Source organism: Protopterus annectens, chromosome 8.part0 (genome assembly GCF_019279795.1).
Source record: "Protopterus annectens isolate FY-2018-M chromosome 8.part0, PAN1.0, whole genome shotgun sequence".
NCBI classification, from domain to species: domain Eukaryota; kingdom Metazoa; phylum Chordata; order Ceratodontiformes; family Protopteridae; genus Protopterus; species Protopterus annectens.
Genome location: NC_056741.1, coordinates 495262814 through 495334902, shown reverse-complemented (window position 1 = coordinate 495334902; position 72089 = coordinate 495262814). Strand labels below are relative to the sequence as shown.

The window sequence follows — 72089 nt, the reverse complement described above, 5'->3', positions numbered from 1 at the left end:
ATGTTTGGGATATGATTTATTCCTGAATCTAAATTAAAACAGTGTCTTCGCTATGTCTAGTATACCTTATATATCATACATATCTTCTCAGTGGAAAATATATCATTTGATATATTTATATCTGGACTGCATCTGATGCTGTGTAATTGAATGGCATTGGTTATAGCAGACCACAATTATAATTTTCTGCTAACATTTAATTATATTTTTCCATTTGACAGGCAAACCCAATAATAAACATTTCTTTCAGGGGTAACCCAAGAATAACTTGCTTGGAGATACACAGTAAGCAAATGGTGAATGAAGGAATCAAACCAAGGGCTATATGATGAAGTTTATTAACATCACATAGGCTTAATCTCTTGAGTGAAAATGTCAGCCTGGCAGTGCAAGTTTGAACTCTAAACCTTTTTATTAGGACAGGGAATGAACTAAGGCTATTTTTACCTTCAAGATAAACATACTGATTTTCTCAGTACATTCACACATTTTGTTTCAAAACTTCACCTATGTATTTGTGTTGATAGTCTATTATTGTACAAACTACTGAAGTTTTCCTTTCTGATAATGGCTTTAATGCAGCTAACTAAAAAGATTCCTGCAGATCAGAGTGCCAAATAGGCAAGCAAAAGTTGTTAGAGCTTTCTAACATCTTAATTGTTTTAATATATTGCAAGACAATGAACAGAGCCACAGATGAAGACCAGTTCAGAAAACAAAAGTGTAACAAACCAAGAGATGAACTCAAATCAGCTCGAACAGGAGATTCCACAAGTAATTTATTAAAAACAAGGTCAACAAGCTTTTCAGAAATGCTTCCTCAGGTTTAGAAATCATATACATACAAGTCATTTTAAAATCATGAACAAAAAAACATGACTGCAAAGTCAAAATTAATTTGCAAAAAACACTTTCCACAATTAGACCTGACACATATGTAAACACACACACACACACACACACACACACACACACACACACACACACACACACACACACACACACACACACACACATGCACACTTTGTCAAAACACACAAATAAAAATAATAGTAAGACTTACTCTCAAAATGCTATTTGCTTGAATCATGAAACTGATTGAAAAAGGCTTCTCCCCTCCTGCACCACCTTACTAATGTGTGATAAACCTAACACTGTCCCTAACCTCAACCCTACATCTTACCTTATGAAAGACTTTTTCCCTAACACTACCACTAAAGAAGACACCAACAGACACATATACCAGCACACATAGACAACAGTTCTAACCCCTTCACTAGCCCCTACTCTATTCCTAACCTACAAACACACTCACACACGCACTTCCACTCCATCTCATAATGCTGAAACTTTTGTTACATCCGATAATTTTGGCATTAAAACACACTTCCACTTACAGTAACTGCAAGTTTTGATTTTCACCCTTTCGATACCTCCATCAGATGAAAAATAATACTTTCAATAACTTTTCACAGCAATAAACTCTGTCGACAAATTGACTGTTAGGCAGGGTAAACTACACTCATCTTTCTCACTATTTATATAGTTATATACATGCACACATGCACAGACACACACACACACACACACACACACACACACACACACACACACACACACACACACACACACACACACACACATAATCAAGACATACACATACACATACACATAACCCATACAGTGTCAAAGCTGAAACTATTCAAAGCATGCAACAATGAAAATAAAAACCTGTAATGACTTCACTACCATTAGCCACAGCAACCAATTAAAATGTGTAGTTTCAGTTATAGTTTGACACTTCTTCTTCTTCTTTCGGCTTTTCCCAATGAGGGGTCACCACAGCGGATCACTTGTCCATTCATTTGACACTATCTAGGCAAAAAAACCTTGTAAGCCACATATGAGTCAGCTAAGAAAATATAGTCCACATGCTACATCTAAGCATAGCTCTCAACCTCTTATAGCAAGAAATCCGGACAAAGTCATATACAGTGGGGGAAAAAGGCCCCAAATGGGGTCAATTTTTAAATATTGATCTTACAAACTTCGAAAGTTAATAGAATGACAGGTTTTGCATTAGCATGAATTTTCTGAAGGGTATGAAGTCTGAATATCAAATGTCTGTCATTATTTTTTTACTTCAGTCCTCAAAGATTTGGCAATGATTTGCCAGAAAACCACAATTATATGAGTAACATTACAAAAATATGAAGTAAACATCTGGACATTCTGTGAAAATCTATAGAGTTAAGAGGTATCTAAGTAGAGAAAATGGTCAGCTATGCTAAATAATTTAAACACTGTTACCATTTTCTGAGTCCCTTCTGAACTGTTTTGCCTTCTTTTCTAGTTTTCTTGTAAGTAAATAACTTATCTGTGTTTCTTAGCTTTTTGCATCTTAAAAATGACAAAATAACCAAGCTGTTTCCAATGAAGTCTGCTGCGGTGATGAAAACCAATGCAGCAGTCATCCCAAAAGTCTTTGCTGTAGATGAGGAAGAATGACTTACTAGACCACTTTCATTGACAACCGGTACCCCACAGTCACTGCAGTTTAGGATCACCTTTAACAGAAAAGGTTTAATGTGATTAAAGAGGGATGGCAGCAAAGATCTTCAAGCAAGCAGCCTTTGTATTGGCATAGGCATGAAATGTAAATGCAAACAATCTCTTTTTGATATATTTGGCTTGTTGTGGTGTAGGATTCATCTGGAAACACTAAGTAGAAACATTATTATAACTAGCAGGTGCTTCTGATCGTATATTGTTTTCTAAACTTTACTTAAAAGATATTGTAACTTATAATTATACAACATGCTGTGCGATTTGTCTTTAAAACTACAAAACAGAACAAATAGACATGAGATTTTAAGTTCAGATGGAATAAAAAGTAGTATAATACAATTTTGATAATCACTGAGTAATAGTTTAAAGAATCATTCTAGCAACAAATCAGTTTGCAAAATCTAAAGTCTGGGAGATACAGAGATGGCAAAACTGCATGTCTTAAAACAATGAACAAAAACATGTTAAAAGTATCAAACCATTTTCATTTACTGAAGGTAGATGTCAGTGAGTAACAGTTAAAATACCTTTTAAAAGGTAATGGGATTTAGACAATTTAAACATATTATGCAGTATTTGGTGTTATTTCTAGAGTTGGCCAGCATGAACAAGTCATTTAATCTTCATGGCTAACTCTGTAAATGACTTTTGTCTTTAATGGATTAGAAAGACATCTGAAAATGAAATTATTTTGGTTATACCACCATTACTTAATATTCAGTTAGTTCTACACTTCTCATTTACAAGCTTGTTTATAATTAGTAAATCATGTGTAAAACCTCATAAACAAATAAACTATATGGGATAGACCTGTTCCTATATACCTTACTGTTAGCTTCCATGCCTTTCAGAATTTTTACAGAGATACATTGTCAAGATGAATCTTTCATTAACTGGAATACTGCAAAGCCCTATATAAAAACAATTAATGAATTAATTAATATTCAGTTAGTTCTACACTTCTCACTTACAAGCTTGTTTATTCTTTGGAAACATATTTCCTATCTGCTTTTACTGGCTTGTGTGAGTAAGCGCAAAATTATCATTTTGTGAAATCACTCCCATTAAACTATTTCAGTTTTTAGCCATCCTACTATATTCCATAGTACCAGAATAGAAAAGTGACCACCCCCCTTTCAATTTATCTTGCTGTTTTAAAAATAGTGACTCTCCACTAAAACTTAAATTTTAGACAGGTAAAACATAAGTTACCTACTTTCACATCTAACTGCTCTAGTGCACACTGCAGTGTTTAGGATAAAATATTTTTTTTGTCTTACCTTTAAGCATCCCTGTGACTAGCACTTTACTCTAAAACCTGCTGGAAAGCACTAGGAAGTCTTAAACTGATACAAGCACTCAACTCTCCTTGTCAATAAGGAGAAATTAATCGTAGGCACTAAACAGCCTATAATTGCAAAGTACCTTGCAAAGGTAAGGTAAAACAGCTCTTGTACTTTACAAAAAAAAAAGCACCAAACCAGGCATGTCCAAGGGCCAGCTTCCGGTGATTTCTCCTGTCCACCTGGTGAATCTGGCCATACTGGGGCAATGCAGCAATTGCCTCTTGTATACAGACAACCCTCTCCTCCTACCACCCAACACTACAACCTGCGAGAGATGCACTTACATAACCAAACTGGAAGCAAAGCTCTCTCCACCCAAGATTGTGCTAGACAGTCAAGAGGAGAAGGTTAACACTCACACTACATCTCAAGCAACACATAGCCCTTCTAAACCCACACCACCAACACCCTCACATAGCAACACTAAACCCGCATATGTGGAGGCCCTTAACAGTAACCTGCCTAATCAGCAAGAACCTCCGAAGTTGAAATGCAAACGAACACCAATCACAACCAAAGTGTCACATAGCTCACAACACCAGTGTGCCACCCAACAACAGCCCCTAAGGCAAGACAATGTACCCAACACTTTAGTCATAGGTGACTCTATAGTCAGGCACACTGATGTCCCACTCACCAGACTGAACAAGGAGAAAATTACAGTCAGTTGCCTGTCAGGTGCCAGGATACGCCACATAATGCATGCACTCAAGTCACTCCACAGCAAGTACACATATGACTCTGTCATTGTCCATGTTGGAGTGAATGACTTGAGATGTACCTCCCTGGACTACATGACAAGAGACATGGAAGAGCTCTCGGATCATGTGGCCAGCCAGGTATGACCCTAGTCCTGAGTAGAATCCTGCCTTCACCCAGAATGATATTACAGTATAAGGACAAAATGATTGATTTCAACAATTGGCTAAGCTTCTGGTGTCATTCAAAGGGGATCCAGTATCTGTCAACATGATTGACAGACCATGCTGCTTTGCCAGAGATGGTCTGCACCTGTCACCCCTGGGATTCAGGTTACTGGTTAAGGCTCTTGCCACCCCTATAGTGCCTTTTTTAGGCAAAGTTCAAAGTACAAAACCACCACCATAACAGGTACAAGCATGCAAAATCTGAAGGTAATGCTACTCAATGCTAGAAGTCTAAACCTCAAAATGCACTCTCTCGAGGCACTCCTAAAAATGGAGAACATTAATATCTGTGCAGTAACTGAGACCTGGTTCAAGGCTCCAGAGAGCACCCCTGCAATACCAGGCTATGGGTTCAAGGCTCCAGAGAGCACCCCTGCAATACCAGGCTATAACTCTTATCATACTTTTCGGCCACTAAACCAGGACCGAAACACTAAAGGTGGAGGAGTGTCCATATTCACCAGGGATATTCACATCACCAGGCTAGTTGCCCAACACAATGCATCTGAAATTCTCCAGATGCAACTAACACTAGGTAAGACTGAATCCAAATTGTAGCTTGCTACAGATCCCCCACCATGCCCCAGGATTCTCACTATACCTTTCTAAACATACTAGAAAATATTAAGATACAGCCAAATTCCCTAATACTGGATGATTTCAGCTATCCTGCCATTAACTGGGAAAACTACTCATGTACCAACACCTTTGACCAACGGTTCTTGGAATTCATAAATTCTAATGCCCTGGATCAACTAATCCATAGTCCCACCAGGGGCTCCAATATCCTAGACCTGATCATTACCAACATGGGAAATCGATGCTCCACACCTATGGTCATCCCCTGGTTGGTCAGGTCTGACCATAAGCTAATCACCCTTGACATCCACATCCCTCCCCCACCCGTCAGTAAGAAAACCTCCATAAAAAACTTCTCCAAAGCCAACTTCATGCTACTCAAGTCAGAAGTGACAAACTTCATGATACCCATGCAGACGGGAACTGAAAGTTTGACTGCTGAATCCTACACTAAGGCACTGTATGAGCACATCTACTCATTCATGAATTATGCCATCCCAAATAGAACCAAGATGCTCTCCTCCAAAGAAGGAAGTCAATCTGGTAGTCCCCTGCCATAAACAAACTTTACAACAAAAGGAAGAAACTGTTGCAGAAAAGAGGAAAATACCAGGATGCAAAAAACTCCCTTACCAGCCTCAGTAAAAGATGAGATCCCTCATAAAATCCTCTAAAGCTAGTTATGAAAATAAAATTGCCAAAGATTCCAAAGACAACCTCAAGGCATTCTATAGCTATATCAAGAATCTAAATGGCAATGCTCAGATCTGCTCTGAGCTACAACAGAATGGCATTAAATATACTGATCCCAAGGATATTGCCAATATCCTGGCAGATCGATTCAGCACCATATTCACCCCCTTCTCACTCCCTAAAAGGCCCATCTCAATACCGAAAGATTGACAACTTCCCGTAATAATGGCCACACAGGTAAAAACTGCACTCTCCAAAGCAAAGAACACAGCATCCATGGGACCAGACAACATCTCTGGCTGTGTACTACATGAACTACAGAATGAAATGGCACCTCACCTAAGTGTCATGTTTAATTATAGCCTTACCTCAAACTTCATGCCCACTGAGTGGCTTACAGCTACAGTTATCCCACTCCACAAGGGGGGGATCCACCTTGGATCCTGGGAACTACTGCCCTATCAGTTTGACGGGCCTGATCTGCAAGGCCATGGAATATATTATCATGGAACTTATATACAAAGACATTGGCAACCTTCAAACACTGGACCCCACCCAGTTTGGGTTTGTGAAGGGCTGATCTTGTCTCCTGAACCTTATTGGCTTCTTTGAATCAGTCTCCAGAGATGTGTAGGAGGGTAAGGCGGTCCACACAGCCTATCTGGACCTTGCCAAGGCCTTCGACACCAACCCCCACTATTGAATTATAGATAAACTTACTAAGCTGGGCATTAATCCCTACGTCACTTGATGGGTTGCCAACTGGCTTACTGACAGAACCCACACTGTAAAAGTAGCTGACTCCAAATCCAGCTCCAGACAATTGACAAGTGGAGTACCTCAGGGTTCAGTCCTGGGACCGCTCTTGTTTGGCATCTACTTCTCTGAAGTACAGGCCAACACTAAGGGACTCTGGCTAACAAAGTTTGCAGTTGACTGCAAACTGTGAGCCATTATTGAATCCTCAAATTATGTGGATATTCTACAAAAGGGCCTTACAGAAACAGATGCTTGATGCCAGAACCATAGGCTCAAACTCAATGCCAGGAAATGTATAGTTATCCCCTTTGGGAAAAAACATGTACCTGTGAATTACCACATAGGTGGCAGTACACTAAACACCAAAAGTGTGATAAGAGACCTAGGGACACAGGTGAACAGTGGTCTCACCTTCGATAACCACATTGCCACAACAGTCAGGAAATCCTTCTATGTGGCACACCTCATCACTAAGGGCTTTTCATCCAGAAAAAAGGAGGTCATTGTCCCACTGTACTCATCCCTCATTAGACCCATTATAGAATACAGCACCCTATTTGGTATGTACCTCTCAAGACATCTGCAACAACTGGAAAGGCCGCAGAAATGCCACACTAAAAGAATCACAGGCCTAAAGCAGATGCCCTATGCTGACCATCTAAAAGAACTCCAGCTATACTCTGTTGCATATCGTCTATTCAGAGGTGATCTCTGCTTAACATACAATGCCATGTCAAACTCAGAGCTGTTGGACATGCTACACTTAAAGAAATCCCAATCCCTCAGAGCCACATGCTCCAGGGATCTAAACCTTGTCATCACAATGAGCAAAACATGTTGGAAGGATAGGTCACTGACTCAGAGAATCCCCACTCTGGAATAGACTGCCCATACATGTCAAACAGAGCGCCTCTTTGACCCTCTTCAAAAGAAACCTTGACGATTGGATGGGAGATAGGAAAGTCACCCCGGAGATCACGTCAGTCACCCTGCTGGACAGCGGTCCAGAGAAGTAAATATTGTGGGAAGAAATAGCCAGGGGATTGTTATGGCTAGACTTGTATAGATCCTAGGGCCACTAGCCTAATACCAACCTATGAAACTATGAACCTATGAACAAAATAAACTAGTCATATAAGTGAAAACAAGTGTGAATGAAGTTTACAAATATAATTTTAAAATGTAGTTGCATATCTTATGTTTCTTGAATGTGTCTTTCCATCATTTTAGAAAAGCTACAGTCAAATTTCAGCTACAGAAAGAACAGATGCAAGTCATATTCATAGTACAGTAGTTGTAAAAAAGATCATATTTCCCACTGGTTATTAAGACTCTGATTATGAAGCAATGACATAAGAGATTTAATTGAATGTCAGATTGCATTTGTACTTTGCGAAAAAGAAGCTAGACTACATTTACTTTATACAAAACAAACAATTAGGTGAAAAATAAAGATGTTTACGTAAGATATATTTCACCTGAGGGAACGTCTTCAGTTATATTACAGAATAAACATCAAGAAAGTGATAAATTCAGATGTTTAATTAAGATATAAGGTAATATTCATAGTTTTTTCACTTAAACATAGTGGGAATTTGCACCTGCTATGTCTAAGTGTGGTTAAGGCACAAATGATTGGGACAGCAGTTGTAATGTGGTTTTGAAGAACTTAAGCAAATGAGGTACTAAAGACATGCAGATAAGGATGCAGCTTTTCCATCTATGTACAATTCATAGTCACTATAGGTGCCATGTGCAGAAGACTTATAAAAGGCGGTCAGGTCTTTTTTATGATTCTATCTACTTTGCAGTTTGAGAAGATGCTTGCTGTAGCTGCTAGCCTGGCTGTCTCTCATTGTGAGCTGCTATTCCTAGCTGCTCTAAGATCACTAGTGTGCAGTGGCACCTACCAGCCAGGAACTAGAAGCTATAGACAAAGATTGACTCATTTTTAATTTGTTGACTAATAAATATTTGACAGATTTAAAGTAGACAGGACCATAATACGGGATTTAGTGAGTTTGTATGACCCACTTACAAGGACTGGGGGTTTGCATGGTCTTCCCATACTAGTGAACACAAGAGTATGTATAGCCTTCACTATACTTGCCATGAGTACCTTCTGGAGACAAATTTGGGGCAAATTTGATATTTCACATGCCTCTGCTTCAAGGATTCTTCAGCAGTTCCTCAACATACTCTTGACACAGTGGATCAGTACATCTATTTCCCAGTTTTACCTCAGGTCTGAGCAAGTACCATATAAGCATTGTATAAGATGGCACACTTCCCTGAGCAATAGTTTGCAGTCATGTTGCCACTAGGACTCCATCTGGACCATGGAGGGAGTACTATCTTAATAAGAAGGTCTAGCATTCTGTCACCTACCAGGTAGTGTATTATGCATGGGTGCATCACTAACATGTCATCCAGGCATCGTGCCAGCATCCATGATTCTCATATGTGGCACACAGGCTCACTGTACCACATCTTCCTGCATGGAAGGATGCCACATGGTTACCTTGTTGATAAGTACAGACTTTTTGTAATCACACAATAATTTCTGTAGGTAAAGATTACTGAGCAAAATTTCTCTTTTTTATTGTGCTTTCCCTCCCTTTTTTCTTTTCAAGTATTGCAAGTTAGTCATAGGGACCTTGGCTAATGACACCAGTAATCCCAAGGAAGCTGCTGAGGTGGCCCCAAATGCTGATTGTCATTGGGTAAGTGTTCTGGCATGTTGAAAGCCCATTTCCATTGCTTGGATGAGTTTGCGGTGCCCTTTAGTATAACCTTGCTACTGCATGTAGGATGTTTGCCATATGTTATATTCTGCACAAGTTGATCCTGCATCAGTCTGGTGTACAAATGCCCCATGATGTCAGGGCATCTCCCTCTACTGTTCCTTCTAGTAGTCACAACAGTGATGATGGCTAGCAAATGACAATAGTACAGGAACCCCTGTGGCAGGCTTGTGCATGGTGCATTGCAGTGCAGGCATATAGACAGCATTTAGTCCCTGACTATGGTCTATAACATTCACCTAGTGAAAGTGAAAAAAAACAAAAATCATATAGACAATACTTACTGCATGCTGTGTTAAATGTGTGCTATGCTGTGTGGTGCATGGTCAGCTGACACTGTACATCAGTCATTTCTTTTTCTTTTCAGTCATTTTTTTCAAAGACATAGCCGAATGTTTCATTATCCATTATATTGGATTGGACTGCAGCAGTGACACATCTGTTTCAAGCATAGGTTTATAGGTACTTACTATTACATTGATTTATGAGGATGTTTAGAATCATAGCCATACATTCCCATGAAGTTTTTAGCCCTTATATTTGAAGTATGAATAACCCATACTGTTGTCCCTGTACATGTGGGATAAGGGGTGCTAAGTCAGGGCTGAATTTGCAGTTACCCTTTCATTCATCCAGGTTATGTTTAAGTAGTGCATGAGAAGTGCTTCACTTTACGTGGACAGGAAAGTGATTCCAAAGAAGTGGTATTCTTTGTGATATATATCTGTCCTTCCAACATGTTCATTTATGTTGCAAAAGAGATAGAGATATCTTGAGCAGATGATTATGTCCGAGGTGGATTTGAGAATGTGCAGTAAGTTTGATAGGATAGTCTCTGTTGAGGCTCTGTATGTGACACATAGATCAGCTTTCAGTAGCCTGTATGACACTGAGAAGAGGGACAAGGCTTTGAGATGATCCACTAGTTTTTATAATTTAGGCCCTTGATTTTCTTGGTAAGAATGCACTGTGGATATTCAGGTTGTGTCACATGTTTGGACATGTACATACCGAAGGAGACATTATACTCAATGATTGGCATGATGGCTGCAGAATACAGTGGAATGATCACACTTGAAGAAGTGGACTTCATACCCTTAGTAATAAGTTGTGGAATACAAAGGACTTTCTTTCAATTGTGGATAAGAGGTGAAAAAAGGGCAGTTCATTGTCTAAACAGGTTCCAAGGTCCCTTACTACTGGATCAATTTTTAGGGATGTTTTGTCAATGTGATAGCTACAAGGGACGTCTTGCTTGTGGAAGGCTACTAGTATACATTTTTCAGCATTTAGTTTTAGTTCACGGTTTTGGCACCAGCTGCTTCTTTGGGAAAGCCACTCTTGGAAGATCTTGGTGTCCTTTGGAGAGTTTATGATGACACCATGTTTGCAGTCATCTGAACAATTTTGTCAGCCATAAACATTTAACAGTGTCTTTGATCACTGAGAAATAAATGCCAAAAAAGACTGGCATAAAGACTGAACCTTGGGGCAGACCATTAGTAATGGGTATTTTGGAGGAGGTAGAGCCACTCACCATAATTTTCTCAGTTCTATTTGTGAGCCATTTTAGTATCCAATGAATAATACAGGGGTTAACATTTAGATGGGATCATTTATCTATGATACCCGAGTGTGGGATGGTATTGAATGCATTTGTGAGGTCTAGATATGTGGTGTGAACTGATCTGCCCTCATAGGTTCATATGTTCATGGGTAGGTACTAGGCTATTGGCCCTAGGGCCTATACAATCCTAGCCAAAAAGGTACCCTGGATTTCGCCACCCAAGAAAATTATTTTCCTGTGCCTCTATCAAGCAGAACCACATCTATTGCTTTAGTAACCTTCTCAAAGAAGTCAACCAGTTAAAAAGGCAGGATGTGCACTTGACAAATCCAGACTGGCTTGGGTTGAGAATTTCTAGTTTACCTATTTCCTTTTTTTATTAAATCTGTAATAATCCTTTCTATAGCTTTACAGAATAGGCTGTTCAGACTTACGGGTATATAATTTTTCACTGACGCCCACCTTTGTGCAAGAGGATGACAGTTGCTGTCCTCCATTCTTCCAGCATATAAGGATTTTATAGACTTAATACATGAGGACTGAGTTTACCTCTGTCCCTGCCTATTAATTTAATAATGATCCTTTCCTTAGCTTTGCAGATGAGGCTTGCCAGACTTATCGGTTTATAATACCACAGAACTGCCACCTGCAGAGTCAGTGGTAAATACAGAAAGATAAGTAGCGAAGTTTTGAAATTGGGGATAGAATTTCTGTATGATTGTCCTACTGATTATTTCCGGAGTAACATGTTTTGATGGGAGGAGCAGGACTGGTATACATTTGAAGGTATTCTAGAAGGATGTCAAGCAATGTAAGAAAATAATATGAATTGTAGCATATATAGGTATTGTATTACCACCCCTTAGTGCAGATGGTACAAAAAAGTATTATTGGTACAGTACTGGCAAAGTTATGACACATTATAGGCACTTTTTATAGATATAATAATGAAGACAGATATTGGTCTACACAGTGACTACCTGGTGAGTACTGAGGGTTTTCTACTCAACTGTGTTTTGTAAATTATTTGAAAAATGTCCACTGATGACCATGCTGTGTGATGCATGGTCAATTGCCATGGCAAAACAGATATTTTAGGTTCCATAAAACAAACTTGTTGCTTCAGATACCAAATTTGCTCATCATTTGTATATTGTTGTGGATTAATTGACAATTGTTCTAGTGAACACAGGCGCTTGCAAACTGTTATTTTTTTCCTATTGTCGCATAAATGTTTCTCAGATGTAATGAAGAATTAAGTATAGATGCCCATGTCTGAATAGTAACAGGTGAGTGACTGCGGATGTTTACCTACTGAAGTGTGATAGGTAACTTATTTATCAAAGGTGTCATACATGGTGTACCCTAAAGACTGTGTGGGTGATGGTCCAAAAGATCTTGAACAAGTACTAGCACGTGAGATTGATGCTAGGTTGCTGTGGTGTGGGGATCTACTGGATGTAGGAACACTTCCAGGCATTGATTGAACAGTGTTACAGGACCAAAATTGTGACTTAGAATTTCTATCACATACTGTTAAAGTCTGATGAGTCCTTGCTCACTTATTTTAGGTTGCATCTCCATGAATCCCTGAAGCACTTTCTTTAGATTCACACGGTGTCCATACTATTCATCCTCCATGCATGTGGATAGTACTCCATCCCCTTCCATCAGAACTTCCAGTGTGTGTTTTATTAGTGTTCATAGGGAGATGGAAATGGATGCTTTGTGTGCAGCCAGACCCACATAAGGATCATCATGGTATTGCCTCTAGTCTCCACCATTCTCATGTACACGTGCAATTCCTCATGTATTTCCTGCAAATACTCTGATCATCTCTACCTAACTCTCAATTGCAATAGCCTGTGCTTAGACTATATCGCAGCACATCTGGTGCTGTGCAGTTAAGGCCTTGTTTGTGTTAGCAGCTAACTGTGGAATTTGTCTTCACCTGGTACCTCTTTGTAGAAGTGTTACAGTGGGTAGTATTGCCTCTGAAATGGCAATCTCTTCTTCAAGGTGTTCTTGCTGTATAAAAGAAGTAGGTGTTGATCTACATGGTGCACCCCCTTCCCCATGCTGAAATGTCATGTCTTGAGTGTGTGACTCTGTGTAACTGCCTATGACGTTATCCACCTGCTGCCTAGTAGGAGGTCATGCCAGTACACTTTGCAACTGTGTGCCATTGTTGTTAGGTTGTGTCATGAATATGAGTGTTATAGCATCAATCCTAACGGCCATTCTGCTGTCCATTTCTGTCTCCTGTACTGAAGTACAGGAAGTGGTTGTTTCTTATCTGACCCTCTGAAGAAATATGTGAATATATGGTTTCACTCCTCTTTACTTTCTCCAAGTCTTTTGGGTTTCTAATACCATGAGGGCAATGGACCCCATTCCTAAGTCAAAGTATGACTAAAGTTCATGAAATTAGTATTGTTTCAGTCTTTGATGTTAGCCAGAAGTGCTCTTTACAGCATCCACAATCTGCCCAGAATTAACTCCTTCTGCAATTCATATGGAGTTATATGTATTGGTAACATATCTAAGTACAATTGTCAATTCTTTTTTAAAAGACCCATTGCTCCTACTACTATTGGAACTGTCTGTGTATCCTTCTTGCACACTGCCCTTATTTCTGCCTGCAAATCCTGGTATTTTATAACTTTGTGTCTCTCTCTGTATGTAAGTCACTGTAGTCACTGGGTATAGCAGTTTCAATGATCAATGTTACTCTTGTCTTCTTTTCATGGACAATGATATCTAGTTTTCTCTCATCTATTTTTTGAACTGTTGCTAATGGGTGATCCCATGTGATATAAACTTCATCATTTTCTGTAATGTTTTGTGGCTCATATTTCCAGTGTTTTTCAGTTACTTCAGTATTATAATGTTTGCAAAATCCCCATTGCAACAGTCTTGCCACATTATTACGCCTTTCAGTATACAATCCTTCTGACATTAGTATATCACAAACAAAAACAAAATGTGCGACTGTTTCCAATTCTGTTTTACAAAACCTGCATTTGTTTGTTTCTCCCACACGCTCAATGGACTTTGTAAACCAATGTGTATGTAGTCCACTATTCTGTGTCACAAATATCAACCTTTTGTCTTTTGGTTTAAACTCACCTCACCTTAACCATTCCTGCATTCGATCCAGATCGACATGAGGTTGCTCCAAGAGTTTTCTGTACTCGCAACTATATTTATGCATTTTTTACATTTCTTGCCATCTCATATGATCCTTCAGCTTATATTCTTTCTTTTGTTTTTTGGTACATTCAGTTACTGTCTGATTTTTATCTTCTTCTGGTTTGATTTCTATTCCTGCTTGACACCGATATACTTCTGCTAAACTAAGCAGGGAAGTCATTTTAGACTTACTCTCCTCATGTTTTAAAACTTTCACTATGTTTGGGTCTAGTGAGGTATGTCAGCACATTGTGTGGCATCGGCCTCTCTGGCTCACATTCCACATTCTGTTTGCACAGTAATTTCTTGGCTGATGTCCATTTTTAGAGTCCGCTTGGAGTTTGGAGTGGTTGTATGTGTGATTGGATGGAGTCCGCTTGGATTTTGGAGTGTTCGGATGTGTGATTGGCTGCAGCCATGATGTCCTCCTTCAATCACTGATATTGTTGGCTTTTTGGAGTGGTCAGACTGATCATGGACGTTCAGGCCTATGATGAGAGTTATGCTGGAGGAGGATGGATGGGGATTTGGTTGTCTGCTGGATCCAGATTCCATTTTTGCTGGTTAGAGGAAACTGGACTGAATGGAGATTTGGAGTGTTGCTAGTGTAGAGATGGACAAGATTGTGGTGGTTGAGGATCGGGAAGACTGCTCATAGGTGGTTATGTCAGTTTGGGCCTTCATGTGGTGGGAGCATGGATCTTGTATATAGGTTTTTTGAATTGAATCTGGATCTGAAATCTAAGTTAGATCTGAGTTTTTGAATTTTGTTGGTTGGAAGGGGATCTGACTGAGACCTGGGAAGAGGTAGTGGAGTTGGTGAGATTGATTGTGGTTACTGTTGGGTACCACAGCAAATGAGTTGAGCATGGCTGGTGAAGCCTACTGTGCTTGGGACTCTATGCTGTTGCTGTGTATGCGTTTATTATTTCCATGTTTCTGTGTTTTTGTTTATTATACATGATTCATTTTTCTGTGTGTTTTTTTACATGATTTGGGTTTTTGTTTTTTTAATACATGATTCAGGAGCTTGGAGAAACGTAATTTCATTCAGCTGTCCACTTATGCAGAGTGGTATGAATAACAATAAAGTTTTACTTTACTTTACTCTACATGAAATCAATTTTGAGGAGGCCTTTAACTCCTTCAGAATGGGGAATATATAGTCTTGATATGCACACTGATTTTTATTAATCATAAGCATGAAGGATTTTTCTTGTTTTCCTGTCCAACTAATCCAATACTTTTGGAGCCAGTCAATCACTCCAAAACTGTAAGTTAGGACAGAAGTACAAACTAGTTTATCGCTTGGACTTTGTTCCTACATGTCAGAGCTGTTTTCAGTATTAGTTTTAGTCTTCTAAATATTCCTTACTAAGTTTTATGCACATTTGTTCATGTTTTATTATTGGTCTTTCATCAGTTTGTATACATTCCCACTTGCTCAAGTTCTTTTATATCATATTCCTGTCCCAGGGTGATATTTTCTTGGTTTTTCAGCTTTCCCATTTTAAAGGTTGCTTTTGCACATTTATCAAGACCAAATGACATTCTTTATCATCTGAAAAGGTCTTGACCACTTGCAGTTGTGCTTTCAGTTCCTTATCTGATGAACTATACAGTTTTAAATCATCCACAAAAAGAAGGTGAGAAGTCTTAACACATCTTGTTTTCTGAGAACCAAATTATAACCATGACCTAATCTGTCAAGAAGACAGCTTGCACAGTGGTGACAAAGAGTCACCCTGGAATACCCCCCCTGATTTTTTATCCCTGGAATAATAATTTGTTTTTTTCATAGAATCATATGAGGTTACTAGGCTATCAACCCAGAGGTCATTTCAAGCCTAGCTGTTTCATCCCAATGTAATACCATAGATACTTTAGTCAATACCCAAGACTGTATTTATTAATGACTGCCCATGTCCAAGAGGGTTGTGGACACTATCCCTGGTAAGAATTTACAGTGCCCCATCTAATCATCCAGGTTCCTTTTGAACAGTGTCATAGAGGTGCTCTGCTTCACATGAATTGGCAGCCTATTCCAAAGATGGAGCAGTTACTGGGAGACACAATATGTCCCTCCACAGCATGTTATATTTAAGTTACAGGCCATATTTAAGGCCCTGGAATGGGTAGCTCTAGTCCCATTTGATTTACAGATGTGCAGCAAATTCATTAGGTTTGGATCAGAGATTGCTCTGTAAGCCAGGCATAAATCTCCCCTAAGGAGTCTATATGATACTGACTATAGTGAGAGGGACTTTAGTTGGTCTGTGTAAGACACATGCTGGAGTCCCTTGATCTTCTTAGTTAGAAACCTCAGAGGTGTCTCCAATTGCTGCTGGTACTTTGTATGGTATATGCCAAAAGGGTCATTATACTCAATTATGGGCCTGATTAGTGATGAGTATAGAGGGGTTATAACCTCCTTTGCTCTATTGGTGATGCCTTTGCTAATCAAGTGTGCTACGTAGAAAGTCTTCCCTACTACAGTAAACACATGGTTACACAAGTTAAGGTCGCAGTCTACTTGTGATCCCAGATCTCTTACCACTTTGTAGGTACATAAGGTATTGCTGTTAATTTGATAGTATGACGGGACATTGTTTTTACTGAAGGGAATGATGATGATGCATTTCTTTGCATTCAATTTGAGACTGTGACTAAGACACCAGTCACTGACCTGCATAAGACCCTCCTGAAGTATACTTGACATCATTTGAGGATTCGATAATTGCACCCAGTTTGCAGTTGTCCACAGACTTGGTCAGCCACAGCCCGTTAGTTTTGGCTCAAACTTGTAAGAACAATATACCCAACAGTAGAGGGCCCACCACTGACCGTTGTGACAACCTGCTGATGACAGGTATGCTGATTGATGTGGAGTCACCCACTTTGATAGTGTGTGACCAGTTTGTGAGACAGTTGGCAACCCATCTTACAACAAAGGGGTTTACATTCAGTTTTATAAGTTTATCAGTAATGTCTGAGTGTGGGATTGTGTTAAAGGCCTTTGCCAAGTTGAGGTATGCTGTGTGTACAGATTTGTCCTCATCAATTTAACAGGCAAGATCTTCACTTGACAAAGCCCACTTGGGTTGGATCCAGAGTTTGGAGGTCACCGATGTCTTTATTTATGAGGTCCATGATTAAAGATGAGGCTGGTTAGGCTTATGGGTGTATAATTCCCTGGGTCTGTTGCTAAACCACCTTTGTGGAGGGGAATAACTGTTGCTGTTCTCCATTCCACAGGAACAAAACCAATGGTTAGGCTGTGATTGAATAGGGTACTTAATGGTGATGCTAATTCATGCTTTAGTTTGTTTAGAAGACAGCCTGGGATGCTGTCTGGTCCCATAGAGACTGTGTTTTTTGCCTTAGACAAGGCTTTAATGACTTGCTCTTCAGATATGTGGGATGGGGGTGGGGGGTTGGGAGCAAGGTTTGTGATACGCTTGGAGGGGATAAGGGAGTGATATTTTCACCAAATCTGTCCACTAGCAGCTTTGCTATCTGAGGGATCAGTGTGTGTGTGATACTGTTAGTCACTAGTTTCGTACATGCTTGGGTCCTACCTTTTAAGCTACATACATAGCTGTAAAAGGTCTTATGATTATCCTTGGCTGTGATTGCTAAGTTTTTCTCAAAGTTACCCTTAGAGGATTTGACATGTCTTATTTGCCGGTTGAAACTGAGGAGAATGCTTTTCCAGTGTTAGGGTCTCGCCTTAGTTTTTTTAGACAGTAACATTTTGTGTTTGTTGTAACGTTTGTTGATGCTAGATGTCCACCAGGGTGGCTTTTTTTACTTGGGGCTCTAGCTTTGAGTCTGTCTCTGGAACAGCTTAGAGTATACACTTATACAAGTGATTGTACAGGACTTTAGTGTAAACTTTGGTGTAATTACCACTTCCAGTTGGTGGTGGGGCTTGGAATGCATTTATACCTTCCCCTAAGAGGGTATAGTTTGCTTAGGTGAAGTTTTTTAGTCTAACTTCACACTTTGTGAGTTCTGGTGTTAGTGCCAGTTTGAAAGTGACCAATTTGTGGTCAGATTTTAACTAATGAGGATCTGACAGATGAGGTGGTGTATCTATTTCTCATGTCAGTAAGGATCAGATATAGTATACTTGTTCCTCTTGTTGGGATTTGAACAACTTGTTCTAGGGCATTTGAGTTAACAAGGCCAAGGAACTTTTGCTCTAATGAGTTAGGGCTAGAGTAGGCTTCCGAGTTGATGGTGGGATAATTGAAATCCCCCATGACCAGAATGTTTGGCAATATTTGGCTCGACTGCAGTTTGGTCAAGTAGGACTCGTGCACACTATGATCCATGAAGGGAAATCTATAACTAGCCATGACTTGTATGGGGTCTTACCCACAGTAATGTGAATATCGAGTAACTCTATGGAGTTGTCCTTTCTAACTAGTCAGGAGGTGAATAATATCGATAGAAACACCATCTCCTTTGGTTCTTACATGTTTGTTTTGCAGTCTGAAGGTGTGGAAGTTATTGTAACCTTGCAAGGCCGAGGTACTTTCTGAGACCTTGAACCAGGTTTCTGCGACTACACAGACATCTACATCCTACAGTGACAGAACTGTTTCCAGGGGGTGCAGTTTTTGGTTTAAGTTCCTACCATTTAGCAGCATAACACTTATTATGTTATGGTTGGCAATTTTCATGTCAGTAATTTTGTTTTTGAGACCCTTGCCTAAAAATGTCACTATGGGGGAGGCAAGAGTCTTTGCCAGCAGACAAAAGCCTAATGGTGCCAGGTGCAAACCATCTCTGGCAAAGCAGCAGGGCTTGTCAACCATGTCATCCCAGGCTGACAGAAACTGGATCCCCTTTGAATGAATATCATGGCTTAATTAAAGTGGTTTGCCACTGTAATCCAATCGATCAGTGTAGGGTGTATTTTATACTTTTTTTTCAGCGCTCTTTTATCCATGAATGTGGGATATTGTCAAAATGCTTTTTTGCAGTCTAGCAATGCCATACTTAGATTCTTCCCCTTTTTACAGTTTCATTATGACTTTCCTTAACAAAAATGATCTTTTGTTCTATATGACTTTCTTTCGCTACGCTTTTGTTCTATTGCTGTGATTGAGTTTTCTTCTAAATGACTATAAACCCTGTCGGCATCAATTTCAGTGTATAGTTTACAGAAGTTATTCATCCATTGTTTTTAGGGTAGCTTGCATGTTTGCTCTTAAGGAGGGGTATTGTTTTTTCTGTTGTTAAACAGGTTGGTGTCTGTCCAGGATGCACATTGAAATAGTTCTTATTCGTGGCTAAATCTTCATGTAAAGATGCTAATACTTTTAGCCAGAAGTTAGGTACTGCATCTGGGCCTGGGGGTTTCCAATTAGAAGTTTTTCTTAATTTTGTTTCAATTTCTCTGGCTGTTACTTCATCCTATTTCATATCCTGTACATTTGAACTTCGTATTCCTTCTTTTACTTCTTCTATCCATTCAGCATCTTTGTTATGTTCCACAGGATCAACACAGATATTTTTCCAAAATGTATCTTTTTCTTCTTTTTTGGTGGTGTTTCAATTCCTATTGCCTTGTTTCCCAATTCTCTATAAAACATTTTTGGGTCATCAATAAATTGTTTATTTTTTGCTTTTCCTTTTTATTTATCTGCATATCTTCTACGTTTTTCTGTCTGTAGTGACATTTTTCGTTTATTATTTGTGATAGTGCACAATAAATCCTGATCTGTTTTGATACTGCACATTGCTTTTATAATGTGTATCTTTCTGAGTATTTTTGTTGATCTGTTCCCTGTTCTGTACTCTTCTAACAGTGACACTTCTTGTTTTAATTCCATTATAGTTTTCTCCTTTTGATACTTCCATGATGGCATTTAATTTCTCCCCTTCCTTTTACTTACTGCCATGTGTTTTTGTGGTAAAACTTTATCTATTATTAATTTAGCCGCACAGTAAAATATCCTATTTACTTCTGTTATATTGCAAGAATTTCTATGAACAGTCCTAATTACTATGTTCATTTGTTTTATCAGACTTCTAACTTTTTGGGTTTATTGACTTTCTGTAGTCTGTTTCTTTCATTGATCTTAATATGACTGTCCATCTCTATTAAAATGAAGCAACTCCTCTCTTGGATCATGTTCTTCTAAACTGAGAGCACGCTCTTTGTTCTCCATTTCCTGCAGGCATTCGACAGCAAGTTCCAGAGAATCTTCCTGAGCCACATTCTCTTCAGTTTCAGCTTGTGTAATCCATTGCTGTTCATATGGGAATTCACTGGTCTATCACTTCACAACATTGACTGAGTCAGAGTTGCCACAGTTGCTTTTTCCTTCCCTTACTATGCAACTCCAACAGAACTTTTGTACTGGTTTCCTACTGAAGGCTTCAAGGTATCTTCATATTGCAAGTGATCAGATGTTTCCCACTCAACTGGTGTCTCTTTAATTGGGGGACCCATTGCTCTATCCTGCTGTGGTGTTGTCAGAGTTAGATTTTCTTCACTAAAATCTTCACTTTGCAGGTAACCTCAGTTTCTATTACTTTAACTTGTCCATTACTAGTACTCTTTTCTGCTTTTCCTCTTTATTTTCTTATTGTTTGTATTGTAAAATTTTCCATATCTGATACCTTTGCCTGTATTTCTCTTCAAATATCTTTGGTGTTGCTCTTTTTGTACTGATTAGTTTTGATTTCTCCTTTGCATAAATATTCTACCATGTTAAGTCTTTTTTCTTTCCTATGTCTTCTTCAGATGTCTCCTGCTCCTCTTGTTGCTACTTACTTGGGGAACTCATTGCTCCATCATGCTATGATATAACCCGTGTTAGACTTTCTACAGTAAATCCTTCACTTTGTAGGTATTCTATACCTTCACCTTCTATTTTCTAACTTCTTCTTGGCAAATCTTCTGTTCTGCGTTCCCTTTTTGTGATCTTATTTTTTGTATTGTGAACTTTTCCATATCTGGATGTCTTTGCCTGTATTTCTCTTCAAATATCTTTGGGGGTGCTTTTTTTGTATTGATTAATCTTTCTCCTTTCATAAATATTGTACCATATCAGATCTCTCTTTCTTTCCCATGTCCACATTTCTTTTTTATAGCTTTCAAAAATCTCTAGATTTTGTTATTTTATAGTTTCTCACTCCCTCAGTCACTTTGTTTTCCAAATGGCCCAAGGTTTCTTGGTCTATGTAATGTTCTTCATAAACCTGTTGTATTAATAAACACACGTTTGCATTTGAAGTTTTTGATGGTTTTTCCTAGTGCAAGTATTTTTTTGCATATCTTCTGTCCAGAAATGTTGGGCTTCTTACATAATAGTAACAATACATAATTTCTTTCTTATCCTCAGTAGTCCACTCTATTGTCTTTATGGCTCTTTTCTGGCCTGTCATTTTTTGTGATTTTTGTGGACTACTGCTTCCTTCTACAACAAGGCCCCCCTCCCACCGAGCCTGGTGTAGACACATTGTAGGAATATTATGGTGTCTTGAGGATTCTACACTGTCATTTTTTCCAGTCCTGGTTCCAGTGCACCTACCAGGATTGGGCACTTTTTATCCTGGGAGATGTGCACTCAGCTATCTTTTTATTTTTTAACCGACTTCTGTCCATGATCTATGCTATATAAAATACAGCATATATCAGTGTCATCTTGGTGAGATTTTGTGAAAAACAGGGTCCACTTCAAGAAGTACTCACCAAGACTTGAGGATGAATTCATTTCTAGCAATACTACTGTCCTTTGCTTTCTGATTTTATCATTTCTCCATTCGGACCCCATAACTCTCATTGGTTAATAAACCATGTAAGATGACATGAGATATGCAGAAATGCATGATATTTATACTTACCCTGCAGAGATAGTTGCCTTTGGGCCAAACCTGATGTGGATGGTCCACCTAATGATTAGAAATGTTAAGGTTTACACATGAGTAAATCTCATGGCCAGTAGATCTCAGCATAACATAGTGAAATCCGGGAAACCACCTACACACTAACTTTCCACAGTGCATGACAGCCGTTGCTGCAATGAAACTGAAAGTACTGGTGTTCACATCACCTTTGATGATTCCAGCTGCATCCTCATCTGCGTCAGATTTCTCACCTCTTAAGAGAGATGATATAATGTTAATGTTTACAATGTGGAAGAGCTACCACCTTTGCTGCTACAGGCAACATCTGTCTGCCTTACCTTTGTCCTTGCTCATCCCACCATATCATTTGTTCTTTTCCTACATTGTGCTAAGGTGCTGTTCCTTCTCCCTACAGCATTAATGTAAACCACTACTTCAGTCTAAGCTTTAGCTCACTCTGTCTGCTTTGGGATCCCTTTTCAAAGAACTCCTTCCCATATGTCCTCAGAGAATCCATAATGATGTGGCTGTCCTCTGGACTAAAGTTGTCTTTTCCTGTAACTTGTTCTTTGCTTCTGCAGCATATTGTAACCTGCAAGCACATACTAGGGCAAAAGTGAAGCCATATCATGCTTATGACTGCTTCCATCATGCATGTTTATAAAAAATATTAGACAACTGCAGTAAGGATAACTTCTGAGTTCTGAGTTTTAATTAGATTTATAGTGCTCTGTGTAATTGTGAAATGTACAGCTGTAACTATTTTCTGTTAAACTCTGGAAATGGCTAGGTTAAAGTATATCATAATTTGCTTCAAATCCATTATCTTTTTGCCTTAACCATTGACAGTTTTTTATTGTCATCGAAAAGTCCCTAAACCATGCATCCAGCAGTGAAAATGATTCCTTACAGATCCCTTACATGTCATAGATAAACTTTAAAAATACCACTCACCTGTCATGACTTACTGGTGAAATAATGCTACTGCTCAACAGATGTCAAAAAATCACACCAAAATAACTTGTTTTTGCATTAATTTCAGCTTAGCATTATTTATAGAAATATGTTTTATTTGTACTTTTTCCAGAGTGTTGGCACTGATTGTGGCATATTGAGGCCAAGTGGCATGATTTAGAAACTTCTGAATTGCACTGTTTCACAGATGTGTGTCTTGTATATATGAAAATGCATTTGGATGGCTGGGCATGAGCTGCAATAACAGGCAATGACCCCATGAACATGCATAAGTTTAAAGCATACCACAATCACACTGCAGTCTGCTATACCATTGGTATAATAATGTGTTTTTTTGCCATTACTAATGAGTACTTAAACTGTACCACAACTTCTTCCTTGAAAGAAATAATAACACTGTGTACAAAATAGTGTCATACCCTACCCAACTTCTAAAAATAAATAAATAAATAAAAGAATAATATTATAAGAGTGGTTATGTAATCTCTTCCTAAATCCAACATGTATTAACTACCTTTACTAAATGATGATAAAAAACTGTAATTCAAAAAAAATATCACATTCAAATATATATACAAATTCAAGCAATGGCACTGGAAAAAAATAATGGAACTACATGTGAGTGCTGCACTCCTTTTATTATACAAAACCTTTACACAGCTATTATGCCCATATGTATTACCCCTATATGGATGGATGGCCTTTGCATACTTATGTCTTACCTCCCAGGCATCAGGCTTACATACTTCACTCTTGCTTAGATACTTCAGTGAATGTCTTCTGTTAAAGCCCATGGTTGATCCCCAAGGTGATGTGACAAGGAAACCAAAATCTTCTTATAGCTGCTGCAGGAATCATACCTGCAGAAAGTGGAGTATACAACTGCCACTTTAAAACAGAAAAAAATGATATCTGACAGGAAATGGGGAATAACCTGTCATTCTGAACAGGGATTTCCCCTATCTGGGCAATAATGCAGCCTCAGGTATCTAACCTTCAGAGGATTAGGAGGGACCATCTGACTGGTTGGGTTTCACCAGTCCAATTCAGAAAGCTAGAGTTTTATAGTGAGTACTTTCCCTTTATTTTTTTACAACAGTTTTATATATGTGTTATGACTTGATGCCTGAATGGGTAGAAAGGATTTACATCAAGGTTATCATGTACAGCCCTGCTTGATTTGGTGATTTGGGAGGTGAGCATGACTATGTGAGTGAAAGGGGTGGCAAAAACTTTAAGTTTGTTTGCTGAAAGATGTATATGGCTAGGCATTTTATGGTTGCTTTGATTGCCTGTATGTTCCTATGTTCCTATATATGTGTGTGTGTGTGTGTGTGTGTGTGTGTGTGTGTGTGTGTGTGTGTGTGTGTGTGTGTGTGTATGTGCATTTGTTTGGTTAATATATATATATATATATATATATATATATATATATATATATATATATACATACATACATACATACATCAATATCTATTTCTCTCTCTCTGTCAATATATATATATATATATATATATATATATATATATATATATATATATATATATATTATAGACTTGCGGTGGTGGTGCTGTGGTAGTGTTGTCTCCTCACAGTAAGACGTTGTCCTGTTCAATTCTCAGCTAGAGTGTCTTCTGTGTGGAGACATACATGAATGGGCATACCTTCGTTGAAGGTTGTGCATCAGGGCTGGCAACTCGGCACGTAAAAATCTACTGCCAATCATTAGCGGATCGGAGGTCCACTGTGGCGACCCCTAACCAGGAAAAGCCAAAAGACACAACAAAAACAACAACATATGGGTGCATGTGTGCATATTTCTGTGTGGAATTTGCATACACATTTTTCAAACTCAGTGAAAATTCATAATTAAAAACAATACAAACTCAATGTTTTCCAGTATTAATGGTATTAAAAGGCATAACTACCAAATTACATAGAATAGCTCTCTACTGCATTTGCCAACCATTACAATTAAGCATGCTTGAATTCCTTACCAAAGTTTACTGCTTAGTCATAGCCAGAATTGAGCTTTTGGGGTAAGTTATTTAGCATTACCTTCTATGCACAATTTAGAACTGCTTTTTGGAGGTTTCTAGAAGTTTCATGTACTTATAAAATGGCTGACAACAGCTAGCTACCACACCCAGGGTAGAGTGGGGGAGGGAAAATGAGCAACAGTATTAGGAACTGCCTACTGTACTGTTGAAATTCCCTCATAGCATATGGAAATGCAGAGTGAATTCATTATTTTTGAATAAATAATATACCATAAAATAATTGTAAATATTCACGTAAACATAGACATGAATATTTCATATTAGACAACACAGCTGATATTATTGTAAAGTAAGCAGCCCTTGCAGGAATGTGCCTTTCCTTTTTGAAACTGACTATTTGCTAATATCAGCAGTAAGATCAATAGATGAATAGGTAATGCACCTCACCTGTCACTATGTCGACACTGAATATATCATCTGGGGAATACTCAGACTAACAATTTATTCAATTAATTTGCTCAGGAAGGAAAATTAGTATTAACAGAGCATGACCACAAATCTCTACTCTGCTACAACTGTTCTGTAGCCCCATAAGCTCAATCCATCTCTTCAAATGCAGTGCACTGCTTCCTTATATTAGGCATGCATGAGTAGCAATCAGTTACAAAATAAGTTAGAAATAAAAATAATCCATTTGTCACTGATGCACATCCATATGACAGGTTTAAACAGCTTGGACATCCTCTTTTATTTATCTCCACAGCTAAGGAGGAGCAAGAGTATAACCAAAGTGAGTCAAAGAAGTGACTGGAGCAATTATTGTAGGGCACCCTCATGAGCATAAAATATATAAGAAATTTTATACAAATATGAATCCATTCCTGTAGTAGCTGTTCTGTAGTGTAAACTGATGGATGACATTTAAAAAAGGAGAAATGACTGATATCATTGTGAAGTAAATTAGTACACTGGATAGGGATTGAATATATATGTATATCAATAAAACATCCATAGGTACTGACATTAGTAATCAATAAAGTAGTACAGGATATCCATGAGTTAAAAATCATTAGTGTCAAGTAACATCAAAACGTTGTCTAAGAATGAAGTCAGTAGTAGCAGGGTAGCTAGAAGCAGTTTTAAAGATTCAATATGTAAATATTTATTCAGTTCATTAAATAAAATGTTATGTTTTTAAAGCTCTTATGCACTTTTGTGTTCTTCTTGTCTCCATCTGTCTTTGTCTCTTCCTCTCTCTAAATCACTGTCTCAGTCTTTTTTTCTCTCTCTTTTATGTTCTTTTTCCACAGGCTTAGAAAACGCATGGACATCTCAGCCACATTCCTCACAGGTGAAGGACCATTCACCACCTCCCCTGCTAGCCTGGGGATATCTTCACAGGGAAGGTGCAGTGGCATTACCCCTGTGTGCCCCCCAGTGGGCCACCAACATTCCAAGCTTTGAGACCTGATAGAGGCAGCAGTTGACTGGGTAGTAGAAAGGTGCCTGCAAATTGCTGAAAGCCTCATCCAGTCGGTGCAATACTTGATGATCCTGTTAGCTTATGCTATCAAGTCACCAGAGACTACCACCACCACCATCAAGGTCCCCCTCTCAAGGTCCATCAGAGGAGGAAATAGTTAAGGTTCTTCAGACTGGGGTGTGACGTGTGCTTCAGACTTCCTCTCACTTCCCAGTTTGTATCTGTTTGCCATGTATATGTCTTGAGAATCCACCAGTAACATTGTTACCATTGTGTCTCTGTCTTTGCTGTCTGTAATTTATATCTGCATGTCCCTTAACTCTTCCCTAAGCCTCTCTCCTACCCTTCCTTACTGACTCCTTCCCAAACTTCCTTCTTACATAAAAATTGGAAAATGAGATTCTATCACCTTACAAAAACATAGTGCTTCCTCCTCTCGCTTCTCCTGCAGCTCAACTCTCTTCATGTCTTCATTCTATATCTTCCATGTCTTCTCTCTCTCTTTCATTTCTAGCCTTCCTATCTTCCCCTTTTCCAACCTTATAAAAGACCAGTCAATTTGTTCAGATAACATCACCCTCATATTTAGTAAATAAAAACTTATAGCTATTTAAATTTAATGCTAAATAGCTGTGGTCACCACAGCTCAGTGGTATTTGTTTACAATATCTCAGAAAGGTGTGAGTTGGCTCATGCACACAGCCACATAAAGGAAGTAGCTGAAATAAATCATGTCTATATCTACATATGACTTCTTCACCTAACAATCTGAATCCATTTTATGCTATGGAAGATAGGCAAATCTCTTTTGGGTGTATCGGTGTAGGACTGAAATTGTCCATAATCAGCACAATTTCTTTGTGCTTTACCACTTTCCATATAGGTGTTGTAGCACTCTTTATCACTTTTACTTGTATTTGTGTGAATTGTAGGACTATGAATACCAGCCATGTTACTGTGCGAAAGCTATCACATTTTGAATTTTTTTCTATATTAAGAGGAGCCTGGATATCTCCAGAAATTTGCATAAGTGGTTGCAGTATTTGACACAAACTGCAAACTTCTGCTTGAATACACTGTTCTAAATATATTTAGCCATTATCTCTGCACTTAGTGCCTTTGTCATACCCATCATCTTGGGCAAACCCAGTGTTATGAGGATAATCTTTCTTAACCTCATGTTTCATGTTGTAAAATTTTATTGTGTGTTATAATCTTTCAGGGTCACTGTAGTTCAACAGCTACGTGTACTACAGCTTTAATTTTTATTTATTGTTGACAGTCTTATGATTAACAAGCAGAGTTAATGTATCTCTGACACACTCATTTTTGACAGAAACACTCTTAATATTGTCCAGACTCATTGATTTTGTTAGCTACATCCATGGTACTGAATCCTGGACCAGTCATTGGACTAAACAAAGACTATAAACACTTAATGATTCTTTCTCTATGAAGCCAGTCATTTAGCAGACTGAGATAAAAACACTTATTTAAAGTCTGCAACAGGTCCTTATCATGATACCTTTGTCCTGTAGCACACTGGTGATGTACAGGTTTATGCGGCCATCATTATAAGTCTGCAGTTTCCCCTCTGTTGACCCTGTTATTGGACATTATTTCTACTCCTTCTGCATTTGTCAGAGTAAGGGAGAATTGGGTCAGTACTTACTTTCCCAGAATCAGACATTAGGTTGTCTTTACTGAGTTACTATTCTGATATTTGTTTATATCTTATTCTATTATTATGATTTAGTTCATGACCAGTTTTTCTTCGGAAAAGGCAGAATTTTGGTTTCTTCAAGGTTAAAAATTAAGTTTTTCTGAAAGCATACATGTTGTTTTTCACATCTAGGAGAGCAGTAAAAATAAAACAAGAACAGACATCTATCAGTGTGAGTAGAAACACAGACAATAATGTGGATAACCTCAATTTCTGCTTAATTAAGACCTCTGTTAGAAGCTGTCTATTCAGCACAAATGTTCCTAATAGGAGGGTTAAAGTTCATTATTTGAAGATACATACTTACATACATACAAATATTTCAAGCATGGGCATTAATGCCCTTCTAGCCTGCCAATATACAAAAACACTTGTTCCTATAATAAGTGCCCGGGCTGTTCTAAAAAATATCTCAACTAGTACTTGTTTAATGTAATTTGTTAGTCTGTTCCATGCATCAGCTTCTCTCTCAGAGAACCAATTAGTACACTTCTCATTCCCATAGATTCTTCTACATACGTTGTCTGATGATTCCCCAGTACTTTTTGATAACCCCAAACATTCCCAGAGATAGTTGTCTGTAAATATCCTAGACACCTGAATAAGATCTCCTCTTAGATATCTGCAAGAGACACTGTACAAGTTCAGGTATTTTAGTCCTTCATAATAACTTAAATGTTCACATCCATGGATGCCCTTGGTATATTTCTGCAGTACTCTTTCCAGTTATTCATGCTTGTTTTCTTATAAGGTTTTCATATTGTTATTCCGTACTCAAGTTTGGGTCTAATGTAATTAACAAGCAATGACTTCATCATTTCTGATTTCCTGGACTTTATAAATCTTTTTATACAACCTATAGTTCTATAACAATCATTAACCAATTGGTTGATATGATTAGAAAAAGCTGGATCTAGGTATATACCCAAGTCCTTAAATGAATCTACAGTTTCAAATCTCATATCCTTAATGTTTGATGTATTTATTAGCATAGTATTCTCCTATCCCCTAATGTTCAATTTAATCAAGTCATTTTGCAGATATGCCTTATCTGTAACACATGTAATGAGTTTATCCAATTTCAGGTCATCTGCATATAGATGAAAATGTTAGGTCTGAAAGATACAATCTAAACAAATAAGGGCCTAGGATAGAGCCCTGTGGGACACCCTGACTGTAACCAAGAATTTCACCTGTCCAATTGCTGTATGATATTTGCCATGTCCTATTTGTAAGCCATGCAGCTATCCATCTTATCAAGAGTCCATCAATACCTAGTTGTTCTAATTTATTGATCAGTGTTTTGTGTATGACCCTGCCAAATGCTAAAGTTAAATCTAAATAAGTGCCATCACAGCACAATTTATCATTCATAGCAGTTATTATATTGTTAAAGAACATCATGTTACAGGTGGTAATGGATCTATTTTCAACATATGGATGCTGATATATGGTTTCAAGTTCTAAACATTCATTTCTGAAAATAACTTATACAATATTACCTTCTCCATTATTTTTCACAACATGAAAGTAGACTTAAGGGTCTATATGACTCCGAGTTTGTCCTATTCCCCTTTCCCTTAAAGACAGGTTTAATAAGTGCATGTCTCCAATCTTGAGGAATCTCCCCATATTTATATGACCTAGTAAATTTTATTTATTCATTTTATTTAACATTTGTTTACTGGGAAAGTCCGACTTGGAACAAAGCTGATTTTTGGCGGAGGCCCGGGGAGAAATGCTCCAGATGCATGTCTTTGTAAATAATAGATATAATAGTACTGTAAGATCTTGCTAGTCTTCTCAGGCCATTATTACTAATTCCTTCTCCTCCCTGTGCTTTATTTGGATCCAGTTTGCACAGTTCTTTTTCAATATAATCTAATTTGATTTTGGTTTCTATGGTTACCTAGATTTCACCAGGACAACTTATCACCCCCTTTGTGGAGCTTGACTGTTTTGTATAAGATTTTGTAAATACATCTAGAATCTGTTGTGTCTGAGAATACATTTTAGACTCTACAGTTTATCAGTTTGTATGTCTTTACTCCTTCCACACATTATGCATCAATAAAAAAGGTTTCTTATTATACTTAATATCTTTATATAAATTTTCTTCAAATTTTACTTGATCATGTCTCACATTATGCTTACTTTGTTTGTCCAGCCTGTTTATTTCAATTTTCAAAGTTGTAGTTCGACATCTCTTCAGTTTCTTATATTTTTTGTCTCTCACCTTGGTCAGGTATCTTGTTCTTATTGAAGTGTATTACCCTGATGTTGTATGCATAGATCTTGATGTTAAACATTTTTTTTTTATTTTTTTCACTCAATTTCTCTTTCAAAACTTTCCAAATTCCATCTGGAGTTTTTCTCTGAATACATCACTCCAGTTAGGAGAACAAGTTTTACTGAAACCAAAAACTTCACTTAAGAAGTAGGATTTAGCACTTTCATTCTTTAAGCAAATAAAAACAGAAATTCATCAGAATCTAACAGTAAAAATAAGCATCAGTTTAAAAGAATAAATAGAGGTCACATGACTGGTATAACCAACCAATAACATGGTCAAAATCAAAAAGTGAACCAACAGGCTCATTCATTTGGAACAAGGGAATCTCTGAAACAAATGTTGTATTAAACAATACAAAACAATCCCAGGCAAACACGTTTTTAAAGCCTTTGTGCTAATAGAAAGTACTTGATGTTAATAGTGTCATTTAAACCTGGGATTTGATCTGCTTTACATCTAATCTGCCATGCAACTCACAGCATCCCAGCTGCACTTTATAGTCCCCCAAAAAATCACAAAAAACTGATAGCATCAATTACAAAAAATATGAATTTCCTAAATGCTGGTCAAATCATGGAATGTTTTGCAAGTGCATTATTAGCATCTTTCTTCTTAATTGCCAATGAATGCCCATAAAGTATTCTCCTTAACGTTGCAATGGTTTTGCCAATGTAAAAACAAGGGCAAGATTCACAGGTGGCAACGTATACCACACCTTGCGACTGGCAATCATACCTACCTTTAACATTGAGAACCATGTTTCGAGTATTTAAATTTCCACTTGCAGAATTGTTTATGAAATGGTACTGCCAGCACCTACCACATTTGAAGTTGCCTAAAGTGCCAGTCCCTGGACTGTATTTCAATGTGCCCTTTTCCAATAAGCTTTGAATGTTTTTGACTCTTTTGTATGTAAATACAGGAAACAGCCCCAAAATGTTTGACAAGTCAACATTCCCAACTATTGCTTTACAGTTCGCGGTCAAAATGTTTTTGATCATTTCCACATCTGTAGTAATTGGAAGGGGAAAGGCTCTTCCAAAGCCAATCATGTTCTGTACAGCTAAAGGTGTGTCTATTGTGGCCAATAAATCCAATGAACCAGATTTTCTCAATATAGGTGTAGCAGTAGTATTCCTGAGCAAAGAAACATATTCTTCTATCTTTGATATCCAATCAGAATCTTAGCTCTTATCCAGGCAGAAACCTCTCAGTATATTGGATTTGGTGTAAAACACACTGCCTTCACCAATCAACTGCTTGGTCGAATAAATTCCCCCTTGATAATACTTGTCTTCATGTGTTGTGAATAAAAACTGTGCTTAAGCAGATACTGGTTGACAAAGGTGCCCTTGCAAAAAATATTACCTTGAATAGACCCAGCCCTGTCCATCAAAGTCAAAGTGACATCCAAATAATTGATGGCTCTGCTAAACCCACATTTGGTGAATTTGAGGAAAGGTGTACTGGTGTTGACAAAAATCTAATAAAAGATTGAACTCTTGTTCCTTTACAAATTCAAGTCATCAATGTACCCGTGATAAAGTACAGCTTTTTGAAACAAAGGATACAGCTGTTTTTACTCCCACAGGGCCATCACTAAGTTCGCAAAAACAGGAGCCACTTTGACTCCCATTGCCACACCAGTTTTCTGCCTGTAATGCTGTTCTGACAAGCAAAGAAAAATAAATCATTCTCCAGTACTAGACTGAGAAGCTTACAAATTGTGTTACTCAAGTTGGTATTCAGTTTAGTGAAACATGCTAGATATTCTCATACAGAATCAATATCATTCTGTTGATCAGTCCAATTATGTATTGAGACGACATCAAGTAAGGGGAAGAAACATCCTGCTGCCACATCCGTATGTCATTTAAAGTAGCTCAAGCAAGTGTCATGAGACTCTTAGATAATATTCAGAAGATTGTGCTATTGGATTAAGTAAATAATCCAAGTAGCTAGATATTGGTTCTATTTTGTCCCAATCTGCAGCTACAACTGGTCTAAAATGTGGTTTAGTGTGATTTTTTGTGCACAGTTTTTTATCTCTTGGAAAGATAGATTGAATTTATTTGGTTTATGACCAATCTTCAATCTAAATTCTGTTTCACATTCTTTCTGAAACACCTGTAAGATGTTGTGTAAAACAGGATTATAAGTGCTTCTCCTATGGAGTTTATTGAAACTCTCTTGGTAATGAGGAATGCCATAAAGGATATAATGAAAGTTTAATTTCCTTACATATAACCTGGAATCTATAATAGTATTAGTCAGGTTTGCTGTGTTGGGATAAATGTGAATCCTTTTTCTAGTATGTTCAAATGGTCAGTATTTAATGTAACATCACTTAAATTTAACACCTTTGTGTTGAAATTCAATTATTTTTCCTGTTCTTCCCTCTGCCTTTGCCCTTGAATTTGACCCCCATGAGCCACTTGGGGGTCCCGATGTTTCCCAAAGTTTATATTAAAGAAGGAGCCAGTAAAAGAACAGAAAGCATATTATTAGATGTACTTAGGGTTTCTTCCATAGCTGGTTCTACATTAGTATTTATTGTGTTTCTGTGATTATTGGATGGTCTAATTCTATCAAGTATAGTCTTTTACTCGATATGTTCTGCCATTATGCTAGGCTGTTAATCCCTCTGCAGTTTGTTTCCTTCTTTTCCTGTTATTAATAGTGGCACAGTGTCACTCAACTTTAACTGCTATACCATTATATAATGTTTGAAAGTGTACAAAGTTACTGGATTGTTTGATATTGTCATCCAGAATGTGAATTTCTTCCTTGAAATTTCCAATTTTATTTTTATAATCACCCCTTAAGAAAGTCATTAACTTGAAGCCAGTGTCATTGATCCCTACAGTTAGTTTATATAGTGACTGTTCTGCTTGCATATAATCTGTAATTAATCTGCTGTGCATTGGTTTAGATTTCAAATTTGGCAGAATTATCTAGCAACAAATTGACCTTTATAACCCCATGATCACTGCACACCAATGGTGGTAAAACTTGACTTGAAGTGACAGTAATCTCTTTAGGAACACAAACAATGTCTAGTATATTCCATTCCCTGGTAGGATTTTCTACAATATGAAGCAGTTGTTGTTCATGAACATATGTTGTGAATAATTTTCTTACTAATGTTGTTGAATCAATACTATTCCAATCTGTTTCTGGTAAATTTAAGTCCCCAGCTAATATTATTCTTCCTTCCTGTGTTTCATGCAAGAAATATATGAATGCCTCTATGTCATCAGCACTTGACTTTGGTGGTCTATAAATGCCAACAATTATTATATGTTCCGGGGTTGCCTTTATTGTCACAGTTACACAGTCTATAGTATTAGTGTTGTCACTGAACAGGTTTAATAACTATCTTTAATCCCTATCATAACACCTCCACCTGAATTTTTGTTAGAATGTCTGTTACAGTAAAACATTTATACCCAGACAGAACTGATTTCCAATAACTGTTCTTTAACCGTGCTTCACAAAAAATAACATCAGCCTTGTGAAAGCTTAGCAAATTTTTCAATAAAAAAACTTTATTATTAATGCTCCTAGCATTAACAACAATCAGAGATGCATCAAATATTGCTATCTGTGAACTGGTAAATTTTTGATCTGGCAAAAATCCTGCCTAGTGTTTGTCAAATACTGGAAAATGTCTGCTGCAAGAATTCTATTCCCTGATCATAACAAATGCACGTCATCCTGTCTGAACACGTGTGCAAACAACTAGACTTGGATGCTCTACACATTTCTATTTTTTAAAATGGGACATTTTTTTCCTATAGGTATTTACCCAAAAAATGTTTTCCTTCACAGTGACCTAAAGATCCTTTCTGTATGTGATTTGTGAAAAATATGTCATAACACCAATATAAGCTATACTATCTAAGAGGGCTGCAAGTTCCCCACTAACAATCCAAGTCCTTGCAGATGTGCACCTTTGTACTGACATGAATGAAAACAGATCCATACTAGCTTACATTAAGACATTCCAAGGCTCGTCTCACATCTTCTATTTTTTGCTCCTGGCAAGCATAACATTATTCAATGTTCAGTATCTTCTTGCAAATGTAAATAGCAGTTCCTCTAATAACAGAATCTCCAATGGCAAGAATATATTTTCTGAACAGATCTGAAGAATCTTCAATGTTTAGTACAGTAATATCTGCTCTATTGACCAGATCTGAAGAATCTTCAGTTTCTAATACAGTAATATATGCTCTATCAATTGTTACAAAGAAATGATCTTCATCACCATTAGTTTTATTAATCCCACTGTTTTCATTGTACATTAAATTTGCAAGCATACAGTTCTCATCCAACTGGCTTTGTACATCCACAGCTTGAGCCATGTAGTCAACATCTGTCTTTCTCTTCTTTTTTCCTAATGTTATTCAATCCTTCCTCATTCAGTTTTGATTTCTTCCTTTTCACCTGCTTTTTGTCTCTTTTTTTCTATCTTATATTCTGGAAAATGATGCCTTTTTCTGTAGACTGAAGGTTTTCTGATAGAAAAATGTTATCATTCTCTGTAATCTTTGTGCTACATAACAAACCAGTGTCCTTTTTACTACGTATTCTCTTTACTTTACAGACATTTTATCAGTTTCTTTTTCTTCCTTGTTATTTGTTGTGAACTTCTTCCTTTCTTTCTTTTTTATTTCCTTCTAAACACTCTGAATCTTCAGATTGCTGAATACTTGCATCCAGAATTCCAAAGTTGTCAGGGGCATCGTCTTGTTTCATAGGGGTTAAATGATCTTTACAGACGATAGGCATCATTTCCTATATGTGTTCCTATATATTTGCTCCTTCCCTAACATTGTTTATCTCACCAGTCCAGTCATTAATGTGTGTAGCAACAGTTCTTAAATCTGTGCCATTTGCACACGTGCAAGCATTGTCAGTAAGTCTAGATCTACCTCTAATAATGGTAAGCAAAACATCCAACATTTGACATGAGGAACACAGATCACCGGTGTTAACAGATGCATAGCATTTATTACACTTACAAAATATTTGTGTTTTAGCAAATCATTAATAGCATACTCATTTAAGGAATCCATATTCAGCTTCAAACAAATAAAAAAATTATAAAAGAAAAGAATAATCAAAAGCAGTAACCAGAGAATTCAAAGAGAACTTAAATCAAATTCTATGAGAAAAATCACACAAGCAAAAAATACAACTAACTACTAAAGTAAGTACAGTAAAGTTGTTGTTCTGACCGCACAAGTTCTGAAAGTATGACAAAAGCTCACTTTCATTCCCAATCTAACTTCTTTTCAACAGTAAAGATCAATAAATTACAAACCAAGAAAGGATTATTTAGATAAGGTCTGGATTGTCCTCTCTGCAGTCTGTGTAAATTTGTGGCTGGCGAGGCACCTTGAGGTGGCTAGAGCTTGCCTGTCTAAAACCTATCCCTTTCTAACAAACAACAGTGAAAAATAAAGGCAAAACAACAAAACACAATATAAACCTTCTTGTCTACAAGTTATACCTGCCTTCCTACAAACAATGAAAAGCAGTGGTAAAAAATAAAATGGAAATTCAAATAAAACTTCTCTTACCAGTTAACTCCACAGTTAATCACAAACCAAGATAGGATTGTTTAGATAAGCTAATTGCACTAGGTCTTGTTTTAGATTGTTTAGTAAGCAACCTGGGATGTTATCTGGTCCCATAGCACTCGTGATTTGGTCTTGGAGAGTGCTTGTATGACCTGTTCCTTGGAGATGCTCAGTAGAGGACTGGTATCAGGAATGTTTTGGGGTATGGCTGGTGGGTACAGGGGGTGAAGTTATTGCTAAATCTGTCAGGTAGCAGGTTGGCAATTTTTTCAGGTTCAGTGTGAGTTGTACGGTCCACTATAAGTGTGACACACAGTTGAGCATTCCCTTTTAGGTTTCGGACACAGCTAAAGATTGCCATATGGTTGTCTTTAGCTAGGGATGCTAATTAAGTCTTGCAATTAGCCTTAGTGGACTTTACAAGATATCTAATTTGCTTGTTCAAGCTGTGGACTGTATTCTTTCTCTGTTGAGTAAGTGTCCTCTTATTCTTTGATATCAGTTTCTTTCTTTTGTTATATAGCTTATTTATACTTACTGCCAGGATGGCTTATTTTTTCAGCATGCCCTGGTTTTAGTCCTATCAGGTACAGCTGAGTCAATACATTTGTTTAAGTGGGTATATAGGGCATTTGTGTACTTTTCTGCATAGGAATCATTGTTGGCTGTGTTAGCAGGGGCTTTCAAACATTTTATACCATTGCTTAGTAGGTTATAGTTTGCTTTGGAGAGATTTTTCATTTTTTTTTGCTCCTGTGGGGGTGTCAGATCTGACCTTTACTTCAAATGAGACTGATTAATGGTCTAACCTTATGAGGAGGACAACAGACAGGGAGTAGTGCAGTGATCCCCACATGTTGGTGAGCACTAGGTCAAGGACATTTGAGCCTCTTGTGGGGGTGCATACCAACTGTTACAAGGCATTTGAATTAATAAAGTCCAGGAACCACAGAGCAGTTGTGTTTGTGCTCATGTAAGCCAACCAATTAATGGAGGGAGAGATGAAATCTCCCATGGCCAAGGTGTTTCACTGCATACTGAGCAACTATAGCAAGTCCAGGTAGGCAATGTGCTTCTCCTGGTTCATGGTGGGGGACCTGTAGCTAGCGGTGATGAGGTAGGGTATTTTGCCTATAGTTATTCAGTGTGTTTTTATCTTCTTGCATTATATGCACATTTATCCACGCGTTTGCCCATGTCCACCCCTGCCTTGTCTTACAGATCTAGTGCTGCATGAAATCATTCTGTGGAAGCAGTAAACACACTCTGCTTTCCATGTTGGCTTGGGAGGTGACATGAAGCAATCCACTCACAATGGTGTTCATCTCCTGGGCAGCATGTGTAGTAGGAGAGTGGGCTTAGATAGCACTCTTTGCCATCTGCCCATATTCCTCCTCTGATCTCTGTAATTCAGGGGACATGCTGTGGAATGACACCTGGCAGAAAGTCAAGACCATTGCTGGATGGGAAGCATTGTCACATTCAGTGCAGTATAGATATCGCATACAACATGTTCTCTTGGGATGCAGCTATTGTAGGCACATGTTCCTCAGAAAAACCTGGCTCCAAATCCATCTGTGTCCTGAGAGCCTTTGTCATACTATCATTGTCCTCCCACTGCTTGAAACATGGTCTAACACTCCGTGTTTGTCCAGCTATGTGCAATGTGGTCAGAGTCTCAGTTGCTGGTCTCAACCTATAGATATCATTTTCTGACACTTGAGACTTGTCCATATCAGCTTTATTCCCTGAGTCCTGCACACCAGACTGCAGATCAGCATCCTCATCTACAGTGGTACCTGTGAATGAATACCAGCATTAACAGTAACTGAAAGCTGCCACCTGAAGCTATGATAAAGTTGTAAGCAGTGCTTTGTCAATATTAATGTAAGCTGTAGAACTGTATATATATGTAGATGCGATGTTGATCAAAATACATATTAGCCATTACTGTAGTATATGTGAGCATAGTAATTCAAGGTGCTATATCATTGAGCACTGTCGTGTCTTGCAGTATAGTGCTAATCTGTGTATGTACATTTCTTCCATCCATTGTAAAAATCGCCTTTCTGTCATTATGCTTCAAGGTCACAGTTGAAAAAAAGGGCCATTGGCGTTATGTATCTTAAATAAAATTATAATAACACTATTGCTCTAAGGTACATCATATCATCACAGGAATGCATACTGATAGGTCACCGTTACTGCTGTCAGGAAGTGTTTGTCCACATGTGCTGGGTCAGTGGTTTGATGCATACAATGACCTGTATCACGTAGCAGTGATGTTGTCAGGGGGAGGCACACACACTGAAGTATGATATATGTCCTTGTGACATAGCACAAAAGCAGAACTGTGAATACTGCATGCACTCAACTATAGCGAGAAGGAATGCTTTTTCCATGCTGACTGAGTGCACTGTATGTGTGCAGCTGATGGTATCTGTTGCACAGCTGTTAACCTCCATTATAGTTTCATGCTAAAACTGGGTAAGATCATTGGTTATGTTACAAAAATACATCTCTTCATATTGTATTTCATTACTGCAAGGGACAGATCAGCACCAAGGTCTAGGTGGACACATGTCATGTAAAAGAAGAATGTAGTCCACTGAAGGATGGTCAGACCTGACCACAGCCCTGCACAAGAATTAAAGCCAAGGACACCCAGTAGTAGACTTTCTATTGACTTAACTAGTAAAAATAGTGTAGACTGTATCCTGCCAGCACATGGGATAGATTCCTTCCTGGAGTGCACCACCAAGGCAGTCCAAGGTGGGAAGATAATGCTATGATCAATTATCACAGACAGGTAACTGGGCATTAGTATGAATTTTTTAGTAGGTAGCTGTTTTTGGTTTTATTTATTTTTTTGCATTTTACATAATTGTGAAGTCATTGTGATTGTGCATATATGTCTGGTTCTTCTTAGTCTGCATACTTATATGAAGTCTGGCATAGTATATCTGACAAATACATTGGTGCTACATGTTACCTGTACAGGTGTGCTTAATGCATACCTCTTAGCACAATAAATCTGGACAAAACTATGAATAATAGGGATACAACATTCCCAAAATATGGACAGATTCTAAATATTGCTTTTATAGACCTAGAAAGTTGCTAAAATAGCAGATTTTGCATTAGCATGCATTTTATGTATTTGCCATTTGTTAATCGGGTTAGTCCAACTGAGGCACGTGGCCCATTTTCAGTGGAGACCTGAGGAGAAAAGCTCCAGGATACAAAAGTTAGCATAAGTATTACAGACCCGTCAAATATAAGACATTAACAATGTACATATAAAATAAAAAAAAATAAATGAGATACAAAGAAATGTCAAAAGTCATGTAGAAAATACAACAGAGGTTCAAAAAATCCATGAATATGCACAATAAAGTTTAACAACTTAATACAAATATCATGCTCAAAACTCAAATAAAAATGTACAATATGACGAAGCAGAGGTTATTAGGGTGTATTCATTACTTGGAAGTATGATTTCAATGCAAGTCTTTTGTCAGAGTGAAACAGAAAATTGAGAGAAATTAAGGAGAGAAGGAAGTAAGTTGGAGTGAACATCGACATTCATGGAGGATTATGGCAAGAGCAGGATCTTGAGTTCAGGAGGACGTTTTTTACTTCAGTTTTGAAAGAGGTGGCACTACTAATGTTACATATGTAAGGAGGTAGTCTATTCCAGGCAAGGGAGACAGAATGTTTGTAAAGGAGTTTGCTGATATTTTTATGTGGTTTATAGATGTCCAGAAGGTTCTGGTCAAAGCTACGAAGTGAGCGAGCTGGAGTATAAGAGGATACTAGTGAAGAAAGAGAGGGGCAGATCCTAGATTTATTTAATAGGAGTGTGTGAGCTGCAGTTGGGAAAGTAGCAGGAGCTGAGGGAATTCAAGCCATTGGAGCTGGTTAAGGGCAAGGCAATGATGTGATCTGTATGGTAGGTTACTGGCAAATCTGGCTATGTTGTTATAAGCTTGTTTGAGTTTGGATAGTAGGGATGTCTGGAGGTGGGTAGGGATAGGAGAGGCATAGAGAAGGCAAGGTAATAGAAAGGCTTGAGCCAGCAAGGGTTTGGAATTGGGAGCTAGGAATGTTTTGTTTCTGTAGAGAAGACCTCATTTTTGGTTGTCTTTATTTGATCCAGTGTTGTACATAGATGTCAAATTTTAGCTGGTCATCAATTATAGTTCTGACTAGCTTGGTGTGCAGATTGGCTTTAATAGGGATGTTATTGCGAGAAAGAATGGTATAGGAAGTTTTGTGGTGGGTGAAGAATTTGGGAAAGAAAAGTAGGAGCTTAGTCTTTTTGGGGTTAACCATAAGTTTGCGTTCTGTTAGCCATTTTTCAACAGATGAAAAAGTGTTTTGAATGATGGAAATAAGGTTAGAGATGTTATCAGAGACAGAGATGACAGTAGAATCATCAGCGTATTGTATAAGGGAAGAAGAGGTGCAGGAGGAGGGTAGAATATTGCTGAAGATGTTAGTTTGGTAATTAGCTTAGTATGAGAGACAGTATCAAAAACTTTGGAAAGGTTAAGAAAGAGACAGGATAATAGAAAGTCTCTGTCTCTGGCTTCAGCAGCAATATGAGTGAAGGAAAGGAGGGCAGTGGAGGTACTATGATTGGGTCTGAACCCATGTTGTGTAGGGGTTAGGAGATCTCCATCAATTAGGTACTTAAGAAGTTGGTGATGTACATATTTTTCAAGGATTTTGGCTACTGGACAGAGAATAGCAATGGGTCTGTAATTGGAAGGATCTGTGGAGTTACTTCCCTTGTGCGGAGGTATGATGTAGGAAGATTTCCAGGTATCTGTGACACTGGATTCTTGTATGGATCTGTTAACTAGGATAGAGACAGAATAGGCTATGGGGTGAGCTGTAAGTTTAAGGAAGAGGGGAGGGAGGTTGTCTGTAGAGGGAGAGCATGGTATTAGTTTTAGTAGAAGGGATTTTATATATGCAGTGGAGACAGGTTTAAGAGAGAAAGGGGTGTTTGTGTTTTTTCATTGTGTGGTGTGAGCGGGATTGGCAGATGGATACGTTTGGGTAAGTTTTTGCATAGATTCAATGAAGTGGGCATTGAGTAGGGTGGCACTGTCTTGGGGAGTATTGTATAGATATGGGTTGGGCATGTTAGAGTTACCAGGGTGTAGAATTTTGTTGATGGAGTACCAGAATTTCTTAGGGTTAGAATTTTGAGTGAATTGGGCATTATAATGGATTTTTTTCTTGTCCTTATTAATTTATTTTTTTAGAAAGGTCTCAAAGTTCTTTATACTTTTGGAAAAGTGTTGCGGATTTAGTTTGTTGCCATTGTTTCCAATACTTGTCCCTTTCTTTCATGAGAGAGAGGGTATCTTTAGTGAGCCAAGGAGAGTATGTTGTTTTAACCCTAATTTTTTTTAAGATGGGCTAAGGAGTCAAGGATGTCCAGAAAAGTGTGAGTGAAATGTAGTACTGGGTCATTGAGGGAAAGGTACTTTAGGACAGACCAGTTGATAGAAACTAGCCTATTATTAAAGTATCAGCATTAAAGGAAGAGAGCTTACGACATTCTTTGTAGTGGTGGGACTTGGGTATTTGGAGAGAATGCCTTGGAACTCTGGTGGGGATGTGGTCTTTTAGGGAGCTGGGTAGGGTGCAGGGGTTTTGATAAAGGGTCAGATCAGAAATAAGAATCCAGTCTGCGGTGGAGCTGTTAGTATTGTTGTTATTGTAATGAGTAGGGGTAGTAATGATTTGTTGGAAACCATGGAGGTTGATGTGTGTGGAAGAGGAGGAAGTGGATAGTTTTTGCCAGTCAGTATTTACGTCACCAAGGAAAATGGCCTCATAGGTGATGTTTTGAAAAATCCAGGATAGATTCAATGAAGATTTCCAGGTATCTGTGACACTGGATTCTTGTATGGATCTGTTAACTAGGATAGATGGGGTTGCTGTTTCCAGGTGGTATGTATATAGCTGCAATGACAAATTTTTAGGGGGGATTGAGATGACAGTTAAGAATGAGTAGTTCTTTTTGCTTTTTGCATAACTGTACAATCATTGTGATTGTGCATATATGCCTGGTTCTTCAGGTCACTTCATTTTATGAAGGATATGAATTTGGTAACTCAAATGTCCACAGTTTTTAATGACTTTAAAGTTCTTAATGACTTGTCAAAAAAAAAGTTACAAATGAAAAATATGAGGCAAAGATATGGTTTGGTTTGATGTCCTACCATTATCTCCACACTTCTACATCCTTGCACCGAATAATTTAGCCAGTCATGACATTAAATTGGCTGTGTGTGCATCTGTGGTTTCAGCAATCAAACGTCTGCTGTCAATGCTAGAGAGTATTTGCCCCTTTGTGTTTTCAGTATTAGTAACACTGTACATACAGACAACAGAATGCAACACAAGGTCAATGCATACTTTACCAATCATTCCTCTACGGCTTGGTATACTGTGCAGCTGTCAATGTGCTAGTAAGACTGATATGCTTCTGATAAGTCACCCAGCTTGCATGTCAGTATTTCTGATTCTTTGTCTGCATTTTTTTCATATTTCTTTCTTTGATATTTTGTTGTATTACTGTAAGTCTTGAACCATCCATTTGTATAGATGGAACACTCATATGACATTTAAATAATCACATGTTCACATATAGCTCATTCACAGCATTCCTTGTTATATGCACATGAGCCTTGCCCCATACCTTATCACTTAGACTTGTCCTTCTTGTATGTTGTCATACATACTCAGCCTCACTGCACAAAGTCAGTTTGGTTGCACTTCGCTGTCCATGAAAATTTGCTTCCCTGATTCATTCAAAAGGACAGCTCAGCAAACTATACATCTGACTCCTTACTATATACAAGTCTTCTACTGCAGAGCAAACTACATCTCTGATTCCCACCCTAGGACCATTACACAAAATGCAACTCTAAGTTTTCCCAGCAATGCTGGTTTGTAGTAAGATGAGGCAAAAAAGGTCAACAGAGATAGGTGTATACAAAACATCACAAGACTGGAAAATATACAGTACAGTTGCTGTATGTTGGCTGCAACATATTCAAAATACAGATAAAATAAATAGTTTGAACACAAATTGTTTTGAACAGATTATTTCATTGGGTAATCAGAAGTTATAGTCATCAGAAATTACGCTTTTCAAGCAATACCCTTTATCACTTTGGTAGAAATGCTTAATGGAATGAAGCAACTATTCAGATAGTAGTATATAATATTGGTAACACATTATACAATTAAATTAAATTACTTTTTAAGAAGAAAAAATATGTCTCCTTAAAATGTGAGACTACTATGAGTAGCAACTGAAGTAATCTGTTTAATAATGCTACACTCTTTGACTTTAGTTTATTTTTGAACATTTTAACCTTATAATGGAGGAGAAAATGTTTTTGATTTATTTTAGTTTTGGTTGTTGAGAACTAACAGATGTTAATAATTGTCTTGTAAACCATAACAACAATGATTACAGTGATAATATTTAACCTATAGATTTTCTAATATGACTTGTCACACTGATCATTTGGGAGAGAGAGGAAGTTTTTTCACTGTTTGTTCTTCTTCTTGAGGTCTCTTTGCAGAAAATTCCTGGAAGCCAGAGGAGCAAAAGAATGTTTTTGAACTCTTCTCTGAAGTTCTGGTTGAAAAGGCCATAGATTATACCATTTAAGCAGCTGTTAAAAAACATCATGAAGTAACTTGTGACATAAAGCCAACTTATAATTCTGGGAGCCTTCCCTGGAGGGCTTAATCCCATGACCAGACTGCTTATGTGGAAGGGGCTCCAGCAAATTGCAAACAGCACAAAGACTATGAACATGGTCAGAAAACTCTTGATTTCAGCTGGTTTCAGCTTTTGCTTCCCATCTTTCCTGACCCGATACTTAACTTTGATGACCAGAGTCCAGATCCTCACATAGCAGAAAATTATGATAGTCATAGGTATTATATAGTGAAGGACAGCTACTGTGATAGCGCTGGCTAAATTAATAGTCTGTATAAATTCACACGTGTATATCTGTTCTTCATAGCGCAAGGCACCAACTGTGGCAATTGGAAGCAACGCAATGACAGCCATAGCCCACACAAAGCAAAGCCAGAAGACAGTGTTCCATGTGCTGTAGAGTTTGTCATATTTTGTGCTATGGCATATGTAGAAATAACGATTGATTGCAATTGCCATGATGTTGTAGACAGAGGCCAGCAAGCTAAAAACTAGGATGTAGCCAGTGATCTGACAGTGTATGTCACCCACTGTCCAGTCATTTTTAATAATTGCCATGATAATTAAAGGATATGAATAGAATACAGTCAACAAGTCAGTAAATGACAAGTTGATTACAAATATATTACCTAAAACAGAAATAGAAAATTGAGTTTTTATCATGAATGAAAGTAAAATATTGGAACATTTAAAGCATATCAAAGTCCATATACTGATACACGAGACAAGAGTATTTGCAAAATAAATATTAGATTTTTTAGATTTTACAGCTTGTCTGTGTGGAACAACTGCATTAAAATTCTGCATTGTTGTCTGTATTGTCATTGGTGTGTGTGTGTGTGTGTGTGTGTGTGTGTGTGTGTGTGTGTGTGTATGTGCATTATTCTATGCTTTCTGGACTAGATAGCTTAGAAAACCAGGTGTTACTTACCTGTACATCAGTATCTTCTGAAACAATGTGATGCATCGCTAACACAATATGAAACACACACACACACACACACACTAAATGTTATCATCCAGTACCTATGTGGGATAAAAAGATCTATAAGTGATAATTATTTAATATATTCAGGCTAATAAGTGGAAGAAAGGAAGAGTGTAGGTTGTTCATGAAAAGGAAGCCACGTTAGCTGATATGTCATCAGAGAAGATTTAAACACACCACTCAACTGTCCAGATTTTCACAGAATGTCCAGAATTTTGTCTCATATTTTTGGTCTGCACCTCATAACATTTGTGCTTTTCTGGCAAGTCAGTGAGGATTGAAAACACTAAAAAATGGCAGACATTTGAGTTTCAAATATCGTATCTTTCAGAAAATGCATGGTACCACAATGGCTTTCATTCTAACAATTTTCTAAGTTTATAAGAGCAATATTTAATATTTGTCTCTAGTTTTGGGCCATTGCTTCCCCATTATTTTTGGCTTTGTCCAGATATCTTGTGTTAAGAGGTTGAGAGGTATGTTTAGAAATGTTGTAAAATTTACTTATTTGCTTGTTTATACATTTTAATTGTGTTAATGCTCCTGGTTTTATGAGTGATCTGGAAAGACAAACTTGCACACTATGGAACTGCATTAAATTATTATATAATAGTATAAAAACACCTAAACATGAAAGGAAAATAAAAACAGTGTCAACACAAGTATATATATATATTTATATATATATATATATATATATATATATATATATATATATATATATATATATTTATATACACATTCACTACAGTAACAGATGTATGAAGTATTTATATAGCAATCATAAAATAATATTTGAACTAAAGCCTTGTACATGAATCATGATACAGCATGAAGATTCATTTTGATTTAGTTTTATATATATATATATATATATATATATATATATATATATATATATGTTTAAAAGAAGATGAGACAACACATGCTATATCCATTTCAACATTTGTAGTGTATATTGGCAGTAGATGCTATATCCATTTCAACATTTCTAGTGTATAAGAACAATAATTGTAGATGAGCATGATGGAGGCTTGACAGACTGAGGGCAGAAAGTAAAGGCTCTTAAGTGAAGTTCTGAAATCAAGTATCTAATGAAAGGTATCCTGGAACATAGGCTGGAAGTGTGTGCAACCCTTTTTTCTGATCTTAGAGTTGTCTTCTATGATGTGCAGTAGCTTTTGGCAGGAGGATCTGAATTCTCTACTTGGTTATTGTCAAGTAAGTAGTTTGGATAAATCTGGCCAGTGGTTTTGTAGTAATATTCTATGAGGAAATGCCTATTGCTCATAGGGCATTCATTATATTTTTGAAGTCATGCAGTTTATTTTATTTAGAAGGGAACAGTGGGGGCTTTCCATACACTTATCTGATTCATACTCTTCATCCCCTGCATAGTCTTACTCATCTGTGCTAATCCAAGCAGTAAACATGACCCTAGCTCTACCTCTGCCCCTAACCCTGACCTACACATTACATTACAAAAAAATCCATTCCCCTAACAGCATCACTACACAAGACAAAAGGACACAGAATACAGACAACACAAAACATCCACAACACTGACTCTGTGCCTTACCTAACCCTTACTTCAGCCTTAATTTGCAAACTCTTATATATTCACACCTGCTATAACACACTCTTGCACATCTTCACAACCACCACTTTTTCATTCAAATATTAAGTTTCCTGCACATTCCTGCTTACATGCACTTTCTAAAACTAAATTCAAACATATGTGATTCACTCAAATGAACATTCACTCATTTATATATTCCATTTTTTTATACCCAAGAAAACCTTTCTACCAAATGTGATTCTACCTTTTGACTTATACATACATATATAAATATATGTAAATTAATTGCTTCACAAAACACTGGAACATCCTTTATAGAAAAAAAATGATTGGCATATGGTACACATTAGTGATACTATAACATCCAAGCTTCAAAAAACAAAACTGGAACATAAAAATCAAAAATCATAATTTTTGCAGGGGGTAAGCCCCATATACCGACTTTCACTTGCCATGTATATTTATATTTTCTCCAAAATTTTCATAATAATAGAGAAAGGGCATATTTCTAATTCTTACTGTTAAAGCGATCACACATGGCCACCTGCAACCATCTGATCTTTGATCATACAGTCACTGATTATTTTGTATACACCTCTCTGTCAATATATATATATATATATATATATATATATATATATATATATATATATATATATATATATATATATATATATCTTCAGTCATCCAAAGCTTTGCATATGTCAGCTATCTATATACTGTATGTGATCTTGAGAATAGTTGCAGAGGAATGCAGTACTATTGTTTAATGTTGTATGGTTCTAGATTAAAATTAGAAATATTCACTATTGTCAGAGTAGATCCAGAGCAAATATGATCAGGAAAGTATTTCATTCTACAAATCTTTCCAAGATACCAAATCCTATTTTCTTCTGTTTGTTGAAATACATTATGAATCTGATGTTTGCCACTTCCAGAGATCAACATTAATGGCTGCCTTTTTACAGGTGTTTCTGTCTATCATTATTTTAATAATCACTTTTGAAAAAAATACGCTTTTTTGTCCATATGACAGGAGCATGGATGAGGAAGTATAGTATGATATCTTAGCTTATTTTATAGCATCCAGACAAAAACAATATCACAATGTTGTTTTGCTAACGTTACCTACCATGATTTTATCCTTACAATTTTGTTGTAGCATACTTCTGTGTGAATGGCTATATTCTCTCTACAGGGAATGCTCAGATTTTTAAATCATACAATTCTAAGATATTGCTTGTGTATTTAATTGAAGGTCACAGGGTAAGCTTTATCATAAGAACCAGAATGCTGGATTATTAAAAAAAGGGTTCATGGTTTATCTTGAGTCACATGAATATAGGTGGCTACTTGTCTGGCTCTGTAGGACAGAAAGGATTAATCTCTGACTGCAGCCCTAAGAATGAGTTTGATTAGTAGCTCACTCACTGGAAGAGCCATGGAGGTGGGGGTGGGTTGTGAGTGGAGGTAGGAAGAATAATGAGCAGCTTACAGCTCACCCCCATGGAGAGAGGGAGTGTTAGTTTCCAAATGGTTAACGTGTTCTTGTACAAGTATGACCTTACGTTAACAATAAGGGCCACTGCACTGCTCTCCCAAATCTGTGATGATGGCAGCCCTTGGAAGATTTTATGGATAATTTGTTGAACTAACAAAAAAAGTGAGGTTCCACGATAAACCACACCACAAGCATCAACAAAATATATATATATATACTATAAAAAAATACAAATGTGAAACCTGCTGAAAAAAGAACATTTTAATGTCCTATACGAGTTTCATCAATGTTTCACCTGAAGAAATGCTTATAGTATTGAAATCATTACTCTTTTTATGTATGTTCTACATGCACTCCTATTTTTATGATATGTATGTATATATATATATATATATATATATATATATATAAGCGTACTTGCATTCATGAGAGAGGCATAGCAGGCCTGCAGGTGATGGCCCTTCACACATCAGCCAGCAGGAGGTGGAGTTAGATATATAACAGAAGTATCCTCATAATCAATACTGTCAATGAGAGAGAGCTGATAGGAAGGACTGGCACCAAGTTGCCCTCATCCAGGAGATAATTAGGATCCGTCCTGAAACATGGATAACCCCAGCTTGGGAGGTGAAGACTGGCCTTCCGGCTGCAGGGATGAACACTCACTACCACAGCAACTAAATGGAAGATCAAAGCATCAGCTGGTGCAAACACTCCTCCATGACTATCTTGATTACAACGACCCACTATAATATGCTCGTGCTTGGGTGTAATTGGGTCCTTCTGCCTCTGAGAATGAAGTGACTGGAAATCCAGTAGAGCAGGGCTTGACTGTAAACAGATACAAAGGGGAAAAGCACTTAAGAAGAACAGGCAGGTGAACACTTGGTATCACATTCATTTGTAACATCACATTGACTAGTACACCTATACTATAAACTGCACTAGTCATGTATTATAGTACCTTTAAAGTTGCAAAGGGCTCTTTTTTTGAGACTACAAATACTGCACTGGTAAATGCAGCAAACATGCAGACTGGTTCAGCAGTTAGAGGTGATGCCTTTCTAACTCCTCATTGATGGCTCTACTAGGCAAGTACTGTGCTTGACTAAATGAAAGAGATGAAGCTGACTGCAAACCTGATACTTAGTTATAACTGGAATGCATTTAAGTTATTTTGCGTAAGTGCGTGCTTGTGCGCATGCGCGCGCATGCGCGCGCGTGTGTGTGTGTGTGTGTGTGTGTGTGTGTGTGTGTGTGTGTGTGTCTGTGCACGTATTAGTGTGCCTAGCCATCTGACAGAATTAACCTTGGCTTTATGGGATGGTGCAGCAGTGCAGTAGTAGCATTGTCGCTTCACAGCAAGAGGTTCTCTGGTTTGATTCTCGGCTGGAGTGCTTTCTGTGCAGAGTCTGCATGTCGTCTCTGCATTTGTGTGGGCTTTCTCTGGGTACTCGGGTTTCCTCCCATGTCACAAAGACATGTGTCTGGAGTGTCTCTCCTTGGGCCTCCACTGAAAATTGGTTTCATTCCAAGTCGGACTTTCCTGGTAAACAAATGTTTAATAAAATTTAGTTGATTGTCACTGTTGAAATGACACCCTGTCCCCATGTAGAAAAATGGGAAAACGGGTTCTGTATGTATGTGTGCGTATATATATATATATATATATATATATATATATATATATATATATATATACCAAAATGTGACATTTCTACCCAGCCAAGGTTGAGTTTTCACTGTGTGATACCTTAAGCCTCCTGCAATGGGATATATGCAAATGACCCCTTAAGGTCATCAAATGTTTCAATCATACGGCTTTTGACTGCCCATAACATTTTACTTTTCATGTCTTTTTGGATACATTTAGGCCAATAAAGTTAAAGCTACTAGCTGTGGACATGCATGTTTCAGACTTTTTATTGACCTCATGAGCACAACATAAGTGGATTGGATGTGGATAGGTACAGATTGAGTGTGATGATGATGAGGGACATTATGGTATCCCACTGGTTACCAAGCTGTGCAATGGCAAGTGTGGACATGTGCAAAGATATGACTGAGAAATGTGACACACAGGGGTCCATTGGGAGCTATAGGGGATGGAATCTTCCCTAATAACAGGTATGGTGGGTCACAGGTACACATGGATGGTAGAGGTGACAGGTAAAGCATGACAAGGGTACCATGTCTGGATGCTTCCAGCAGTTATACCCATGATAGATGATCTTACCATGTGAAGCTATGCATCTGGGTTGGTTGTTTGTAGCTGCCAGCTCGGTCCAGACAAGTACTGCAGACATACATATGGTAGTATCACACTGTCATCTTCCAAGCAGGGGTATAGAAATATAGAATGATGGAATTATATAAACTATAGCACACTGGGGGAGGACCTGGTAGCAGTGTTGTTACACTGAGCTATCAGCTTCACATGATATGAATGTCGACATCCTGAAGATAAACCACTCTATACTGAAAATGAAAATGTCAGCTTCCTAGTATGCATGTACTGAGGTTGTTTCTGGATGAATGCAAATATTGCTTCAAAAAAACAAAAAAACAAAACATAAACAAAACCCCCCACACTCCCCACCAGTTATACATATGAACTATGAGACTGCACAATCCCTGGGAAAAAGGAGTATTTCCTTAAGCGGCGAGTCTTGATTTTGAACACCTGTTGACTATCTGTATAGCTGACCAAATGCAGATGATTAAATAGATGTCAACCAAACTCCTTGTCAACCAAACTGACAGAACCTCTTCACATATAGCTGTATGTCAACAGGTGTTTACCTCACACTGTGTAGTGCAGATTGTTCAGGGATGAGGTGGTAGATCCGTTACAGTAGGTTGCCATTGGTGTGATACTGTTGTTGTTCTACAGATGCATAACCTATACACTCTGTAGCTGAAGGTTTATGTTGCAGGCAAGTATAATCCAGAACACTAGTGTTACTATACCTATGTTATTATTGCAAATGGCTATTTACAGGATAGTATTCACATGAGGATGATACTGCTGTAATACCACTTACTGCAGTACTCTAGACCATTGTGTACCTCCTGTGGGCTCAGTCTTGTTTAGCAACTGCTTCTGCACTGCTGGAATGGGCTACACAATGCTCAAATTTGCCTACAACTACTTCCTTGCTTCATGCTTTGATATCAGATGTGGAAGATTGCTAGCCTGCATTAGTGGCATAGAGGAATAAAGGCTTGACGGCAGAAGTCTGAATCCAAGGAGTGTGTGTGTGTGTGTGTGTGTGTGTGTGTGTGTGTGTATATGTGTGTGTGTGTGTGTGTGTGTGTGTGTGTGTGTGTGTGTGTGTGTGTGTGTGTGTGTGTGTGTGGGGGCTGTGTGAGTTTGTGTATGTGTATGCATTTGAAAGAAGCATGATGGAGATCATTCTATGAAAGTTTTTTCTTTTCTTTTTTTTATTCTGCCTTTTTGTCTATCTATCTATCTATCTATCTATCTATCTATCTATCTATCTATCTATCTATCTATCTATCTATCTATCTATCTATCCACCATAATGAAAGACAGATGAGTGATTTAGTAAAATACAGCTTAGTGAATCAGCTTTGTTAAATGTAGTTGAGAGGAGCATCTTCTGAGTTAGGATTATAAAAGAAATTAAATGAAATTTTCATGTCCTGAAATCTCAAGAATTGCAACAGTGATTGTTGAGTGTTATATCCATTCATTAATGTGATACCATTACACTGTTATTGTGAGTTTATACAAAATCAAAATTAAAACATATACTAAGTACACAACACTGATAATATCACCTGATAGTTTTATAGTCATAATATAGAAAATACAAATTATCGTGAAAGAATGTTCTAGCCTAACATACTAAAGTACATCACATTTTGTGTTTTTCTCTTTCTTAGATGGTCAGTGTTGTGGAATTGTGTTTTATTCCTGTAAAAAAAATTAAGATAATGATTTTCAGTATAACCTAACCAAATCTGCAGTAAACAGAGGGTGTATTATGGCTCATTAGGAAGTATGAGGCTAGATTTTGTGAACGTTCAACACTTCAAGAAATAAAATGCAATTCAAAAAAAATGGCAGTGAATTTTGAAATTCACTGTTAAACTTTTAAAGCATTTTATGCATGGGGCTTCACCCTAGTGTCCCTTCAACATACACGGGTGCTATAGCACTCAGACTCTGCTACCTACTGTGAGATTACTGTGCCTCAGAGTAAGGATATTACTCAGAGATTCCATGAAGATTCTGATTATGGTCTATGGATTTTTCAGTTATGGTCTTTGGATTTTCACTAGGAATCCAAATGGGACAGGTTTGTAGGTTGTATTTAGCAGGGGATTGTAGGGTTTCTCCCATCATGAGGAGGACTTCTGGTTCACCCATCATTCTGATACTTCCCTGAGAAACACAATTTAGCTCTTTTAAACTAAACTGAAACCATAAAGAGACTTAAGAACAGAAAAAATAGCAGAAGATGAAAATGAAAAATGTGAGGTGTTCTTTAATGCTTTTGCTTGCCATACAGTAAGGAAGACAAAAGTGCTTTAATAAAGTAATAGTATTCTGAGCATTGGGAATAAACTTGAACTTGCTCACAAAATAAAGGGCTAGGAGAGATATGCTTTAAGAATTTAGAATAATTAAAAGGGGAATTATATGTGCCTGTCACAAAACCTTTTCAGATATAATGAAATAATGACATAATAATCTACGGGTCTATATTATGTCACTGAAATGCAATTCTGGTGAACACCTATTCATTGACACCTAATCAGTGAAGCAATTAGCTGAATTTAATAAGGGCAGGGACATAGTTGGCCAACAACAGAACTTTTCCCTTTTCTCCACTGTAGTGCAATCCCGGAGTTGGCAGATATATTTGGGGTGGGGTGGGGGACGAAGCCCCCCACTTCAGTGGGTTCAGTTCCACATAGATGTTGGTATGTTGTGCCACAGGCAAGTATTTCCTTGCCCTTATTAAATTCAGTGAATCGCTTTGCTGATTAGGTGTCGATGGATAGGTGTTCATCGGAATTGCATTTTGGCGATGTAATAAGGACCCTAATCTACTTCTAGTGTAGCACCAATTCCTATTCTCAAAACTGATCTGCCTTACTCAAATATGTTTTATATAATTTATTGACTCATGAGATTTTGCTATCATAGATTAATGTTTTATAAAAAGAACATTTAAAAGTTTAAAAGGGTTAAAAGGTGTATGCTATCTGAAATACTTGGATCAAATATACTTGGCACCTGCAATTTACAGTACTTATCTAGGATTTTTTTTCTCAAAACTGAGTCCACTTTTGGCCATATAACTTAATGACTCATTCATTTAACCTTGGCAGTATTCAATGGTAACTCATTCCCAGAATCAGCACTTCAGACACCCTGTAATGTTGTTTTTAATCTTTCTTTACTGACCTTTAAATTTCATAAAACATATATAGAGTTACTGTGTATAAAGTACATCTTTTGGTAATTACTTTCTGTTAATTCTCCAGTTAAACAAGTCATTTTAACAATTATCACAGGCTTTCATCTCCTGGCTGCATTCTTCATGCTTTGGTGTTATTAAGGGCATTTTTCTTCAAAATACAAGATTTGATAATATACCCATATCGTATTTCCTATATCATTACTGCCCAATGAAGCAGAAATCTCATACCAAAGTGATAAGGAAAAAAAAGTTTTTATCCACTCATTATCTTTGTTGTTTTCCCTTTGTTTTGTTATGCACATGTTCCTACTAAATGTACTTTTATTCATTATCCTGAATATTTTAAATAGGTTCATTTCTTACCAAAAAATTCCCTATATTGTAATTTATAATTATGGCAAGTGTTTTTAGGCAATATCCTCAAAATTCTATCAGTACACAGGCAAACATATCTGATATATTGCCATTGGAAAATATAATGCTGCAAACACCTCCCTGTTTCCAATGTTCATAGGTTCATAGGTTGGTACTAGGCTATTGGCCCTAGGGCCTATACAAGCCTAGCCATAACAATTCCCTGGATATTTCTTCCCTGGACCCTTGATTAGCAGGGCGACTGACGTGATCCCCGGGGTGAATTTCCTATCTCCCATCCAATCGTCAAGGTTCCTTTTGAAGAGGGCCAAGGAAGCACTCTGCTTGTTATGTATGGGTAGTCTATTCCAGAGTATGGGGAGTCTCTGGGTCAGGAACCTATCCCTCCAGCATGTTTTGTTCATTGTGATGACAAGGTTTAGATCCCTGGAGCATGTGGCTCTGAGGGATTGGGATTTCTTTAAGTGAAACATGTTCAACAGCTCAGGGTTTGACATGGCCTTGTACGTTAAGCAGAGATCACCTCTTAGTAGACGATATGCCACAGAGTATAGCTGGAGGTTTTTTAGACCGTCAGCATAGGGCATCTGCTTTAGGTCTGTGATTCTTTTAGTGAGGTATTTCGGTGGCCTTTCCAGCTGTTGCAGATGTCTTGTGAGGTACATACCAAATGGGGGATTGTACTCTATAATGGGTCAAATGAGGGATAAGTACAGTGGGACAATGACCTCCTTTTTTCTGGATGAAAAGCCCTTAGTGATGAGGTGTGCCACATAGAATGATTTCCTGGCTGTTGTGGCTATATAGTTTTCGAAGGTGAGACCACTGTCCACCTGTGTCCCTAAGTCTATCATCACACTTTCGGTGTTTAGTGTACTGCCACCTATGTGATAATTCATGGATACATGGTTTTTCCCAAAGGGAAAAACTATACATTTCTTGGCATTGTTGTTCTTCTTTAAACAATATTGCTTCTTCAAAACTCCTCCCATCTTCTCTCTCTTAAACTACATGTGTTCTGTTTCTGTACCTATTAATTGTACATAACTCTATCAATATAACATATTATGAGATGCCATTACCATGCCATTCGTCTTTTTCTCACATCATTCCTATAGAACTTTCCAGTCTGTCATGCCACTGCTATCGCCAAATATTTCACCTGGTCAGTCCCATGAAAAAACTTTAGGATAACCAGGACTTACATATTCTATTTTGATCTCAATATATCAAAGACAATTGACATCAAATCAAATGAAATTTCTGTGTGTTCTTTCTTTTATAATCATGACAAACAAAGGAAATATACCAAGTCATCCTCTGTTCACCCCTTTACTCATATTAGTTTCTTGCACTATTTTCACAATAAGCAAAATCCCTTACTTACCTTATCAATGTTACCAGGTCCTGTATGCCTTCATTCTTGTTATAACATTCAGAATAATTACTTCCACCAAGGTTACTAAGTCCTGTGTATCTTCATTCTTGTTATAACCTTCCTAATAATTACTTCCACCCATCTCCGACTAGATCATTTCATTGCAAAACTTTCTCTAAATTCGCTTATTTCCATTTTTATAGCATTTACATAATAAAGTGCATCCATTTCCATACAATTAGTATCCACAATAAGAGTGATAATTATGACATTGGTATCACATGTAAGTCCTGTGGATTTCAGGTTTTTGACATTGGTATCACATGGAAGTCCTGTGGATTTCAAGTTTTTCACATTGGTACCACATGTAAGTCTTGTGGATTTCAGGGTTTTCACATTGTTAATCTACATGTGTTGCCCTAAAACTGAGTATGATTGCCTTGTCCTATTCATAGAGGCATAACTGACATTGCAAATAGTAGTTACACAATATTTGACATCATGCAACAGTTAATCTAAATGTTTTGACCTAAAATTAAGTACTATTGCCTTTTCATGTTCACATTGGGATAACTAACATTACAATATCAGTTACATAATATTTGTTATTATACTATGGAGCAACCCATTGAAAACATTCTAAGTGAAACAGCTTAGATAATTTTTGCTAGAGGGTTAAGGCGTTATGTAATATCTTATATAAGGTTAGAATACTATAACAAATTTTCTGCTGCATGACTAGAGGCTGATGACATTTGTGCCACATTCAAGTACTATTAATTTTCCCTGCTACACAATTTTGACTAAACCTATGGCTCAAATTAGATACCATTGGTCATACTTTTAATCAAATAATATATGCAAAACAAGCATTTACAATGTAGTAAGCTGTTAGTATTTAGTATTGCACTAGTGAATACTCACTTTGAGCACTCATTAACAGGTATGTAATTGTTTATTGGTAATATAAACTTCCAGTATTCATGCCCATTTATATATTTCCATTTTTTATGTTAGTACTTTAAAAAGTAACCATTTCATAATATGGCGAGAATTAACTTTCAGATAGAAAACAAGTAAAGTGTAACATATGTAGGACCGATATCGTCTATTAGTATCATGTTTATGGTTATATCTGCAGTCTCAGATTAAAAGAAAATATAAACATCTGTATTTCCATTCCCTTTTGTTTTTAACATTAACTAAACTATTCTTTTGCATCAGTGATGGATACCTGATTTCTATTTTTAATTTATAGGCTGTCACACTTTGAAGTTATTTGAAAAATGAGCAAAAAAAATTGAATTTGCTGTTGTTTAGTCATTTACTTAAGTCAAACTCTTCATGACGTCAAAGATTTCAGTACACCAGGCTTGTTTGCTTTTTAAAGTTGTTATGAATTCATATTCAGTTCTTCAGTAAGGCTGTTTAGCCATGTTAGACTTTGCAACCCTCTTCTTCTTTTTCTTTTCAGTATTTCCCAGCTGCATTAACCCAAAAATTCACATAATGTTATCTACATGTAAAGTAAACAAGTAGAGGCAAAATATTCAGCATTCCCGCACATCTTTTCCAAACTTAAATCAATATATTCTTCAGTATTCAGATACAACTATTACTTTAGTCTGCATAAACATTCTGCAGGAAACAAATATGGTGACTTGGCATTCTTATTTCTCTAGATCTTGTCCCACTGTGCTATAGTCCACACAATCAAAGCCTTTAGAGTAGTCAGCAAAGCAAAATAAATGTTTTTCTGTCACTCTGTCACTCCTTTGCTTTCCCTAGTATCCAGTTGATGTAGGTAATTGGATCTAGGGTGCTTCTTCCTCTTTTAAAAGCAACTTGTACCTCTGTCAATTCTTAGTTTAGGCATTGGTGGAAGTCTAGCTTGTGTTGCCTTGCTGGAATGTCAAACATATATGATTGACTAATAATTGTTAACTCTTCAGCATTGTCCTTTTTGGTACTAGACTATAAACTGACCTTTTCCAATCCAATGGCCACTATCGTGTTTTACAAATTTGTGATAAATTATAATCAAAACTGCATCTGCATCATTTTGCACAATTTTAAACATTTCAGTTGGAGTCCTATCACTTCCTACAACCTTATTAGCAATATGTTATAGGTTTATAGGTTCATAGGTTGATACTAGGCTATTTGCCCTAGGGCATTTACAAGCCTAGCCAGAGTGTGTTTGGCTTTCACCACCCTTTTTAGATTAGTTGACTGTGCCTCTGTATAGTAGGTCACAGAAGACAGCCCATTTAAGGTTAGTTTACCATGCCTCTGTCTAGCAGTGACACAGAAGAGATTCCAGGGGTAAATTTACGATCTCCCATCCAAACGTCAAGATTCTTCTTGAAGAGTGTCATTGAGGGGCTCTGTCTAACATGGATTGGGATTTTGTTCCAGAGTGAGGGGAGCCTCTGGGATATGAATCTGTCCCTCCAGCATGTTCTATTTATTTCTGTGCTGAGGTTTAAGTCACTGGAGCATGTGGCTCTATGGATTTAGATTTCTTGAGGTGGAGCATGTCCATTAATTCAGGGTTGGACATGGCTTTATATGTCAGGCACAGGTCGCCTCTGAGTAGGCGGTAAGCAACTGAGTAGAGCTGGAGTTTCTTTAGCCTAACTGCGTAGGGCATCTGTTTGAGTCCCTTGATCCTCTTGGTGAGGTACTTTTGGGGTCTTTCTAGTTGTAGCAGGTGTCGGGTAAGGTACATCCCAAATGGGGCATTGTATTCAATTATGGGCCTGATGAGTGATGAGTAGAGGGGCACAATGACCTCTCTTGATCTAGATGTGAACCTCTTCGTGATAAGGTGGGCTATATAGAATGTATTTCTAACCACTTTGGCAATGTGATTGTCAAAGGAGAGATTGCAATCTACTTGGGTCCCCAAATCCCTAATTACTTCTTCCATACTTAATGGATTACCACCTATGTGGTAATTTGTGGGCACTTTGTTTTCCCCAAACGGTATGACTATGCACTTTTTGGCAGTGTTTTGGAACTGTTCTTTTGACTTCGCTCTTTAAGACATCTTGCTGTAGATCATGAAACATGCCATTGCATTCATAAGTGATGACAGAGTCATTTTTACATACTTCTTATGTTTATTTCTTATGTATAGTCCTGCCACCTCTTCTTAGTATTTTCTGCTTCTAAATTCCTCACATTTATTTTTATAATACATATTTTCACACAGATTTTTTTCCTTACCTTTCACATTCTAATATATTTTTCCACTTAGTAGCTCTGCTCATGTGAATATGTCTTCTTGTCTCTTCTTGCTATTCTTTGGAACTTCACATTCAAGGCAACACATTTTTCTTTTTTCCATGGCATTTTGCTCTCTTTCTTTCCTCCATCACTTATTAAGTCTCAGAGATAGCCATTTTACCTTCTAAATGTCTCTCCTATTTTTATTATTTTTTGCTGTCACTTTGTGGACAATATTTTGAATGTCTATCTTTACCTTTCATTCCTGAGGCCTACTGTCTACCAGACCACCAAGCGACAGCCATCAATAATTAGTCAATCTAGTACATGAACCCAATGCTCTTCAGATTTAATCCAGTCATGTCTTACTTTGCATTAACATCGAAAACAAATGACCTCTTTGTCCCAGTCCCCTTTAATAAACACATCACACCGAATGACATTTGATGACCTTTATTAAACTTTCATAAACATAACTTTATCCAATATTTATTAATTACAACTGAAATGGCATATACCTGACTAAATTCCAACATCCACATACATGTAATGTTAATCAGGACAGCATGACCTTGCTCATCCTGATCCCGTAAGCAGCGTCCATACCTCCAACTCACTTACTTATGAAGCAACGTCCCACTACTCACTTCATTTACCATTTATTGAATTACACATCCAACTAAATGAGCAGCGTCCTTACCTTCGTTCACTTATTTTACTTATGAAGCAGCATCCCATGACTCACTTCATTTACCACTTATTGAATTAACATCTAACCAAATAAGCAGCATCCTTACCCCCACTTGCTTATTTATTGAGCTACCTGCAAATACGCACTTTCCTTTCCCAACTCATTGAAAGGAACATCCAAAACCAGAGGAAGAACAGAAGAGGGCACACCTGTCCCTTTTCTCCACCTGTCCCTCTTCACCTCCCTACCCAATCTGACAAATAACCACAATCCCCACTATTCCACCAAAAAGAGAGAGGGAGGGTGGGTAGCAAGTTCATGCCAAAATGTCATTCCTTACCCAGTTACATTTGTATAAGCCCCTTAAGCCCCTCCCTATCCATACCTCATTTCCTCCTAATCATCCCTCCCTCCCCATTTAACCCTTTCCTCCCCCCTACCCTCTTTACTCATACTAATATATTTATCTGACCCCACTCTGAAGATGTCCCTGGACAAATTGTTTTGTTACCAAACCTCATTTTTCCTGGTCGCCTTCAATAAACACATCACACCAAATGACATTTGATGACCTTTATTAAACTTTCATAAACATAACTTTGTTATCCAATATTTATTAATTACAACTGAAATACAATATAGCTGATTGAATTCCAACATCCACATCCATGTAATGTTAATCAGGACGGCATGACCTTGCTCATCCTGACCCAGAAAGCAGCGTCCATACCTCCAACTCACTTACTTCTGAAGCAGTGTCCCACTACTCACTTCATTTACCATTTATTGAACTGCACCTCCCACTTATTTTACTTATGAAGCAGTGTCCCATAACTCACTTTATTTACCACTTATTGAATTAAAATCCAACCACATAAGCAGCGTCCTTACCCCTACCTGCTTAGTTATTGAGCCACCTCCAAATACTCACTTTCCTTTCCCAACTCATTGAAAGGAACATCCAAAACCAGAGGGGTAACAGAACAAGGCACACCTATCCCTCTTGTCTGCCCACCAGCCTGACCAGGCTATTCCCCCTCTCTTCTACCAAAATTCCAACTTAACCACCCAATAAAAGGCATAAAGCTGAATATCATTCAATGTACATATAATAGCAATCTCACCATCACACCAAATACCCAGTAGAAGAAACAGTTAACATCATTTGCTGACCAACAAACCAAACCACCTTCCAAATAACTTCAAACTGAGTAAACATTATATCACCCTATATGATCATGTCTAGTCCAAATACCATAACTATCTTCCCTTCATAGGCTGAGGACAACCCCAACTCCCAATAAGTAAACACCCAAGCTTGCTTCACCCTTGCCTTTCTCCACGTTACTCCCAATCTACACTCTGACTAGCCTTAATGAAAGATTACATGCAACTGCTCTGTACACCCTCCAGGAGCACAACATCCACCTGGTCAAATCCATCACGTCGTCGTTTGGACTTCCTTCAGGCCTTTGACTGATGCCCACTCTGCACCTCCCTATCTGCAATCTCCTTGTGATCTGAAAAAGAAAGAATACTGTAAATCCTCTGCACATCCATACCAGAACTTGCTAAATGACAGTAGGTGCTGCCAAGGGCTCGTCTCTCTCATCAACTGCATACAATGTGCTCACAACTCAATAGTATGAGTCACCACAATCAAGCTTAAGATGCTGTAACAAAGTCACACATTAACATACATAATGTGATTCCTTACCCAGTTACACTTGTATAAGCCCCTTAAACCCCTCCCTATCCATACCTCATTTCCTCCTAATCATCCCTCCCTCCCCATTTAACCCCCCCCCACCTTCTTTACTCATACTAATATATTTATCTGACCCCACTCTGAAGATGTCCTTGGACAGACTGGTTTGTTTCCAAACCTCATTTATTCATACTCTAAAGAATCTTAAACTAAATCAAGTACCTAACTATATCAAGTACCTCTTCATTCTTTTAATTTCTTCTTGTACCATAATACATTAAATATCAGAATATATTCTAGTTAGTTATTCTACATACATTTACTCAAGTTAAAAGCATAGATATTTGCTTGGATTAACTATAATCCCATTTTTAAATGTATCTTCATAAACACATGCCCAGCTGTAATTGCATATCAACTACTTATGGAATAGATCCAAATGTGAGCAGGCAGTTTAAAAAATAGCTATATACTGTATAACATGAAAATGACATACAATGCATTACATCTGAAGTTGTGCATAATATTTCTGAACGAAGATATTTCAACAGTCATCTAACTGGGCCCAGTAAGATTAGTAGCTATAACAAAGCTTAGTTCCTTTTAAAATTATGTTTGACATTTCTAAAACAAGATATATCAACATTCTTCTTTATAAATCTACCAATATTAATGACTACAACAATGCTTACTTCAATAGTAACCATGCCTAAGAGTTCTTTATTTTATTACTTGCACTTGTATTAATGTCTCTATTGGAATTCAAACAAACATAGTAAATCTTATTTTAACATTATATGAAACATACAGAGGGTTAAAATAGAATTTAAACTAAAATATCCATCTTCGTTTAACTCATTACTTTGATTATTATATTTATATAGGCCATTGTCGGGCTTTACAACTGTAGCCACTGAAAGCAGCCTCATAGCTCTCAAGTGTCCTCGGGCATTTTCCAAAAATATATGAATTTCAGGCCTTATGTCTTCCAATTTGTAATGCATGTTTACATTTTGCACAATATTCACACACATCAACATTAAGAGTGAGGTATGATCATAACTGAATGCAGTCATCTTTGCGTGATATTTGTCTATCATAAGCATATTTATTGGTGGATTTTGTTGCTATTGCTATTTTTCACTTTCTGTGTGAATAAATAATAGTATTCATGAATGCATATGAAAACATATTCCAACGTGACCAAGGAATGATGAAATACTGTTGATATAATTGTGGTTAAAAGTGCTAAAGTAAATTAAATTACCTTTGTCTTTTGCTGTTCCAGTGTATTTTTTGGATGAATGGAGAATGAACAGCAGTTAGAAATGCTGAGAAGAAGTGAAAAAAAAAATAACAATGCTGGATATATAAAGGCATCTTATGTTGGTTCATAAGGAGGCACAATGCCTAAGTTAGCTCCTTGAAGAGAATATAAGTAAATGCTTAGGGAAATTTTTCCTGAGAAAATATGATGCCAAATACTCAACAAAATTCTGAACAGAAAAATGGGACATAAAAGGAAAGTAATCCCAAGTGTTCTGATTTACTGTTACACTGACCCTCTCCAAAGATTGTAGTGTGGCTTGCGGTGTCAACATGTCATTTTTCCTACTATTGTTGCCATTGCAGATAGGAAATCCTCTGTAAAGTTTACAGTCTACCATAGTGGTATTTATCAAGCTGATATATTTGCAAATATCTTATACTGTCAGAATTTACAAAATCCTATTTTTCTTTCCTTACAGTTCTACACATACTTACAAAAACATTGCTGGGCTCAGTTCTTTGGCATATTTTGGCTGTTTTATAGATTTGAACCTAGACAATCAGATTCCTGAACAATGCTTGTCTGCACAAATGCAGAATTCATGGATTTAATTTTTTTTTCTAATTTTATTTCTTTTATTTACATTCTCAGTGAATTAATCTCTACAGTTTAGGTTAAAAGTCATTTCAGAATAATTTTGTTTAATTTCTGTACACTAAGACAGTTATTAATATTCTGTGGCTTATTCTGTTGTATGTTTGACAAATGGTATTACTTCAGTGGTCTTCTGCAGAAAAAAAACATGATTGATTTAACTCATTGGCTAAAGCAGACTTCATTGATTTATTAAATCTCCTCATTAGCACTCTTCAAGAAAAATTTTGATGATTGGATGGGAGATAGGAAATTCATCCCGGGGATTACTTCTGTGGCTCTGCTTGACCGGGGCACAGGAAAATAATTTTCTTGGGTGGCAAAAACCAGGGTACCGTTTGGCTAGGCTTATATAGGCCCTAGGGTCAATAGCCTATTACCTACCTATGAACCTATTAGCCTGTGGCATTTGTAAAGATAAATTGGGAACCTGCATGGGTACTTTGAGTTATACAGTTTGATTACATGCATCTGAAGTGGACTTGTTTAACTGCTTCTATTTGGGATATGATAAGATTTTACTCAAGTCTAAATCAAAATACTGCCTTCACTCTGTATATCATACATAGTTTAGCAAGATCTTCTCAGCAGGAAAATGTACTGTTTGATATATTCATCTGAAAACTACACCTGACATTGTGTAACTGCAATGTATCAGTGCTTGACACCAGACCACTATTACAACAAAATCTAATTTGCTGTTAACATTTAATTGTATTTAATTGTTTCTCAGGCAAACTTAATAAGCAGATGCATTTCTTTTATGGGGTGACTGAAGAGTACTGCGAGTTTTACTAACTTGCTCAGGGCTTCACAGTAAGCAAATTGCAAATGAAGGAATTAACCCCAGGACTATATGATGATTGTTTATTAGCTCAGTCTTAATCCTTTGCAGTAAATTGTCAGCCTAGCAGTACAAATTTTAAACTGTAAACCTTTTTATCAGGATAGGGAATAAACAAAAGCTGTCTTTAACTTCAAGAAAAACATACCAATTTGTTCAATGCATTCTCACATTTTGTTTTAAAACTTCAGCCATCTCCTTGTATTGTTGGGTATTACTGTGCATACTAAAGAAGATTTTCTTTCAGACGATGGCTTTAATTCAGTTAACCAAATATGTTCCTTTAGATTAGCGATTTCCAAATACAAAAAAAAAAAAAAAAGGATTTAGTGTGTTTCATCATCTCAGTAGTTTCATTAAATTACAAGCCATACAAGATCAAGCTTCTGACATTTCATTGTTTGCTAAAGACAGCTTCAACCTCCCTGCACAACCTTAGTCATGTGTATTAAACCTAACCCTACCCGTACCCCAAACTCCAGCTCTACACATTAGAGTACTAAAGCTCTTTCCCCTGACAGTACACCACACAAAACAGACAGACAGACAGACGCACACACAGACATGCCACACACACACACACACACACACACACACACACACACACACACACACACACACACACACACACACACACACAAAATGCAATCCAATCAAACCAACACATCTATCTTCTTCCCTAGGCCTTACTCTAACTCAAGTCTTCAAACACTTACACACATACTCAACTCCAATGTCAGAAATTTTGTTGCAAATTAAGGTTTCAGCATTAACCCTAATCCCTTTTGCACCACCTAAAAAGTTTACTTTTGGTTTGACTTGCACATTTTCAAAATTCATTTAAATGAAAATAATCGTAAGACTTACCTTTCTTGGAAATGCTATTATTTATTTTTTATTTTTATTTTTATTTTACATTTGGTGACCGGGCTAGTCTAGCTGGACAAATATCCATTTTCAGTAGAGGCCCGGGGAGAAAAGCTCCAATTACAAGAATTACAGGAATTAAAACAATCATTAACAATAAAAGATAATAAGCAACATAAAATAGGTACAAAGTTATACATTTGTATGAATTTAACAATAATAAAGCCAAAAAAGCAGAACCATAATCTGTCAGAGAAATAGTTGTTTAACAGTCATGGATTAAGGAACACATACAGTTAGATACTAAACAACATTCAATATGTGCTAGAGAGAAAGAGGAATCATGAAACTAATTGAAAAAGACTTCACCCCTCCAGCACCATCTTACTAAGGAGTACTAAACCCAACCCTGCCCCTAATCTCAACCCTATACCTTCCCTTGCAAAAAACATTGCTCCAAGACTACCAGTAATCAAAACACAGACACTTCACATACAACAGCACACATATACAACATTAAATCCTTCTGCTTTCCTCTTCTATCCCTTTTTCTAACCCTAACCTGCAGACACTTGCATATAAACTCTCTCCGGTAATTCTGAAACTTTTCATAGTCGTATGTTTTGGCATTAAAACATACTTCCGCTTACAGTAACTACAAGTTTTGATTTTCACCCTTTCGATACCTCCATCAGATGAAAAATAATACTTTCAATAACTTTTCACAGCAGTAAACTCCGTTGACAAATTGACTATTAGTGTGAACTGCACTCATCAATCTATCAATCTATATATATTTATCTATACACACACACATGCACATAACAGCTGCAGTGTCAGAGCTAAAACTCTTGAAAACAAGCAACAATGAGAATAAATACCTGGAATGACTTCACAATCATCAGTGATAACCGTCAATTAAAATGTGCAGTTTCAGTTACAGTTTGTCACTGTTTAAGCAGTTGTCTCATTAAAGTCACACGATTAAGCTACGAATATATTGTTTAAATGCTATATGTAGGTACAGAAAAATTGTCAGCTATGCTATATAATTTCAACATTGCTATAATTTCTGAGTAATTTTTAAACTGTGCTAGCATTAATTTAGCAAAATGTACCACCTTAGATTTACAGCTGGATACATATGATATTTTTTGTTTTCTAGCAGGAAATTGCTTACCTGTGTTTCTTAGCTTTTTGTTTCTCAGGACTGATAAAATAACCAAGCTGTTTCCTATGAGATCTGCAATAGTGATGAAGACCAATGCAGTAGCCATCCCAATGGTCTTTGCTTTAGATGACGAATGGCTTGCTAGATCACTTTCGTTGACAACCTGTACCTCACAGTCACTGCAGTTTATGAGAAATTTAGACATACTGTGTTAATAGAACAGTCTGAAAGCAGTTAAAGAGGGATGGCAGCAGACTTCTCCAGGCAAACGGCCCTTTTATTGTCATAAACATGAAATATAAATGTAAAAAATAGGTTGTTTTCTATTTTACTTGCAGAGGTGTAGGGCTTATCTAGAAGATCTAAGTAGAAGCATTATCATAAATAGCAGATGCATGTTATCATGTATTGTAGTCTAAACTTCATTTAGAAGATAATGTAAGTTATTATTATGCATCATGCTGTGTCATTTGTCTTTAAAACTAGTAAATAGAATAGTTGGACTTTAGGATCTAAATGGAAAATTAAGGTGGTCAGGTGGAATAACAGGCATTATAAAACCATTTTGACAATCACAGAGTAATAGTTTAAAAATTCACTCTAGCCACAAGCTTGTTTATAAAATACAAAGGTCAGGAGATACAGACATGGAAAAAAACAAATAAAACAATGAACAGAAAAATGTTTAAAGTTTTCAAATCATTTTCGTTTACTGCATTTAATTGTAATGTTCACTGAGCTGCCGGTACAACTTCAGTTAAGAGTTTTAGAAAAAATAAACATATCATGCAATCTTTGTTATTGTTTCTTGATTCTACAAGTCTGAATAAGTCATTTCGTCTTCATGACTGACTCTGTAAATCACTTTTGTCCTTTCTGGATTAGAAAATAATTTGGGAACCAAGTTATTTTTATTATAGTGACAGTACTTAATACTTAATTAGTTCTAAAATAGTCACTTACAGGCTTGTTTATTCTTTGGAAATATCTGGTTGAAAACAAATAAGTAAACTTCTAGGGAAAGACCATGCAAACAAATAAACTATATAGTTCATCTCTTTAAAGAATTTTTAGAAAGATACATCAACAAGATGAGTCTGTTATTAAGTGGAAAGTTGCTAGGTCCTGAATGAGTAACAGTTAATGAATTAATTAAATGAATAAACTAGTCAGAGAAGTGAAAGCAAATATGAATGAAGTTTCCAAATATAATTCTGAAATGTAGCTGCATGTCTTATGTTTGCAATATGTGTCTTCCCATCCTTTAGAAATCCTTCAACCAGTTTCCAGCTACAGAAAGAACAGATGCTGATCATGTTCATGGTACAGTATTTGTAAGATAGATCAGATTTTCCCAATAGATTTTAAGGTTGTGATTATGAAGAAATGACATAAGGGATTTAATTAAATGTTTCAATTCATCATCAAACTGCATTAAAATAAATGACAATGGAGTGCTTGTTGATTTCTACTTGGTATAAAGATGCTAGACTGTAAATGCAGCTATGCAGTTGCTTATTCTATTGAAAAAAAATAAACTAACTGAAAAATAAAATATGTTTACTTAAGATAAATTTCCCCTGCAGCTCTGCATTTACTTATATTACAGAAGAAACATCAACAAAGTGATAATTACAAATGTTTAATTAAGATATGGGGTGGTATTCATTGTTGCTATACTTACCTTAGTGGGAATTTGCAACTGCTTTGCCTAAATGCAGTTAAGGCTAGATTCATAAACAGCAACTGCACTTTGGCACAGCAGGTATAATGTGTTTTGGAAGAATTTAAGCAAATGACATACTAATGACATGCAACAGTGTAGTGGCTAAAAATTATGTGGCTATCTTATGCAAAAAGGACAGCTTTCCCACTTATGTGGGATTCATAGTCACTTCTATATGTGCATCGACACCATGAGCAGAAGTCTTATAAAAGGCAAAGTCATGCCTTTTCTATCTAATTTACAATTCACAAAGGTGCTTGCTATAGCTGCTAGCCTAGCATGCTTGTTTTCTATAGAATGGCATACTTCTCTGAGATGGCTAATTTGAGAGATTGCACCCATGTTGACATTAGGGCTTCATCTGGATTATGGGGGAGGTAGTATCTTAACATGAAAGTCTACCATTCCATCACCTATTAGGTAGTATGTGATGCAGGGATTTATGACTAACATGTCAGCCCAGCATTCTGTCAGTGACTGTGATTCTCACATCTGAAATACAAGCTGAATGTATTGCCTCTTACTGCATGTTAGGATTCCCCATGGTCACTTTCTTGGTAAGTGCAAAGTTTTTGTAATCATATGGTAAATGCTGTAGGTATTGCAGGTTACGCATGGATCCTAGGATAATAACACCAGTCCATAACCCTCGGGGAGCTGCTGTCCCAAACACTTGCAGTCATTGGATGAATGTATTGCCTGCTGAAATTCCATTTCCATTGCCTTGTAAAGCCTGGAATACCCTTTAGTGTAATCCTAATACTGCATGTAGGATGTTTACCAGAGTGCATTCTACACAACATAATTATGCATCAGTTTGGTGTACCACTGCCCCATGATGTCAGTGCAGCTTCTCTACTGTTCCTTCCAGTAATGATGATAGTAATGGTGTCCAGCCAATGGCAGTAGTACTGGAATCCTGCGCCAGGCTTATGCATAATGCATGGAAAGACAGGCAAAGAGATGACATCTAGTCCACAACTCTGGGAATACTTAATGCATGCAGTGTTAATTGTGGTCAATGCTACTGGTGCATGGCCAACTAACATTGTACATCAGATATTTTTTTTCTTTTCAATCAATTTTTTTTTCATATACTTAGTTGAATGTTTTATTATTTATGCATTGTGCTGGAGTAGACTTCAGAAGTGCCATATCTGTTTCAGGACAATTCATACATATGTAGGTATTTAGTAGGCTATTGATTTGTAAGGGCCTTTAGATGCTCAGCAATACATTCCCATAAAGTTTGTAGCCCTTATACTTTAACAATGACTAACCCAGAGACAAGCAAAACGTTTACATGTTGCCCTATCCATGAGGAACAAGGATGCTAAACCTGTGGTGAATTTGCTGTTACTCATTCATTCATCCAGATTATGTATGAAGAGTGTAAAAGAAGTTCTTCACTTTATGTGGAGAGGAAGACAATTCCAAAGAACTGGTATTCTCTGTGATATCCATCTGCTCCTCTAACATATTTTCTTTATGCTGCAACAGAGAATGAGATGTCATGAGTGGATGTTTATGACCCCATTGGACTTGTGAACATGCAGTAGGTTTGATAGGAAAGGATTTGCATGTCAGTAGCCTGTATGACATCATGAAGAGGGACAAGGCTTTGAGACAGTCTACATAGTTTTTATGATTTAGGCCCTTGATTTTCTTAGTAAGAATGCATTGTGGACATTCAATTTGTGTCACATGTTTGGACAGGTACATACCGAAGGAGACATTATACTTCATAATCAGCCTTATCTTACTGCAGAATATAGTGGAATGGTCACATTGCTGGACTTGGATGCCATACCCTTAGTAATAATTTGATTAATAAAAGATGACTTTATTACAACAGTGCTCGTATGGTGAATGAAGGACAATTCATTGTCTTCATTGGTTCCAACAATGGAACGAGTTTTAGGGATGTGTTTCCAATGTGATAGTTACAAGAGATGTCTTGCTTGCTGAAGGATAACATACATTTTTTTTTGCATTTAGCTTTAGTCAATGGTTGTCACACCTGCTATTGGTGTGGAAAACACTCTTTAGGAGGATCTTGGTGTCTTATGGGGTGTTTATGATGGCATCAAGTTTACAGTCATCTACAAACCATAGACATTTAACAGGTAGCACTGACCACTGAGAAGTTAATGCCAAAAAGGAGTGGCTCGTGTACTGAACCCTGAGGTACACTGCTAGTAACAGGTATTTTGGACGGGAAAAGCAGCCCATCCTGATTTCTTGACTTCTATTTGTGATCCAGTTTGCTATTCTTTGTATTATGTAGGGAATAGCATTTAGAATAAATAGTTTATCAATGATACCTGAGTGTGGGATGGTGCTAAATACCTTTGTGTGGTCTAGATATGCGGTGTGCACCCATCTGCCCTCATCCATTGCTTCAGTAACCTTCTCAAAGAAATAAAAATGTTAAGCAGGCAGGATCTGCCCTTTTTACAAATCCAGACTGGCTTGGGTTGAGAGTTTGTAAATTACCTATGCCCTTATTTATTAATTCCCTAAAGCTCCTTTCCATAACTTTACAGATGACGCTGGTCAGACCTTTTGGTGTACACTTCCTGGGTCCATTGATGCGTCACCCTTCTGCAAAGGGATGACAATTGTTCTTTATCAGTCACCCAGCATATAAAGATATTATGGAATTAATAAATAAGGACATGGGTGGGGCAGGACTCATCTACATTTGAGAGGTATTCTGAAAGGATGTCAAGGAAGGTTAGAAAATAAGGTGAATTGCAGCATGCGTAAATAGTATTAGCATTCTTTAGTACAGATGGAACAGAACAATATGGTATTGATAAAGTTCGGATACATTATAGGAAATTGTTTTTTTCCTTTGGTTGTAGAGTGTTGGTCTACACAGTAGCTACCTAGTGAGTACTCAACTTTGTTTTGCAAGTTATTTGATATATGTGTCCACTGTGAATACTGCTGGCTATCCTGTGTAGTGCATGATCAATTGCCACTGTTAATCAGACTTGTATTTATGGTCCACAAAACAATTTTATTACTTCAGAAACTAAAATTGTCATTTGTACAGTGGCAGCAGTGCTAGTTTTACTGGCAAGATTGCAAAATAAATTGTGTTAAGATATGTACTGGGCATATCTTGACAAATTATCTATGGATACCCATTTCTGGAGAGTCACTGTTGAGTGACTGTGGACTTTTACTTACTGAAGTATTACATGTGTCTTATATAGCAAAGGTATCACACATGGTATCCCATAATGATAGTATGGGTGATGAACAAAAGACCTTGAACAATTGCTGGCATAAGAGCTTGATGCTGAGTTGCTGTGGTGCTGAGATATACTGGATGCAGTAAAATTTCTAGACATTGATTGGACAGTCCTTCAGGACCAAGATCACAACTGAGAGATTCTACCATATGCTGATGTCTGATGAGGCCCTACGGCCTTCTTTTGGGTTGCATCTCAAGAAATCCCTGAAGCACGTTCTTTAGATGCATATGGGGTCCAGCTTACTCATCCTCCATGCATGCACATAGTACCCCATCCAGTTCTACCTGGTCTTCTAATGTGTGTGTCTGCCAAGTTTTTATTAATGTTTGTATGGAAGCTGACATGCAATGCATACTGTGTGTGTGTGTCTGTGTGCGTGCGTGTGTAGGTGCATGTGTGCATGTGTACGTGTGTATGTGCATGTGTGTGCATGTGTGTTTGTGTGTGTGTGTGTGTGTGTGTGTGTGTGTGTGTGTGTGTGTGTGTGCATGCGCGCGCACGCGTGTAACCATGCTGTGCATGAGGATCATCAAGGCATTGTCTCTAGGCTCCATCATTCTTATATACTGGTGAAATTCCCCATATGTACCCTGCAATATTGGCCATCTTTACCTGAATCTCATTTACAGTCCATACCTGAACTACATCACAGCACATCTGGTGCTGGGCAGTCAAGGCCTTATGTGTGTTGTCAGATAACTGTGGAAATTGTCTTTTCCTGCACTTCTTTGTACAACTATGACAGTGGGTGGTGTCACCCCTGAAATGCTACTCATCTATTCAAGCTTTTAATGCTCTTTACAAGAAACAGTTGTTGAGCTACATGGTATCCCTCAGTCCCTCTGCTGTAATGCCATTGTCATGAGTGTGTGACCCTGTCTCAGTGCCTATGGAGATATCCACCTGCTGTGTACTAAGTGGTCCTGCCAGTACACTTTGCAACTGTGTGCCATTGTCCACAGGTTGTGTCATGGATATGTGAATTATAGCATCAATGTTTACAGCCATTCTGCTGTCATTAATCTGCTGTGCTGAAGCACAGGAAGTGCTTGTTTCTGGTGCTTACAGTGAAGAAATATGAAATATGTGAGTTTATGTTTAATGTGACATGTGTAAGGTGAAATGATTTGTCCAGAAAGACATAATGTTTGCACTTATCATGCAGACACAGCTGCCTTTGGGCCATACCTGATGATGAGAAATGTTAAGGGTTATAAGTAGACAGTTATCATGGGCAGTATTTCTCATAATGACATAGCCAGA

At 37.4% G+C, this 72089-nt stretch overlaps 1 protein-coding gene across 1 annotated transcript; it reads right to left on the bottom strand.

Annotated features, from left to right (window-relative positions):
* Nucleotides 1–43878: 43878 nt before the first annotated feature.
* Nucleotides 43879–66039, bottom strand: LOC122808250 (melatonin receptor type 1B-like). The gene is made up of 2 exons (XM_044079213.1): nt 65844–66039; nt 43879–44750 (listed from the first exon to the last, which is right to left on the bottom strand). Exons 1-2 carry the CDS (start codon nt 66037–66039, stop codon nt 43879–43881), a joined length of 1068 nt encoding a protein of 355 aa, XP_043935148.1.
* Nucleotides 66040–72089: the final 6050 nt, after the last annotated feature.

Coding starts and splice junctions, on each gene's coding strand:
- LOC122808250 (XM_044079213.1), bottom strand. CDS start 66,039: ATGTCTAAATTTCTCATAAACTGCAGTGACTGTGAGGTACAGGTTGTC. Junction 44,751..65,843: donor CAAAAAGCTAAGAAACACAG/GTAAGCAATTTC, acceptor TTTCTGTTTTAG/GTAATATATTTGTAATCAAC.